The sequence below is a fragment of the Pagrus major genome, chromosome 21 (assembly GCF_040436345.1).
Source record: "Pagrus major chromosome 21, Pma_NU_1.0".
NCBI lineage: Eukaryota > Metazoa > Chordata > Actinopteri > Spariformes > Sparidae > Pagrus > Pagrus major.
In genome coordinates, this window is record NC_133235.1 from 11,684,925 (window position 1) to 11,755,904 (window position 70,980).

General features: G+C 41.4%; 5 protein-coding genes across 7 annotated transcripts in view; 3 read left to right on the forward strand and 2 right to left on the reverse strand.

The window, feature by feature from the left end:
- Nucleotides 1-10,622: 10,622 nt before the first annotated feature.
- Nucleotides 10,623-22,373, reverse strand: LOC141016533 (WW domain-containing adapter protein with coiled-coil-like). 2 transcript variants are annotated; one of them, XM_073490945.1, is made up of 13 exons: nt 22,025-22,373; nt 21,545-21,578; nt 20,369-20,558; nt 19,930-20,021; nt 17,351-17,466; nt 17,040-17,137; nt 16,230-16,514; nt 14,478-14,594; nt 13,874-14,022; nt 13,646-13,737; nt 12,972-13,155; nt 12,273-12,400; nt 10,623-12,173 (listed from the first exon to the last, which is right to left on the reverse strand). In XM_073490945.1, the coding sequence occupies exons 1-13, from the start codon at nt 22,063-22,065 to the stop codon at nt 12,104-12,106; spliced, it is 1,596 nt and encodes a 531-aa protein (XP_073347046.1). In that variant the 5' UTR covers nt 22,066-22,373; the 3' UTR covers nt 10,623-12,103. The 2 variants fall into 2 exon arrangements, with proteins under 2 accessions (XP_073347046.1, XP_073347047.1); XM_073490946.1 differs by lacking the exon at nt 22,025-22,373 and adding an exon at nt 20,643-20,705.
- A 1,607-nt stretch (nt 22,374-23,980) lies between these two features.
- LOC141016532 (MAGUK p55 subfamily member 7-like) lies at nt 23,981-47,703 on the forward strand. Of its 2 annotated transcripts, XM_073490943.1 has the most exons (19): nt 23,981-24,062; nt 25,525-25,559; nt 25,866-25,984; nt 27,439-27,516; nt 29,009-29,089; nt 31,495-31,629; nt 33,710-33,791; nt 33,944-34,029; nt 35,741-35,818; nt 36,486-36,682; nt 36,775-36,833; nt 37,533-37,577; nt 41,903-42,076; nt 43,877-43,957; nt 44,062-44,155; nt 44,324-44,432; nt 45,734-45,877; nt 46,822-47,088; nt 47,253-47,703. In XM_073490943.1, exons 2-18 carry the CDS (start codon nt 25,535-25,537, stop codon nt 47,050-47,052), a joined length of 1,818 nt encoding a protein of 605 aa, XP_073347044.1. In that variant the 5' UTR covers nt 23,981-24,062; nt 25,525-25,534; the 3' UTR covers nt 47,053-47,088; nt 47,253-47,703. The 2 variants fall into 2 exon arrangements, with proteins under 2 accessions (XP_073347044.1, XP_073347045.1); XM_073490944.1 differs by lacking the exon at nt 45,734-45,877.
- A 4,310-nt stretch (nt 47,704-52,013) lies between these two features.
- Nucleotides 52,014-59,821, forward strand: LOC141017352 (homeobox protein Mohawk-like). The gene is made up of 6 exons (XM_073492033.1): nt 52,014-52,189; nt 52,831-52,990; nt 53,077-53,230; nt 53,710-54,048; nt 59,172-59,205; nt 59,482-59,821. The coding sequence occupies exons 1-6, from the start codon at nt 52,014-52,016 to the stop codon at nt 59,819-59,821; spliced, it is 1,203 nt and encodes a 400-aa protein (XP_073348134.1).
- A 2,317-nt stretch (nt 59,822-62,138) lies between these two features.
- On the reverse strand, nt 62,139-67,970 carry LOC141016901 (ras-related protein Rab-18-B). Its single transcript, XM_073491481.1, has 7 exons — nt 67,765-67,970; nt 67,297-67,352; nt 67,127-67,188; nt 65,471-65,543; nt 65,145-65,263; nt 64,375-64,441; nt 62,139-63,699 (listed from the first exon to the last, which is right to left on the reverse strand). The coding sequence occupies exons 1-7, from the start codon at nt 67,830-67,832 to the stop codon at nt 63,527-63,529; spliced, it is 618 nt and encodes a 205-aa protein (XP_073347582.1). The 5' UTR covers nt 67,833-67,970; the 3' UTR covers nt 62,139-63,526.
- A 1,061-nt stretch (nt 67,971-69,031) lies between these two features.
- LOC141016598 (patched domain-containing protein 3-like) overlaps nt 69,032-70,980 on the forward strand; it is a 3,856-nt gene continuing 1,907 nt past the window's right edge. Inside the window, exons 1-3 of the mRNA XM_073491064.1 lie at nt 69,032-69,763; nt 70,162-70,283; nt 70,369-70,514. Of these exons, the coding sequence (XP_073347165.1) occupies nt 69,032-69,763; nt 70,162-70,283; nt 70,369-70,514 (1,000 nt within the window). The remainder of the gene's footprint in view (nt 69,764-70,161; nt 70,284-70,368; nt 70,515-70,980) is intronic.

The window sequence follows — 70,980 nt, forward strand, 5'->3', positions numbered from 1 at the left end:
GGACAGAGTTCATGTAGGAATATACGGTCCAGGCAACCTGGAGGTCCATGTAGGAGCAAGAGAAAGTGTTTTTGTTGTTGTTGAACAATTATTAAAAACAAACCACGTATGACCTTCTTATAAAATAAATCCTTTGAAAGGTCAGGAAAATGCCACATATCTTGCCTATAATTAATCACACCAACTATGTGGTGTGTGTGTTCAAAACCTCCTGTTGTTAAGACGGACCACCCTGCAACCAGCACTACTCCTTGAGTAAATGCCTGTCTAACACAGATATGCTCTCAGTGGCTCCCGACTGTATGTACTATACTATATAAAGGTGACATAGGACAGAATTCTCTAAACTGGCTCTTCTGTAAGAAAATATGCAAATGTCAATACAAAGGCAGGCAACACCAGCCTGCAGGAAATCACGTTAATCTATGAAAACTCGACTCCTTCCTGCCTACTTCAGATTTATGCATCAGATAGAAAAAAGTCTTGCCCTTGTTGAAATAAGCTCCAACGAACACGATTAAGCAATGTGATAATCTAACTATAAAGCCAGGAATCTCTGTCTGTCTGTCTGCCTGTTATTCGCATATCTCAAGAAACACTCATCTGAGCTAATTCACACTTTGCAGGTTTGTTGCTGAGGACACAAGGAGGCGCGGTGTCGAATTAGGTGCAATCTGGACACATGACACGATCGATATGAATACATTTTGAATAAATAGTGAACACCACTCTCAACAGCTATCACGTCATCTTGTGGGGAAGCAGACATAAACACTTTCTGTAGTAATCAGTTGCCGTGAGAACAAATAAAACAAAGCAGAAGAGTCTGAATGAGTGGGGAGACAGTCAACACAGGTTTTCTATTCTTCAGTGAGAACTGGAGGTGAGATTTGAAAGAGTGCTTACTGTTACTTGGCAGCACCGTCAGCTGCTCGACCACACTGACTCCCTAGTGAAGCCGTGAGGAGATCGACATGTGTAACTGGTCAAAAATATTCTCAATAGGGATGCTCCGATCAGGGTTTTTTGCCCCCGATACGAGTCCGAGTCCTTTGATTTTTGAGTATCTGCCGATACCGAGTCCCGATCCGATACTCTTATAATACATTTAAAAAATTTAAAAGATCGAAGAAAACTATCCAAGGTGTCCCTTATTTTTTATTATATTTTACCACCCCTCGATATCCCAAATTTACATATCTGACAGTTTGCAACTGCATCGTTCTCGTCACTCACTTTAAAATACTTCCACACAGCAGACATGGTGCGCCACAACTTGCCACTCCGCTTCAAAACAAACTGGCGTGCTGGTCTTCTGCGCATGCGCATGTCGTAAACGGTGGTAGTAAATACTCATTTTATTTTTTTTATTTTGAATCACCAATAGCACATATATCAACAATCTAATACAAATAATGACTAAATAAATATATATAAAACCGATCTCTGATCGGGTCGTAACGTCCGAGTCCCGATCGAGTCTTCAGTGGCGTGATCGGCCCCGATTTCCGAGTCACGTGATCGGATCGGTACAACCCTAATTCTCAACACCCCTAAATGAAATGCTGTCTCCAAACCCACACACCTCATACAGCTCAAGCGTATACACCTACACTACACTGATAGTAGACAGTCTTAAAGGGGCACTATGTAGTTTTGAGGTAATTCAAATTCAGAATTTTAATATTTACATTATTCATGAGGTTATAATATAAACTCAGAAATATGTATCTTTTCTATAACTGAATAAACAAGCTGTCTCAGAGGAAAATAAGCTCCCCAGAACACTGTTTGAAGCTAGAAAGGTGGCAGGGTCCGCCACACGTAAACAAAGTAAAACGGTATGAAATTGTACTAAGTGCTATATTGTAGGCAATTGGACTTGTTTCAGTTTCTTGAAGACCTCTCATCCAAGAGGCTTCTTCGGTTGTAACTAACTGGAAGGGAGTCGCAGGTTTTAAACCCTGTGTGGGAGTGTCCTCACAGAGTCGTTAAGGACACGACTGAACTCTGAGTTTCAGAGTCGTTAGGGCCACTTGTGAGTCATGAAATTGTGTTGTCCTTTAAGGTAAGTTTGTTTATCCAGTTTATCCAATCATGAAAACGAAGAAAATTTGTTTATTTAGTTTGTTTAGACGTAAAAAATCAGTCAGTGGTGATAGAACAGAACAGAATTTCTTCCTGTTTCTATTAAGACAATTAATATAATGGAGAGACCCTATTCTGGACACATACATGCATCCCTCTCAGTGGGGGCCACTGCTTCAGTTACTTCCTTAATGGTCATAATCATAATGTTTTGATGGGCTGCCTGCCATAAGCACAAAGCATGAATCCTCCACTGTGAATGAGGTGACAATAGCTGTGATTCAGATCCACTGCACCCTCCTGGGAGCACCTGACTTTCCTGCTTCGCTGTTCAGATCTTTCTGGTTTCATACAAATTTAATCTCTTCCCTTCCACTGTAACATCTTTATAGATTCAGGTGAACGTCCAGGGAACATATGAAATCGACAATATTGCAATACAGACGAGCCTTGATCTTTCTTTTCATGTATTTTTAACTCCTATGTAAAAACCTTTGCAATTCTGAGGCTGCCCTCAGGCCAAATACACGTCTAAATAGTTCCATGTTCATTGCTTTTTTCTTTTTATAACGCAGTTTAAGCACTAATTTCCTCTGTGGAACCAGGCCAGACAGTTATTTGCTCTTGGATGTGATCGACTCACACTTGGATCAAAGCAGCCCACGAGGAGGTTTCTGTGGAGCTTCATCAGAAGGTCTGACCACTGACTAACAGCACTCCCCTGTGGTGACTCTGTATTGTTACAGTCACTCATAATGAGACTGACAAGACCAATATCCTGCCAAGCTGCACTGTTCGCACCTTTCTATATAAGCCTATGTTTTATTTATATATGCATTACGTGAGCGTATCCTCTATCTTGCACACAATCAGGACTAAGGTAAATGTATAAATAAGCAGGTTTATATCAGATCATATTTATCTGACTGACAGGTAAAGAAATCCACTGCTGCTCTAAATTGCACAGCACCTCTGTTTTATAGCAGATCTAACTCATTATCCTGAGATGTCTTTGCCAAAACATCTTGCCTCTGTTATTTCTGAAAAACTGTATTTTCCGAGAATGGTTACGCAACAGAATCAATCTGTGCAATTGTGGTTTGGGGCCAAAAGTCATCAACTCTCAGAAATAACTGGACATTTTTATACATTCTGTGTGCAAGTCATTTAGATAGACAGATTTCAGTGGTCCCCAGGCTGGCAAACGTAGATTAGTCTGGGAAATAAATGAAAGCAAATAAAAGATGCATGCAGACAGTTGCAGAAAGGCAATTCCAACTGCGAGTGCGATCATTGTAATACTTAGGTGCTTCAAAGCCACAGAGGGGATGAGTTGTGATTTGAATATTTTATGAGTCAGTGTTTCCATCTCTCACCTCACTGCAGAGATCACACAGTGAATTAAAAAATGACATTACTAGGTGTGAGTAGGTTATGTTGTCACATGACAATGTATGGCATTGTCATATGTTACTATTGTGTTACCACTTTCTTGATGCTTCAATGAAAACTTATCATTTAATCTTAAACCCTTGAGAATTTAGTTTGTATCTTAAGTAAACCTCTATGAGAGTAATTATTCTTGAAAAATGAATGACATTAGTTTAAGATAATATTGATAATAAAAAAAAATATTACATCTACAGAGCTTGTAGAAAGGTGCAGAATAAAATGATCTCTTTTCCTTAAAAACATTATTATGAAATGATGTCAGGTCCAAATGATTGTTTGGTGTATATCCGTGCCAGAATTTTGACAGTTGCTTCCAGCTTCTGACAAGGTTTGTCAGCCAATAGTATGAACACGTCGGTATCACGTGCTATCTGTGTTTTGTCAGCATTAAGAGTGCTGGTAGTCGCCAGTTTGTGGAAAAAAATGTGAATAATGGTTGAGTGCCACATTATGCGCCCAGCATACTGTACTGCCTGACATTAGCTAGCTAGCATTAGCAACATTAACATTAGTTAGCATCAGCAATGTTAACTTAAGCTTGCTAGTGTTAGCAACATTAACGTTAGCTGGCAGTAGCAATGTTAACTTTACCTAGCTAGCATTAGCAACATTAGGTACTGCAACAAACTAGCAACCACTTGAGTTGGCAGATGATTTAACGACACGATCTGTTGATCATGAATGCAAAAGAGGTGAGACGGAATGAATGTTATCAGTAACACCTTTAAGTTGTTGCTTCAAGGTAACGTGAAAAAAACGTACATGTAGGCCTATTAGCTGCTGTCCTCTGCAATGTGAACACATTTTATACAGGTTTTGCATCATATATACGACGAATAGCTCGCAAACATATTTGCATTAAGAGTGTCAACCCCCACCTGCAACCATCAATCCACAAGAGAAATGATAATCAAAGGTACCGTAGCCTGCGTAGTGACACACGTCCCACTCTCACCTCACATGTCTCAATGACAGTCTAAATGATGTGAGCTTTAAAAGGCACTGGCCATCAGGCCTCTCATTTATCAAAAAGTTTCACAAAGTCAACCCAAGCGTACCCCCCTTCGAGGTTGAGTTCAGTTTGGGGGGAGATCGGTCACTTTAATGTAACCCCCTCTGGCAGGGACGATGGGAGAGAAGAGTGGTAGGGAGTCAATGATGTCGGGGGGCGTAAATGGTCAGTGGAAGGGTGAGGAAGATGACAAGGACGGAGGGAAAGAAAGGAGAGATGAGTGAGATGAGGAGAAAAGCGAGGAGGTTGAGATAGAAGAGCGGTGAATAGAGAAACAGGCTAATGGCTGAGCCCACAGCTGGCTCACTTGGATCAAGAGGACCCATAAATAAACATGTGACAGTGATAAATATAGTGTGGCCGCTCATCAGTGCAGTTACCCATGCCCCCCAAGGACACCGCTGGCATGAGGGGTCATAGGACACGGAGACTGACCAGTGTCGCACTCAGCTTGACTGATGAGCGGCTGATGGAGGTCCAGCAGACATTACACAAATCCCCAAAAGAGGACAAACTTAACACAGAGCAGATGAAGATGACCTTCGACCTGCAACCGTGTGACGCGAGCGCTGAGGGATCGAAGGCTGGAGCGATGGGATCTATCAATCAACGGCTGTGGAGATATATTGGCTGTTATATAAGGTGTCAGTGATCAGGCCGATCAGAGTTTAAGGAATGATGAAGTGGGATGTTTTCTGAGAGGCCTCGTGGGCAACAAGGGTAATATCTTGCAGTATCTGTGACAGGATTTGAAATTCCTGCTGACTTTGGAAAAATAGTTCACCCTGTTAATATAGAGTGATGAAACCGGTCAGGGAGAGTTCACTTAAACAACAGTGGAAATGGTAAAGCACTCTCTTATGACTTACACTACTTTACATTTGCGGTAGTTTTTAATTGTTTTCGTAGCAACATCAGGTCGCACTTTATAATAACCATCATCACACAAACGGTTAATTAATGCTGTGTAGTTCATCTATAAACATCACGTGGTTGGACGTTAGAAAGTTGCATCCGATGTTTATAAGCCTTTACAAAGTGTGATGTTAAGTTTGCTTTGCAAGTGCAGTTGTAGTATAAACTATTAAACTAGTAGTTTGATGAGAGTATACTTGAGAGTATACTTCATTAAACATCAGTCAGTGTCAGACTCAGGATGTTTGAGGGACACGGGGGGAAAAATAAAAACGACATCAGCGAAGAGAAAGTGCACTGGATGGGCTCTCTAGAGGGCACTTTATCATGTTTTGTCCACTAGAAGGGCACTCTAAAGGGCACTTCATCACCTTTTGTCCACTGGAAGGGCACTTAAGAGGGCACTTCACCACCTTTTGTCCACTGGAAGGGCACTTTAGAGGGCACTTTATCATGTTTTATTTACCACAGGGGCATCCAAGGGGACACTTTCACATGGGGGCGACACGAGAATTGATTAGTGGTTGCAGTAAAAAAAAATCAACTTAGATGTAAACTAGTCGTGTACTCAAAGTTTACTACTCTCACACTTAAAGTAAACTTAGAAGTATACATTCATTAACTCAAAAGTGGGCCAATTTACTTCCAAGAAGTATTGTACGCTTATATGTTCACTGCTAGTACACTGATGTAAGTGTACTTATTACATCAAGTATACATCTGAAATATACGTGAACTTTACTTAAATAACTTTAAGTATTCTTCTTGTTTGTAAGGGTCAAGGACCTTGTGACAGCTTGTATGCAGCACATGCCCATTTTAAAGCTACTAGCAAATCTGGCTGCACAAATTTCTTCACTTTCCACCTCAGTGTTGACCCAGTGTTCAGGAATGACAGAGCTGTGGTAGTTACCTTAGACCAGCACCATGATCAGGCCTCGGCATCAGTGACGGATGAAGCCCGTACAGAAGCGAGGTTAACTTTCCTTCTGCATTAACACGGGGAAAGAACATTTAGATGTATTGCAAAGCCTGAGATTCATTATCAGCTATGATTTAAGAGGGAAGTATAAATATACGTGACCTAATATAAATCAGTGAGATTCTACAAACACAATGTGTCACTGTTGTAAATGGTCAGAAAGACAGATACGACGCAAACAGGGAAGAAACAACTGTCTGACTCCTCGTCAGTCGGAGGTTCTCTCCCGGCACATCGTCATTTTGTTTGGCCGTCTGATAAAGATAAATAAATGAGATAAGTAAAGTCTTCATTAACGCGGGTCAGAACAATCCCAAAAGTAACGGGTCCCTTCTGAGTCATAGATCACGTAATGAAACAAAGAGATGTGAGTTGTGTTTACTGCTATGCTAATGAAGAGGAAGCGGAGAGCATTGCAGATGGGTTTATAATGAGAGCCGCTCGCTGCTCGCTGCCCTCTGATAATACCGTATATGAGGACAAATGAAGCAGCGGTAGTCGACACATTTGGTGATCTCTGCATATATAGCTGCTGATGCATCAACTAGGAAAAAGTCTCAGATGTTTTACTTTGATTAAATGATAATAAATGAAGTGGACGGGAAATTGTGAATACGCTTTGCAGTTTAAGAGACGATAACAAAGATGAATTGGCTCCAACTCTCAGAAGGGGCTGATGCTGACCAGAGCAAAAGTATGGAAAGGTGTTCATTTGTTGGACGTAGAGTCCGAAACTTTCCCCGCAGCAAGGCAACAAAGTAGGAACATAATATATAAAATATTCTGAGGGACACTGACATGTTGCTCATGCTCGTTCTTGCAAGTCACTGAAACTGAAAAGAGATCAAACGTGAACATGAGACACAAATTAAATATTTTCAGCACATCAACCACTCGAGCTGGTCGACCTTAAAACAAGAATCCTCAAGTGCAGCATTTCATTTGATGTATTAAAACTCTTCTTCACTTCACATGCGGTGTGCATGCTTTTAAGTTGAAAGACATGATTGAATTTATATGCAAATAGAAAAGTAATATTGACATAAAAGCATATCTGCAGTCTGTACGTCTCTAAATGAAATGTACAAAAGGGTTCAAAGGGTCAGTTCACTGAAATTACCCAAACTTTTTCTCAGTTACCCCCTAGTGTCGCTGAGCCGTGTAGGAGAACAGTGGGGTGTCACCATCACAGGAAAAGTTCCCCGAAAATGAAAATTCATTCATAATCTCCTCGACTCCATGCCAGTGAAGTCTCTGGAAGTCCCGAGATCTCGAAATGATTTGAAAAAACTTTATTTACACAATCTTTTAAGCAAAAATCTTCACTGCACCCCGTCTAATTGTATATAAATATCCTCTTTTGTCTTGGGGCTTTTGGACACTTGGATTACACCGGACAAACTGTATGAAGCCACTTATTTATTTATTTTCATTACAAAACAAGTCCCCATCTACTTCAGTTGTCATGAAGCTCCAGAAATGTTTAATGGACTCCAAAACTTCACCTGACTTTCCATCGGCATGTGGTCCAGCAGACAACAACTGAATTTGAGTTACTACTCAGTCACATTAATGCCCCGAGCTTCTTTCGCTATTTGTTCTCAGCCATTTAAAACTTCCAGAGCTAACTAGCACGCTAACTGTGTGCTGGAGCAACAAAAAATTTGATGTACATGTGATGTTATCATCCTCTCCATCTCCAGTAGAAATGAAACATCAGATCTGTGTAGATCGATAAGGGGACCGTAATGTTACTCAAATTAATACATGAGACAAACATAAATGACATATTTTCCATCATGGAAAATTAGCGCCACTAGCTGTTTATCTCAATGAACCGACTCCTAATATTTGCAAACAGTAGTGGGAGAAATGTCATTCATTTTCTTTTGCCAATTTTCTGGAAATTCAGTTCAGTTCATAAAGTTTGTGCTACATTTGGATGGAGATCTGGACCAGATTGGTCCTTAATTAAGTGCTTCTTCCCTTATCTGATGACAAATAATTCAGGTTTTTAAGTCTCAAATATTTAAGTATCAGCCTCAAAGATTCAGTATCTGCAAGGCTGCATTTACCATCACCGTTTCACGTTTTGTCTTAGCTCTCTTTCTTAAGTTTAACCAGAGGATACTTTGACGTACTCATTGGAAAATGAGCTGCAGCTTTAAAGTTAGCCTTTTATTTGCTATAGTGGTATAGATATGACTCTTCTGAATAAGGTGTGTGTGTGTGTGTGTGTGTGTGTGTGTGTGTGTGTGTGTGTGTGAGCAGATGTACGTTCAGGGGGGACAAAGCAGAGGGCTCACAAGCTCACAGCGGAGCTGTGTGAGCAGGAAAAGCTGCTGATGCGTTCAAACTAAAAGGCCAAGTTCAGTGTCATCCTATACACCACTCTGCTGAAATATTCTGACATTATGAACTCGCCATTTACAACAGTTTTTATCAGGCTCTTGTCTTGTCAATCAGCAGCTGTTTTATTATCATACATCATCTGTGTACCCGTGTGTGTGTGTGTCTGGCTCAGAATCATATCACGGGTCGCCTCCATCCTGATTTTATCCGGCCATCTGCTTTTGTTTAAGCTACATTTTAAACCTGACATGTACAGTAATGGGTTTTTAATCTGATAGAGCAGAAACGCACACATAAGCAGAAACAGATTCAAGGTAAGATTGCTCACTGTCACCATCTTGTGGCCACAAATCAAACCGTACTCGCTCCACCACTCAAACACTCAGTATTAAAGGTGCACCATGTAGTTTTGGGGAAGAAATTTTAATCAGAAGATCTTCAGGGAATGAGTTTTTATACCTACACAAACTAAATTAACAAACTTTTTGTTTTTATAACTGAATAAACAAACTGATGTTATAGGACAACACAATTTCATATTTGGCGGACCCTGCCACCTTTCTAGCTTCAAACAGTGTTCTGGGACCTTATTTTCCTCTGAGAACAGCTTGTTTATTCAGTTATGGAAAAGATTAATATTTCTGTTTGTATTACTACTTCAATGTTGTAAATATTGAAATTCTGCAAATTTCTTTCTTTTCCAATACTACATAGTGCCCCCTTCAATCAGTTTGAATTGTTTTGGTTATTTCACATCAGATGAATAAAAAACACTCTCTAAGGTCAAGGTCAAGACTTGCACACTACAAAATGCAGTAGGCCTGACAACCCTATTTAGTCAAAATGTAGTTAGTTAATCTGACCCACTGACATTTTCACAGAAAACCTTTTTTATGCCATAAAAATCCAGAATTTCAAAGAAAACATGTTTGAAGGCGCAATATGTAAGACTTCTTACTCCAAACAAATAGGGGGCAGCATATCACCAGAGTAATTGCCAACTGTAGCTGCCGTTAGCCAGTTAGCTCAGATAACCATGCAGTTAGTGGTCGTATTAGCAAAATCTGCCTGGACTGGGAGCTCAGAGCACCAGAAGTGTTGGTGTCGTTTACTATTGGGCTATCACTTCTTGAGGTACAATGTGGCTAGGGGCTAGCTGGTTAGCGTGTCAACTTAAAAAAAATATCCCTGCAACACAAGACGTGTACAGTTTGTCTTTCACATAAATCGAAAAAGGTATTCTTCACATTCTGTTGATAACTGTGGTTAAGTTGTGAATGTTTTAAACTGAAATTCTTACACATAGCACCTTTAAACAAAACACAGCCATAAACCTAACTGTCAACTACACAGCTAGCTAACACAAGACAGCCAAATCCTGCTAAAGCTAGCAAGAGATACACACAGCTAGCTTTGACGACAACCACCCAGCTAGTGAATCAGTTGATAAATATATACATTTTGGTGAACTAATATTTTGTAATGCCGCATAAATACCCATGTGCAATTCACAATTTGGTTTGGCTGATCTACTTTTAAACAACCCGTTTACACGTTTCCAGTGTGTCGGATCGTAAGCTGCTCCAAACTAACGCGGACCCCGGAGACACCTTTACCTGACGAGTTATTGATTAAGTGCAGTCTGATCTCATTGCACACAGCATTTCCCAAAGCTGTCACCCTCACCCTCCTCCAGCTGCATAATTATCCACTTTTAATTTAGCAAAATGACAAAATGCATAATTCATCAGGACATTTACTCAAGGTATACAGCACACACACTTAATCAAAACTGAGCAGTAAGTAAAAGTCAAGCAGTAGTGTGGTATAATATTTTATTCTCATATTTTATGGAATACAAAGCCCCCAACCCCACCGCCCCACCCCTCCCCGAAAAAAGTGTGCACATCAGATGTGGTGGAAACTATTCAAGGGCGAGGAAAAGAACAGCCGAGAGTCAAAGGAAAGTTGCTTTATGTGTGTAGAAGTGTACGACTGCAGTTTAATGTGATGTTCATAGAAAAAGTAGACCCTCTCGTCATGAACAAACCTTTTAAAAAAAAGTAGCCAAATCCGGCTGAAGTCAGTTTTGATAAAAGGGCCACAACAGCTGAAAAAAAACAAACGATGAGCTTGAACGTGGGTTTCCTTTTTGAAAAAATAAATCGTCTTTCCATTGATCTTTTCTGTTATGACTACAAGGACGTAATCAATCATGTACGACAATAATTTAGCTTTTATGTGACTGTAAATTTAGTCACTTTTCTTTTATCTATTGCTAAGCTGCACAAAAGGAATGAAATATTTCCCCAAAGAGACTCGGGGGAGAAACAAAATGTCGACAATCATACCAAAGAAAAAGACAAATAGCAGAAGGAATAAGAAAACGGCCAGCAGGGCTACAAATGAATATAACCTCATATGTACTAGCAGCCAACCTAGGTCCAATAATGTAGGCTTTTTTTCAAATGGCTTTGAAACATCTGGAGTGTTTTTGACATAACTAGCCATGACTTCCTAGTGACTTTGAACCACTGGAACCAGAACGCAGATTCCCCTCAACTGGGACGAAACAACTGAAGCACATGTGAGTATTTTCTGGCTGAAGGTCTTCAAGGTCTTCGCTAATGTCATGACATGTAAAACCAACCAGCTCGAAGACACACTGGGATGGCGAAAACCACTGACAAGTATAGTGAATAAAAAATAACATTAGTAACATCACTGCCATTGAATCCATACATTTCAATGCATGACAAAGTCCGTTTTCAGAGGCCTGCGGAGCGAATGAGTTCGTCCGAACCCTCCTCACAGCTGCATCACACCAATTATCATGAGATGGTTTTGTTTTAGTTGATTTTTCCCAGGAATGAATTGTAATCTTTTCCTGACCACTACACATCAAAAACACACCAGAAAACAAGTTAACCCAACACAATACACACAATCCAAGGTTCACAGTCCGAAAAAGGTGCTGTTTGAAAAGAGCCTCAGTTCCTCTATGTCCACTAGTTTAAGTGTCCGACTCGGTGAACCGTCAGTTTCACCTTTCAGCGAGAGAAATTCATGTGGTGGACGCTGGAAAAACTGATTTCTTGAAAAAGGGAAAGAAAAAAAGACATGTTCAGGATGATGGAGCTTCACCTCGTCAGCCGCCGTCTCCTTTGTCTTCTAACAGCTTGTCTCGCTTGTTCTACTAGGGAGAATAAACAGGATGTGGCAGCTCGCTGTCCATGTCTATTCCTCTTTTAAATCATTATTTGAATCCATCCCTCCCAGTCCTTTCTTCTCTGCTCGGCTCCTCACACCATGTACGAGTTCTGGTTCTTCAGCTTGTCCAGCTCTTTGCTCTGCTGCCTCAGGAACAGGATTCTGTGATTAAAGAAAGAAAAAAATAGGCGTATGAATGTGTGATGTGAATGTCGTCATTGGTGAACGTGGGTTTCTGTGTAAGTGTAATATTGGCCTCACCTCTGCTCTCTCAGTGTGGCCTGAATTTCACACACTCTGACCAGGGAGCGCAGGTTTTTCATCTCCGTGCAGAGCTCGGACATGTACAAGCTGCCCATGTTGTGGATGTCCTCACGCAACCGAGCCGCCTGACGGAAAGTGACAAATGATTATTGTCAAGTCACGGCGAAATATTTGCACACATTCAAAGTAGTGTACTTAAAACAATTTAGCTTCCTGATTCTGAATTTAAAAGGTGTACCGTGTAGGTTTGTATCTAAAAAAAAACAAAATAATCCCTCTCGATCCTCACTTGTGACTGACTAGAAGTACGTGGCAGTGTCTGTATCTGCAGTGTATATATCTTCTTAATATTTTGGCGGGTTGGGTACTTTTCTCACAAATCCAGCAAAGTGTGCCTTTAAAAGAAACCTCGAAGTAGAGCTGAAGGTAGAAGTTTCACAGAAAGGACCACTTACTTTGTATTTCTAAAGCTTTCAACGCCAACTAATGGCCTTCTTTTGCAGAAGGAGTTCCTATTCTGGTTCATTTGAACCTGAAACACCAAGTAACCAACCTTGTGATTGAATCTTTTGTCAAAGACTGGCAGCTTCGTGAATGACTAAACCCACCAACGCTCTCGGCTTCCGTAGCTCCATAATGATGCTAAAGACCCGTGGTGAGCAACTCACATGTAACATCACTGTTTGTTGGCAGTACCTGTTTCTCAGTGTTCTCTGAAGGCCATCCTTGGATATGTCTGATGAGGTTCTCATCAAAATGAGCTGCCAGGGTGGGGGTGTAGGAGCCGGGGTTGTCGGCCTGGGTTTGGCTGGTGCTGCTGGAGGGGACGTGGGGCAACGCAGCACCAGATATGTTTGATCCCGTGCACAGAATCTCCTGGCTGGTGGAGCAAGACAACTGATTTATTGTCTGCGGACAGTGTAACTAAAATCCAACTACATTTTGATGTTTAGTCACAGTTACTGTGGATCATCCTGTTTATAGCATTTATCATCATCTCAGGATAACTTAACCTTAAGCACTGAACACATGAGTTCAAGTAAGGCCCTGTGAAGTAACACACTTGCAGTCCAGGGAACTTCATAGTTAGAAGTGGCGAGAACTGGATACACATTTATTTAATAGTAGGTCTCCACATTGGATTTATTTAGCAATAAATTGCTTTTCTTATCATTACTCCACACAGGGCTGCTGGAACTACTTTCTACTAATCAAACACTCCCTATTTGCCAAATGTGTTTTTGTAATTCAGGTGGACTGTCCTTTTAGTTTTGAAAAGCCTTCTTGGTGTATATTTGTTTGCTTTACCTCCAAGCAATCCATCATCACAAACAAAGCAGTGTGTTGAAGTGATTTCTGATGGTGTCTACCTTCTCTGCTGGAGAGTTCTGGGGTCCTCTGGACGCTTCTCTGCGCTCTGAGACAGGGGGACTGGTCCTTGTTTACCTGAAGACATACTGCCCTGAAGAGGGAGATCGGATGGCAAGAGAGGAATGAACACAAAGACAAGAAAGAACGGGTGAGTAACAAACAAGAAGAGATACTCATTTATTCATCAAGTTGTATTTTTCTTTGTTACTTTTGGTTGTGCGACTCACCCTTGATTGCGAGGATGTGATGCCGCCGGGGTGCAGGCCCAGGAGAGACTTCTGGTTGCTCTGTGGCGTGCCGTTCCGCGGTGAGACGTACGGTCGCGGTGATGATGCATCCGACGTCAGAGAGACGGGCGACTGACTGGAGTGCTGGGCTGAAACAGGAAGACAGAGTGAGTACGGAGGAAAAGAGGATCGTTACGATGCTATATCTAGAAATATATCCGCACAGGCACTACCAGTCCTCAAAGCCTGCAGTAATTGCCTTGATTGTAGCGGAGACTAGTACATGCTAAATTATAAGGAGACAGTTACGGAAGAGGGCTTTCAGGTCAAGTATCAACTGTTGTTCCAGCAGAGGAAGCTTACTGAGATACATGTGAGAAGGTATTCTGTCTCTTCCACAAGTCAATCTGAAAACTTTTAACTTGATATACACAGTTAACTTGCAAAAAATGCTGGATTTCATTGACTGAAGGTCATCTGCTACACATTGGGCCTTACCGCATTTAAAAAAAATGATTTATAGGGACAGGGAGAAGAGCATTCTTTATAGAAACAGGAAATGAGTTTGTGGAGCAGATGGTGAGAAACAGCGAGGAGGCCGTACCTTGGTTGGAGTGCTGAGCAGCTGAGAGCAGAGCAGTGACGTTGAAAGCAGGTCCAGCAGTGAGGAGCTTATGAAGCACAGACCGCAAGGAAGCTTGGGTGACAGCAGCTGCCAAGACTGGAGGGAGGAAAGGGGAAAAGTACACACACACAAACACACACACACACAGGTGAGTGAGCAAGGACACACAACAGGTGAGTGCACAAACACGCACTGTTAAGTCAGAAAACACACAGTTAAGATAAGAAACAAATCAGTGGAAAGATTAATCTCTTCACCAGCCGCAGGAGCCGGTTCACTTCAATGTCATTTCACCAGCAAACAGCTGGAGGAACTTCAACGACAAGCGCACGAGTTGTCAGGTTCACACAGGATAGCAAGAAATTCATCGTAAGTGTCAAGCGAATGCTCAGGTTAGAAACAGCAGAGTCACCCAGTCACCCGTGAATAACACAATCAAATCACACACAGATAAGTGGTGGAAAGACATTTTGTTGCTGTACGAGCAGGGACCGTATGAGAACACATGGTGTGTGAACACAAGCTAACATATAAGACAACCTCCCTTTTACAAGCATTTGTTTTTGGGGAAAAGACTTGAACACTTTCACGGGAGTCCTGCTAAGAAACCTTCCTTCAGGTAGTATAAATCTGTGAAGAGCAGAGCCCTCGTCCCCGAAGCATTTTCTGTCACATACTGACACATTCTCCTGTCAGACTCTTGAAAGCAGTCAGAATTATTTTCTCCAGCAGTTAGCATTTATCTTTGTCTTTCTCAGCTCCTTGTCATCTGTGGCAGCGGTAATTCTTCACTGCTCCTCAGACACATCAATTCAGTCCACTTCTGCACTAAAGATATCACATGTCACGTAAGTTAGACTGGGCTTATGAAACTATTTTAGGGCTGAGGGCTGACACTAAATAAACTATGAACAGACTTGAAACCACTTGCCAGCTTAGCAGTAATCAGGCTGCAAGAGTGAATGTTGTCTTTTCCTGGTTTTAAAGGCTGCATTACAGTAAAGTCAGTGTTTCACACAAACTAACTAGACTCTGACGGCCCGCCAAAGTCTAAGTTTCCCCGCCATAGTCCAAATGTCATAATAATCCAAAAAATATTTTTTTACTTTTCATGAAAGTATTTAGGATATCTCACACTCACACACTCACACTCACACACACACACACACACACCAGTCTGAGGCCCTGTCAGCACCGCCTCCCTCTTGTATCAAAGCAGATGTCAATGTTTACAACTTCAATGAGGCAAAACTATCCTGGCCACGAAAAAACATCATGAGAAGGACAGGAACGGCTATCAGGTAAACTTTTGGTCTCAAATAGCAGTAACATTAAGTTGATGTGCTAGCTTGCAGTCAGTTTCTCTCTAGTCAGTCTGTCTGTCTTGCTAACCTAGCTTGTCAAAACAACTGAGATATAAAACACCGAATAACATCCTGTGTAGTGATATGGCCTAAAAATACTGCAATATATTTCTAAGGTTATTTCACCCAGCTGGAATGTTGAGAGAACATAATTGTGTAGTCGCTTAATATAATAGTAACAATAAATCTTTTAGATTCAAGCAAATAAGGTTTTTGGTGGACACTTGATGGCCCAAGTGTGCAGTAGAGCTTCTAACTAGCGGTGTTAAAGCAATGCAGTAGCCACTTGTGTCATTAATTTGTTATACCAGAGCGTAAAAGAACAGTACCGAAGATGTCATTATGTGTGGAAGTGTCATTTCCTCACCCTCGTTGAGCTTCGCCATGTCCATACTGCCGTTGTTCATCTGCAGGGTAGCCTGCAGAGCCGGGAGGAGCTGATGCAGCAGAGCCGGGTCCTGCAGCAGCGCTGGTGAAGGAGACTGGACAGACTGGGGCACCTGCCCCGAGGAGGAGGAGGAAGAGGTGGAGGAGGACATGGTGGAGGGGGTGGAACCTAAAGCCCCAGGAGCAGAGTTCAGGCTCTGAGAAGAAGAGGAAGAGGAGGAATGGCCGGAGTTGGATGCTGTGGACTGGTCCCCTGATGTGGTCTCTGTAAAGATGAACAGAGCAGAAGACCAAGACATTACTAAACACAATGTGTTGTTGTTTCTCTAAGTAACTGAGCAACAGACAGATGTAATAAATTATAATAAAAACCCTTCTCTGTATCCAAGATGTTTATCCAAAAAGGAATCAACAGGAGCTAGCCCCAAAAGGTGTCTACAGGTATCAAACACTCAAATTTGATGCTTTTTAAGACCTTTAAGTTAAGGTTAATCTATATTTTGCCAACAGGTAGGTGCAAGTATAAAGTATGAAGACAGTATTTGTTCCAGTCTGTTTAAAGATTTTGGGCATCACAAGTGTGGACTTTGATGCAGAAGTGCTTGACTCATTTTGACACACAGAAAGTAAAAGATGGCTAAATTAAATCACATAAAATTAAGACCATACAAGTGTAAACTGAAGAGTATTTAATGACTTTTAAGGCCAAAAAAAAAAATACAACTGAAAAAGACGTGCTGACACCCTGCTTGTACCACATTGCTTATAATCTTAATTGAGCCACACTTACTCGTTGTGGCTTTGTCCTGCAAGGCCTCTTGTCTGTAGTCCATGTCCCTGGGGAAACTGTTCGCTGCCATCTTGACTGAGTCTTTCTGTCGTTGTTCCCTGAAGCAGAAAAAGCAGAAAGCAACGGTGACTATGTGCGGGATGCGTGCTGCAGTTAGACTCTGGACCCTAAGCTAAAAATATTCTGTTAAGACCGGTGCACTGTGTGATCTTTTAATGTTTGACACTGCATGAAATTGAGAATCTCGATTACTTGAATTCTTGAATTGAATAGTGTTGCAGGGTTCAAATTTAGCATTTAAGTGAGCTTGCCTCTCCAACAGGTCCTTGGGCTTCTCCCACTGGGAGACCTCAGTTCTACAGTTATAGTAGTACTTCTTCCCAGAGGAGCTGATGTGTTCTGTCCAGTCATCTGCTGGGTCCTGGTGCTGAGAGAGACGAGACAAGAGATGTTAGAAAAGGAAATTATGACAAGTTGAAGAGTACCGCTAAGAAAGATGAAAGCTGCCTGACAAAACTTAGATTTTCATACTTTATGGACGTGAATGTATGTAAAAATCTGAAACACTGCAGCACAGTTGGAAAAGTCAGCAGCAGTGTTGGGGAAAGATTTGCATGTAACTGGGCTTCAAAAAGGACACTTAAATGAGACAATACGTCAAAGTACACATAAGTCTATGTTCCTTAAGTGGGTAAGCATCCCTCTCTTATCCAGCCATAATGGCTGAGGGCTTTTCAGTGTGGATGGGAACTGGTGTATTATTAATGATCATGTATATACCCACAATTCCAGGAAGAGAACGTACTTCGCCTCATCCTGTTTTTTCTATTTACAACTGGACAGATTTCATTATGGACTGACTTTGCAGGAGGTCTGCCCCAGTAACACATTATTTAGTGCTGCTCTCTTGAGGGAAAACAAACTGATAGTCTTAACTGAGACAAATATGGCTATTAGTAGTAAAAGTAGATAATAGCAGGGTCCCGGAATTACTTCAAAAAAACAGGAATATGATTTGACATTTACTCCCGCCACAACAACAGGTTTTACTTGCACAAATCTGCAGTTTAAGATTTAGCATTAACTCCCAACAGAGATCATCTTGGTGCCCATGTTAACAGGCTGGAGCAGCAACATAGCTTGTGTGAGCAGAGCGTCGTCTAAAGATTTGGCATTTCACCTCATTTTTTCCACATCATGTGGAAAATTCTCGGCAAAAACAGGCAGTGAAAATGATCTGCTGACAGTTGTATTAATATCGTATCTTGGGCGGCTTGATATTGGGGCAAAACTGACATTGTGATGTTTTGGTTTTCTGCAATGCAAATTGCAATATGAATGATTTGGTTAACCCTATAGGGGAGTGCATTTTGTCAAAAAAACGAAGTAGACTCTGCTTAGTTGGCTTAGTATTCAGAGCAGAGCCTGCATGTCACTGAAATCAACAAACTCCCATGAATGCAACACTTAAATGGGACTAAATTATGTAATATCAAAGACTTCTCTTGTAGATTAGTCATGGAAAATGAAAACTGTGCAAGTTAACCTTTTGTATCAAGCAGCATCAAAATTGAAGCATGATGTGTTTGAGTTCATTCCCGTACTTGACAGTGAACGTCCTGTGAAGTGATTACTTAGCATGCACACATTGCAATGTCGATGCTGAAATAATATACTGTAATACTAATACCAGCGTTCACTACAGTTTCAATGTTATTACCTATAGAATGTGTCACACACATGAAAAAAATGTAAACATCCAGTGAAGGGTAGTATTTTTCCAGTCTCTCTCTGTATGAGAACTCATGTCATTATCATTATTAAAAGATAAACTCCATGGAGAAAGATAGGGCTGGTATCAGCAGCGCTGTGGACACACACACACACACAAGTCTCAGCAGTTCAGTGAGGTAGCTGTCACACAAAGTAAAGGAAAGCAGTGTGTCCTTGGTGTCACGGTTTAATAATGTTATATACAGTATGATCTGATGCCCGGGGTCTTGAGGACAAGAGACGAGGTGAGTTAGGGCTTTGAGCAAGTAAACAAAATGAGATACTTAGTTATTTTTGACACGTGCAACACACAAAACTTTCAGGCTATAAAGAGGAAAAAGACTCCCGCACACTGTCCACTTCACTTACAATTAAGTTTTAATGACAACAACGTTTCGATTGTCATTAAGCTTAATTGCAAGTGAAGTGGACAGTGTGCGGGAGTCTTTTTCCTGATTTTGTCGGCCCTCGGTCTTCTCCTATGCACCTGTCGATCTTAAGGTGTGCTGAACTCTGAGGCTTTGAATAGGAACAGTTTTTGACTTCCGGTCTACAGAAAATGGACAGCTACCTATGCAGCAGCTAATGGCTAACATTTTCCACTGTTTTCTCTCATGATGAATGAAGATGAACAAATGTGGGAAACCCTCTGGTTTGGCTACACATTTGTCATTACAAGTGTTGCATATACACCACTCTCCATTTTCAACTCGAATAAAAAGGATCATAACAGCGTACATCAACACCATCAGTTTAACAATGCCATGTTAAATCTTGATGATCTGTATTTATTATGCTCATAAACCAGTGTGTCATGTCAAATATTGAGCTTTACTGCTCAGTCCATCCAGTGAGATATGATAACAAGATGATTAAATCTTGTTAAGAAGGAAGTCTACAATCTATTCAGACCATCTCCTCTCTACAGGCAACCTGTTATTTAAATATGAGGTTTGAATCATGCACCGTTGTTGAGACAAAAATGCCTTTACACAGAGACAAGAGAGATGCCTCCACATATATAATATCCCACATACCATGTTCCAAAGTACAGTGACAGCAATTTGTGCAGGAAATGCTGAGGGAATATAATCAGATATGCTGGACGACGTCTTACCCTGTCTGCAGGCTTGCTCTGAGTCGCATGTGAGTCGGAGCCATGGTGGGAGCTGTTGTTGTGAGTGTTCTCCTGAGGAGAGCCGTTGGTCCCTGCAACACAGCCATTCGTCAAGTCACAGAACATACACAATGTTCTGCAGAGGACTGAATCCTCTTTGTGAGTGTTCTAACTTTGCATTGTTGACATTTGAGCAATAATAGCTTGATTATGATTTGTTGGCAGTGAGATGACAAAGAAATCTAAAGCTTCACTTTTGTTCATCAGAAGACTTTGTTAGTCATTTAAGAAAATGAGTTACAGTAAGCTGAGGCTGAGAGTCATGAGCATCTGATGTTTTTCTGAAACAAGACCTAGAAGATGTGTTTTCCTTATAACAACACTGTTACGTAAAATTTAAAATTGCATGCATGTATAAAACCACCAGATCGGGGCTTACCATTTTTCCCTCTAACTGTGTGAGAGGTTTTTGCCTTGCCGTGTCCTGGGCCGTCTCCGTGTCTGCTGACAGGACTTTCGTCGGAGCGCCGCAGCATCTTGTACGGGGGCGTGGGGTCTGATGAGCCATCACGCACCTTGTCGTAACGGTGAAGGCTGCTGGACTGGCTCTTTGGCTGAGATTTATGGGTCTAGATTGAATAAAGCATGGCAGAAGGACTTGTTGGGATGTGCTCAAGCTTACACTGATGTCATTTTCTTCACACAGTTCATACCATCATTAGCTTTTCTGGAAAACACACTGGATGAAGCAGGCTTCATTGAGGAAGTGCTAGAGACTGATGACAGTGAAAACAGAATTGATAGGTTCAAAAATAAATTGCAGCTCAGTGTGGGAGTGGTTGAATGTAATATTACTGAGCTCATGGACGTAGATGTGGTATTAAAATGTTGCTTCCTGAACAAACAAATGCATACTGTGGAAATAGTATATTGTCTCCAGCATCAAGGATTTGCTTAACACGTTTAGAAAATATTTTTTTGCAGCCATTGAGTAGCCGGTGGTAGCCTAAACTCATGAGTTGAAAAGTTGTACTATATCACAACATACATACAGACTCTACATAGCGGCTAGCTAGGTTTGGTGATCTTGTCCTTATTATGATTAAATAAATATCATCTGTGTTAGATGTTAATGTCTGCAGTTAATGTTAACATTTGAGCGCACAGCTAAGCCTCTCTGTCTTACGGCTCTTATCGAATGTTGCCTACAGGAAGCCATTAAGGTGTACAAATGTATCCTACTTTGACAAGCGTGATGCTATGTCATTATAAACTGAATTTAAAAGGCAAAACTTACCAAGCTTTACCAGAACAATACACTAACTATGTAGAGTAATGGAAATAACATCTTTAATAGTTGTTTAAGTTGTCTGACAGGTTTTTACAGGGACTATATTATTCGGAGTTTACCTGGAGTTGGGTTAGTGACACCTGCCTCACACCACAGATGTGAGAATCGAGCTATTTCTGAGTACAGTTGGTGCATCTCTGAATTAACAATATATTTGAGTTCAGATTATCATTTTATTGTAAAAAATTACATTATTATACCTTGATTAGCTGGATTAGTTGACAGTAATGACAAATGACTGTTAGCAAATTGACAACATCATACCTGATAGGATTGTGAATCCCTTCTGTCGGTGCACCTGCGGAGACAAACAGGACAAACGGTGTTAGTGGATGTTAATGTAACAGTTAGGACGGTTTTCTAACCGTAGCAACACACTTTCTGCAATATATTTAGCTAATTAGCTGCCGTTAGCTAAGTTAGCTAGCTAGATTTGCCACCATAGCAACAGCTGACTGCTCTTTATGTCAGTGGTAGAAAATTACCGAATCTGTTAAAAATATACGCACGTCCGCAATGTGCCCTATATACGCAGGGTTTAATATTAACATGTTAGTTAGCTAACGTTACGTTAACGTCAGTCGGCTAGCTACAGGAAATAACCAGAACCCGTAGCTAACAGCAGAGAAACTGCTAGCTAGCTGCTAGCATTGGTAGCTAACAGAAAGACGCAAACATAAATAAGCGGCCTACAAATTAAAAAACGCGTAGCTTTCAGAATGTTAACGTTGGTGCTTGATTTACCCATCGCTGACTCTTGCTGGTTTCCTTGCATACATCACCATCAAGGCCGTGGTGATGTATGTATGTGTGTGAGGGGGAACCGTGGCCTCCTGTCTGACTGCTCTACCAGTTCTCTTTTCTTCAGCTTCCTGATATCTAGACTCCGTCTATCCTGACAAACAGATACCTACAAGCCGAGCGCCGGGCACCAGCACTGCATAGCGGGTGGTCTTTATTAAAAACCACCCTCAGTGCATCATACGGTATGTAGTTTCGGTATGCGCTTGGCTCGGCCGATGTAGCTCAGCGAAAAGCAGCAGAGTCAGGAGGAAACGGAGAAGACGGACTTCTCGGTAATGTTTAGCTAGGAACCGAGTTTCCGGGTTTGCCTTTCAAAATAAGAGTATCTGCTAAACCCTTAATGAGTGAAGAAAACGCCACAGTGAGGAAAACAGGAAAAACACATTAGATCAACTTGTTAAAACTTGTGACAGTGATAACTACAGTGTCTTATAAAACACATGCTTATACCTGTGCCAGGTAGGCTCGTGTATTCGAGAGTAGAGCTTTTTCCGTCTTCTCCTTTATTGAGTATCAGATGTTTACAACCCTTCATAGTGATGAAGAACACTAACCTACATACGAGGCACATTAGATAAGAAAGAAAACATAATATTGCAAAGTAGAACTGCCACACATGGCAAATACAGTCACGTTATTCCTACATAGCTAGTTATAATGACTTTTTCTTTTATAATATATAATCAAAAAACGGTATATTTATCCTGAATTACTATTTTTCTCAATTGTTGTTAATATATCGAAAACATTTTCGCTTTAGCGTGGTGGAGCAGAACAGAAAGATGACTGCACGACAATCATTTGTTTCTCACAAGTGGCGGAGTTTAAAGTTTGTGCTGTTATTTTGAAGTAAGTAGCATCATTTCCGGTATTAGCCTAGCTGTCTCTGGATAACGTGACGCAGCTGAAACACAGCTCGGTGCTGAGGACTCCTCCTCTCGGTCCACATCCCGTTGGCTGGACGTTTTATGGGACACACCCACGGTCTGTCCGCTGCTTCTGCTCCGTTGTCTTTAGACATCAATGCTCGGAGAAGAATATATTTAATAATGTCTTTTCTTTTATTTGAGTGTGTTGTGTGTGGATACTAAAGACGCTCCTGTTGTCCGGTCAAGTGTTCAGACGAGCAACAGATGGAGCTTTGTTGGCTCCATCTTTATTAAATAGACCCTGTGCAGTTTAATATAATCTAATATTGTGCCATAAAGTCTACTTTTATGACAGCTAGAAACACCTGTCAGTGTGTGTAGTCCAGAACAAAACCTCCTTTGACTCTGAGCTCGGTAAAAACAAACAGGCGCTGATTTTACATTTCTAACAATGTCAACACAACCTGAACTTCACAGACTGTGTACATGTGTCAAAGCTGAGCTGGTATCAGACTCTACAGCTGGAGGTCAGAGGAGCCACTTTAGGCTCAGTTATCTTACCCACACAGAGGTCAAAGGTCAGAGTGACACTGAACAGCTCACCCAGGATCACGGCCCTCATAGAAAGACTTGAACAGTGAATAGGTGTTACTGGATTGACACTGCGAGCTGCATCACCCCCAAATCTCACCTGCTGCTCCTATTAACACATATCTTGACACAGTGCACCTTTAAAACCTCTAGGTATTTTTTTTTTATCACCGGAGAGAAATCAGTGTTTTAAAGAGAAAAAATAACGGTGTTGAAAGGATGCATCTGCTGACCTCAGCTTCAGTTAAAACGGTGACAGTCATATGTGGGAAGTGAGCCGGTGCAGGCTGACATTACGCCCCTTTGCGCTTTGATTGCTGCATTGATTGCCCGCTGGCTTGATTTAGGTCAGACCTGACACATATCGACTCGATAAGAGGCAGTCTGTGTTACAATCCGGCCAGTTGAACACTATAGAGCCTCTCTCGACAAGTGGATGTTCAAATGCAGCTCATACTCTTTAGACATTAAGCGATGCAGCTCGCCTGAACTGGGCCTAATGGACTGGGCAGTCTGTGGTGAGTGCATTTTAAGGTTTGTTTGTTTGTTTGAGCTGAAGTGGGATTTCCTCTGCTTAAAATGTGCTGGACATAAACTTGTGTGTTACACTTCTGATCTGTACCCACAGATGAAGCAGTGAATCCAAATTATTTTAACAATCATTGGGCTATGGAAACATTAAAATTATTTTTAAAAGTGTGGATTTTGTGTTGCATTTATTGTTTACAGGCCTTCATGCTTTTATCTTTCTGTTAAATCAATCCTCATGCTTTTAAATGGAGTTCTGCATATTTGCATACAGTGGTTCAATTATTTAAAATGAATAAAACTAAGTAGACAAGAGAGGAAATACATTAATACATTTTAGCAAAGGATATCCAGTATGTATTCTGTCATAACCCTTTTTTTAAATCTTTTGTTAACTGTAATTTTAGTAATGCTCAATCAAGAATGCAAAAATGTTAATTTAATTAGTTTAATGTCATAAAGAAAAAGAACTGTGAATGTTATTGATTAAACACTGACTGATTGAATAATTTATTGACCTGCAGGGGTAGACAACGTGCCCCTCTGCACTGGCTCCCTGTGGCTTTGACATTTTACATTGAAATGAACCGTTATTGACCCACAGTGGTTCTTATATTCTCCCTCAGCCTACACACACAGACTTGTATCTGCTCTATCAAGTTGTGATTAATTGAGTGATCCTGAGCTCATAGTGTGTTTGTGGGGGGGTTGATTGCTGTATGTGGCTGAGGATTTAAGGAGGAATAACTCACCCTGAAATGGACTTTAGTCAACTTTTATAGACTTATTATTCTTTATTTTTTTACTTTTACTGTTTTTATACTAGGCTGCAGCTATATGTTTTATTTATGATCAAAGGAGGTTACTTTTTATTTTGTACATTTTCACAAACACGGGGAGGACTTAAGCAGGCCTGTGTATATAGTTCTGTATTGCTACTCGATTTCATTTATTGTACGCTACGTATTTTATTTCATAAATGCACCAAACATGGCATCATTGAAATGGAAATGCAAAGTTCAAGTACCTTATAAGCATAAGTAGACACATCATCTGAAAATATTAATGAATGCTCATTCAGGCCTGTTGAGAATCCTAATAGGCTAATTTATACTTTCCAGGCTGCGTTACCTTCATTATAACACACAAATATTTTTTGCTGTTCCAGACAGACGGCGGCAAAAATGGCTCTTTTGCTAGTAAAGGTTGCTGACCTCCCTGACCTGGTGGAAGAGTGTATTACCTTAATGTTGAAATATTGTATATCAGCATTAGGGGGCAGTAATATCTCATAAGAAGCATCTTTAGAAACAAATACATTTCCTTTCTTGCTCTAGTCATTTCTCTTTCTCTGTCTTGGCTGATAAAACCAAAGAAAATCTGAAGCAGATAACTCACTTTGAATATATGAAGGGTTTTAATATTTGTTGAAATTGTCTTTTCATTTCTCAGAGTGAGGAGGATGCTGAGCAGAACAGAACACAGAGGTATGTTACAAAGTCCCTTTCCACCTCCCTTGTCTTGGCCCTAATAGATAAAATACTCACATAACTGGAAAATAAAAGCAATGATCCCCATAACAGTGACTCTTTTAAAGGCTGAACCCAGGGGAGGCTTTTCATCACACCTTCCAGTTAACCTCTGACCTCTCTTCTGTGGCTCTTGACCTCAGCTCATAACATTCAAAACAGGCACTGTAAACGAGTAACAGGCTCAGGTGGAGTACTTATTGATGTGTGTGTATGTGTGGCCATGTCCTGCACCTCCTCCTCCTCCTCCTCCTCCTCCTTCAGGCGTGTGCAGCCTGCTATCATCAGTGATGTCTGGAACAGAGTCTCATACAGACAGAGAGGAGGACTACAGGTTCCTCCACAGCATGCTGATGGAGAAGAAGCTCCACCTGCTCTTTAAGGTGAAGACACATTCAGGCTTGTTCGCTGCCACTAATTTAAGTTACAGCGTCTAGTTTTTTAAACAGCACTATTGTCTGCAGGTTGGAAGTGTTACATAAATAAAAGTACTTAAGTATTAACAGCAAAATGTTCATAAATGACCATGCAATACCATGATGTTTTATATAGTTAGACAGGAAGAAGAGCTTCTTACTATTATATAATTACTCAGCGCTACTCAGAAGTACTAGTAAAACTAAAAGTAGAAATACCATGTTACAAGTAAGTCATGCATTTCAAAACATTCAAAGTATTATTAACATCAAAATATACTTAAAGTAAGTAAAATTACTCAATATGCAGACAGGCGTATGTCAGAATAATATAATATAATATAATACAGTATATAATAATATTATATTATTGCATTATAATTATTGATGCATTAAAGGGGCATTATGTAGTTTTGGAGAAGAAATTCAAACTCAAAATTCTAATATTGACAATATTAATGAGGTAATAATACAAACTCGGAAATCTTATTTTTTCCATGACTGAATAAACAAGCTGTTCTCAGAGGAAATTAAGGTCCCAGAACACTGTTTGAAGCTAGAAAGGTGGCAGGGTCCGCCACATACAAACAAAGTAAAACAGTATGAAACTGTGGTGTCCTTTAAGGTCTCTCGTCGATCTTGTTTGTTCAGTCATGGAAACAAAGAGAGTTTGTTTATTTAGTTTGTTTAGGCATAAAAACATCCAGTCTAAACGAAAGTCTTTCTCCTCTAATTTAAATGTTTTCCCCAAAACTACATAGTGCTCCTTTAATCACTTAGATATTGAAGGTGGTAAAGATGGTTTAAAGGTGCAGTATGTAAAAATGAACTCAAATTATCAACAAAGAGTGAAGAAATAACAGTATTGATGTTGTGTTAAATATGCCTCGTATTGTGTTACAGAGACACCTGCTGAAGTTAGCATGCTAACCAGCAGGCCCCGGCCTGTCCTGGTCCAAAGCTCCTGTCAACAGCAGCTAAAGTTAGTCAGCAGTTAGCGGTTATTCTGTTATTATGCACTCCGTTTGTTTTAAGTATAAATTCGACAGGTGGCCAAGTCTTACATGTTGCACCTTCAACTGTCTTCTGGGTAGCTTGAGAATTTCCTCTCGGGGGTCGGTGAAGTTTTATTTTAATCAATAAACATCAAACTATATCTGCAAAGTAACTAGTAACTAGTATTCAAATACACGTAGTAGAGTATAAAGTAAAATATGCCTCTGAATTGTAGTAGAATAGAGGTATAAAGTAGCATTAAATGGAAATATTCAAAAAAGTACAAGTACCTCAAATTTGTAATTAGTAGGCCTAGTAGAATAGTAGTAGCAGCTTTGTACTAAGTACTTAGTATTTGCAGTAGAAGTTGCAGTGAGTGCCTTTTTACTGCAGAGAAAACCTTTATTGTGATACTTTCCTGACAGATCCACGAGCGTCTGAAGCGTTTCGAGAAGCGGAGCCCCATCCCCGTCCAAGAGCACGCAGCGAGTCTGGCCTCAGACGTAAGCGACTCCCTCCAAACATCTTTTACAGATAGACACGCTGCCGAGGATGACAGCTTGACGGCAGAGGGAACGGGGAAGATTTTTCATCGTTCAAACTGTTTCCTCTGATATACAGACGACTTTCCTGTCACACAGAAGCACGAGTGGAAAGCGCATTCCTCCCCATGTGTACTGAATTATGAAATGTTATCTCAAAACTCTGTCACCTCGGAGATTATTGCCTGAAAGGCTGTGTTTGACAGCAGATATCATTCTGTGACTGTGTGCCAGGAGTTAGGTCACCGAGGACAGTGCCGAGCAAAAGGCTGCTAAAATCATTTTGTGTGTAGTCTAATGTTTCAGGTTGGAGGAATATAATTAATTTCAGATTTAAGATGAAGTGACAGAGAGTACTCCCACTACTGCTGTGACTGAAAACGGCACGACCGGTCTCTATACCCTTCATATTTCACTTTCCAGTCCTCTTCATTTCTGTTACCAACTCATCATTCTTATGTTTCCATTTCATCCCACTATCTTCTTTTAACCATTTTGGTCATGTTCCAGCATCATTTCCTCATTTTTCCCCTCTTGTTTCTGGACAAAGTGTTAAACAAGGATGTTCCTTTAACACTTTTCCTTTACGCTGTGCTTCCATCTTTTCCTCTCTCCATCCCAGAGCCACCCTCTCCTTCCATCATCTCCATTCTTCCCCTATATTCTTTCCCCTTTGTCTCCATTTGCTTTCCTTTATCTTCTCTCTAATGTAAACCCTACGTAATGTAACTCCTGCCATGTTTCCATACTGTCTATCTACCCCTATCCTCTCCCCCTCACCCCTCACCTCTCTCCATCTCCTTCCCTTCACTCCCTTTGCCTCAGATTTGGTTCGACAGCCACTCTCTGCCTGGCTTAAATCATCAGGACCTACTGGAAGGGCCAAACCATAGGTCTGTTTCCCCTCAGAGAGGCTTCTGTTTGCTCACAGTGGAAACTAATGACCTTCATGCATTGTGTCTCTGGAGTGTGCCTCGACATCTTGAAGCAGTAGAAGTCATTACAGTAATATGCTTGACAAGACGGGCGACTGCACACAGTCACCCTCCTCCGCCTCTTCACTAGCCGCTGACAGTCGAGACTGCTCTGTTTTAGCTGTCGCCACAGCTGTCGTGTAGCCTTGAACATTCGGGAGCTTTTTTCCGACAGTGGCTAGAAGACACAAAACCGAAACAGGTACAGGGACAAACGGTCAACACGAGGAAGAGAAAAGCAAAGTCCCAATGAGGTGAATGGGGCCGTATGACAGTGTAGAAAAAAGGACAGGACTGATGATGTGTCACTGCACATGAAGTTTCATTTCACAAAAACTTTTTGCCTCTCCGCACGTTTCTCTGTCTCTCTTGGCTAGCACGATGTAGACTACAGCAAACCTCATTTAGGCCATGATATAAATGTATACCTCTAATTATAAAAAACATATCCTGCCTCTCCTCTTTTCCTCTGCTTCCAGTTGGCCGAGGAGCTGATACACCAAGGCTGGAGAGATGAAGTCAAAGAACTGGTTGCCCTCTTTTCCAAACCCCACTTTAAGGTGAAGCGTATTTCCTTCCTGGTGATGTGATCCTTTAGCTTCAAACACGTGTGTGTCAACCTAAAACTCCCTCAGCCGAGTCCTTTGTCCAGTCAAATCACATCATGTCCACCACAGGAGCACACTCTCAAAAGATCTAGATACTTTTAGGAAACATGCCTGTTTGCTTTTATACATTTTTGTATATATACATTTTTGATCCTTTCGGTAGATAGATAACCGTTAGCAATGTGAGCTAGCCTCACACTAACGTTAGGCCACTACGACTCGTCTTTACACTCAGTGCTCGGATGAGCTGCCAAAAATGTACACTCACGTACACCGCCTTGTGAAAGCAAACAGTAAATCTCCGACCTTGTTGCTGGATAAGGGATTTAAATCACATATCAGAGAGAAGGAAATTATTATGTGTATACGCAGACGTTTTTAGGAAGCCAGCTAGACTAGCTGACAGGCTAACCTCGTTAGTTAAAAACACCTCCGTGATTATCTACATTATCGAAACCTTTATTCTACGCTTATTAAGCTAACTGGCTGCTAGCTTTTAAAAAAAAAACAGACATGAGAGTGGTATCACCCGTCTCTGCTCTTCTCACTCTAAGAAAGCGAATAAGTGTGTTTACCAGCATGGTGAACGATTCCCTCACATAGCTTCTTAATCTCTGTCATTTTACCCCAAACTGTGCAAGAGTTCAGTTTTTTTTTTTTTATTACTGAAGCATATCCTATAATTGCCATTCACATGGACCATTTATGAAGCAAGAAAGTTATTCACTTTGAAGACGCTGTTTTGCTTCCTTCAACTTTAATGCCCCGATGAATCATTAGAAATAAAAGAAACCTACCCATGAATGGTGTGGTTCAGTCATTCCTCTTGACATGGCTGACACTGGAGCTGTAAACTAATTTACCATGCACTCACGCTTCATCTGAGCCATTCTAATGCTGTTCAGGAGACTGAACACACACATCAAACGGCTTGTAGTATTTTGTTTCCTACATTCAGCTCTCATTTGGGTCACACAAATTGACAAATTAATCCGACTGTAAATTTTATTTAAATTGATTTCACCTCATCATCGTTCTGCCCGCTGAGAGGTGCTGACATCCATTAACCACACTGGCATTGAAGCTAATCTACTCCCTAGTTATGTTTATTAGTGTTCGCTCATGCGGAGGCCCAGACTACTCAAATGCATGTTTCCTTATTTTAGATGTGCTGACAGTCATATTTCAGACACACACACACACGCACACGCACACACACAGCGTATGGTTTTCCAGTGAGCTGCAGAAGTCGTGGCTTTTCTTAATGAGGAGCCGAAGCCAGCCGAGAACTAACAGGTTTGTTTAAACAGTCTTAATGACCTGTTTGTTCTTGGCCTCGTCGCAGGCGCTCACACATACTTATGAGAAACTCCAGGTTTAATATTCTGTAAATGAATGTTTGTTTTTTGAAAACCTGTCTCTGAAAGTGGCCAGAGACACATTGCTCACGCGTTGGCAGCTTCTGAGCAGAGCGACTGTTGATGGACACGGGGATAACAAGTAGACTAACTGACAGATGGATTGGCTGATTGTTAAAATTGAGTTGATGAGCAGATGTTTCCCCCCCTCTTCTCTTTCTTTCTTATTACAGTAAATTCACTTTCGGGGGGGAATGTACTCACAGCGAGAGATTAACGTTCATCCAGAATATTGTTTTTCTGCAAACAAACCTGTTTTTGCGCTGCCAAAGTTAACAAAGAGTGAACTTAAACGAACTGTCTGGGCATTGATAGTGAGTCATATATCAATTCACAGTCCTGCGTTGGAAAAGGAGTTTTGTCATGTTTGAGCAGAGCCAGCGCGGTTGCAGGCGGAGGCACTGTTAGAAGTGTGGGGGATTGATTTCAGGTGGCCCACAGGCTGGCAGCGTATCACAAATTAAATCAAATTTGTCATGTTGGCATGGGCAAAGGTGAAGGTTTGCCCCCAAGAAGAAAAGGCTGTGTTTGGATTCAGAGTGCAGAAACCACAGCCAGACGTGTTGGAATTTAACCCAGTCACCTTTAATCAGTCAACAGGGATCGGCTGCATTTGTTGTTTGACCTTACCGATCGCATTTAACCATCTTTAGCCCAACCAGTCAATCTAAAAGTTTGTTTTGAACCTGCTCTGGTAAAACTGGTGACATTCGTTCTTCAATTTGTTCACAATGCCAAACTCGACAGCAGCCTGACAGCCAACACCCCAATTTCCATTTTGTTCCGAGTGTGCTGCCGGCCGCAGCCAGTTTCCATATAAAGTGAGTTGCTTTAGAGAATACTATCCCCAGTGTCACATCTGTTCGCAGCATCTAGAATTTAAAGTGACTTATGGGAATGCAGATCAACACCTTCACTGTATTTGTGTTTCCTTTACAGAGTCTGCTGTCAGTCCTCGACACTGTGGCTCAGAGAGACTTTGAACCCACTCTGCCACCGATACCTGATGATGTGCTGGACGAGGACGAGGATTCAGTCAAAATTGTCAGTCTGGTCAAAACCAAAGAGCCCCTGGTCAGTACACGTCTTTTAAAATGTTAAAAACAACAACAACAAAAAACAAAACTTGATAATACCAGAATGAGATATCATGTTATAATGTGTCAGCTTTGGTGCATTTGCTAATTCTGTCTTTGAACAGAGCCAGGTTTCCCCCTTTTTCCAAATCATTATCAAAATATTATTATGCTCAGCTAAGATAACCACCTGAGCAGCATATTCATGTTATTGTACAAACAAGTGAGTGGTATCTATCAATTTCGTCTAACTCTTGCAAAAAAACATATAAGCACAATTTATGTATAACAAGACTGTAATAAATACTGACAAAGTTGTCACGGCTCGTGCAGCAAAAGTCTACTCATCAACAGAAAAAAGTATTTTCCATTCTACTAATGTGAATTCTCAAAAATCCTCTTAAAAAACAAGTAACTGTACTCGACTACATGTCAGCCTGTGTCTAATTTGCTCTACGTGGCCTTATAATGCACAAAAAACAAACGCAAATGCTTGTATTTAAGTTAAGACAACCATGTAACAGGGAAAATGGACTTAAATAAGTGTAATTTGTCCATCCAAAAACATCTGACATACACAGGCAGTTCAAAGCAATAAACATACCCCAGGGACTCAGCTGAAGTTTTCTGTAATGACTGAATTTATGTCATGTTGTCAAACAGCGTGACTGCTCGAGCCCTGTATGCCAGCGTGTAGCGGGCCCACGGGCTCTGGAATGACAGGAAACAGAAGTAACGGTTCCTGCAGCAGCCTGGATCACCTTTGGGTCTGGCCCGCTGCTCAACCAGGAATCTACATCGTCAATTCTTCCACATCTTTGTTGCCATATATCTGCTGCGAAGCACAAGATAGTTTCAGCATTTTTAGGTGTGTTTCTCTCTGTGTTCGTGCATATGACGCATGTGTGCGCACTGCAAAACCTGAGTTCTTTAGAGCAACTGAGCATTTAAATGGATTGGGATGATTTCTCTTCTGTTTCTGATGTAAATCAACCCGTTTCAAAGTCTTTAATCATAGCTCATTTTCAGCAGCCTTATTCCAAGCTATTGTCACTTATTTCTGTAGATTTCCTGGATCAAGTGAAACTGGACTGAAAACCAGTCAAAGTACAAAGAGCGCATATTTTCGCCAAATGCTGCAAAATCCTCTAAATTTGTTATTTTAATAATAAAAGAAAAGGTTCTGAATTTTTTTTTTTTATCTGCATCTGGATCAAAATCTCCATAAAATTCAAAGAGTGATGGACAGTTGAGGGGAACATCTGCCAGATCTCTTTCCATTCAAGTGGGTCCAGTGGTTCATTAAAATATATCAGAAATGTTCAAAAATGCCCTCGAGCACAAAGTTAGAAATTCCTTTAAAAAATTCCTGGACCCACATCAGAAACGAAGCATTTGTTTCTTCGCCGTTAGTCTTACTTTCCACCAAATTTCACTGAAATCTGTCAACAAGTTTTTGAGATATCCTGCTAACTGAAAGACAAACAGGCAGCAGCCAAAAACACAACCCCTGTGGCGGAGATGAGCCGAATCTGAGAAAGAAAAATGTGTTCTTAGGGGTAAATGTGAGAGTAATTGACTTAATGATGGACTTTTTTCAGTGTATGTATGCTGGTGCGTTAGTGGTTGAGCTTTCGGGGGGGAATGTGCAGAGGACCAATAATAAAGAACACACTTTTGTATTGATCCCAAAACTAGATTGGAAGGGGACTGACCTTTGTCTGACACAGTCTCTTTGATCGATCCAGCATGTTCCCGTTTTCCAGACAACAGGGTTACACCCGAGCGTGAGCTGATTGTAGTCAACTACATAAGATGCTCTTTCCATTGCGATTTGCTCCACATCAACAACATCTGTTGAAAATAATGCTGATTTGGATAACCTTTTCCAGCGCTTTGTGTGTTACATGAAGGCAGCCGGCTAAATGGTCCCGTCTTGATACAAATAGCCTTCAGTGGAATGAAGAAGCTTGTCTGCGCTGTAATCAAACCAACATGTTGTTTTCACTGTCCATGCTTGACCTCTTTGCCTCTGTGCATCATCCCTTTTTTTTTTTTTACCAATCACTATCTTCAAGGGGGCAACAATTAAGAAAGATAAATCCACCGGGGCTATTGTCGTGGCGAGGATCATGAGAGGAGGCGCAGCTGATAAAAGCGGTAAGCTTATGATTAACTTCCTTTACCAACCTGTACCTTCCTGTACCTTTACATCAGTGTGTAGTAACATTATTATGGTGCATAGTGATTGTACATGGCATAGAGAGGAGCATGTGGTACATATTTCCATATGTATTTCCAACACTTTGAAGGCCTGATCCATGAAGGAGATGAGCTTAAAGAGGTGAACGGCATCTCACTGGAGCACAGGAAGCCAAAGGAAATCCTTCCTCTCCTTGTAAGTCTCACCTGTGCTGTTCGGTCACATTGTTTTTTTCAGTGTTGTAAAGATAAGACTGGCTGTTCTAGATGTTTCCGTATTTTTCTTTTGCTCGAAGCATCAGTCCGTCTGTCAATACCTTTCAATTTCTCTCGCAAGTCTGTGGCTCTCAGCTCCAACTCCCCCTTTCTTTTTTCTTTTTACTGTTGAAGATGTGAAACTTTCTGAAAAAGTCGAATACGTGGACTCTTTTTCTAAAAAGGAAAGGAAAAAGAAAAAAGAAAACAGCTGGCCACTGCAGTTTTTAGCTAATGTTATTTTACATTAGTATGTTTGTTTGGGACTACTTCCTGTTGTGGACTCATCTACATTTGGTTTATTGTGAGTATGTACAGGAGCAGGATGTGTGTTTGTGTTGATTGGGATTGATTCTCAATAAACCACAGTGTCGATGGTAATGATAATGAAGGAACACGTCGCCCTCTGCAACACTGTGGATCATTGATTTTTTGGGACAACAATGGAGCTCTGTGACACAGAGAAATAAGATATATCAGATTTTGGCTGCACAAACAATGTTTGTTAGTGGAGTTTTTTTCATTTGTTTTCTGTCTGACAATATCCCCACTCCTATCCTGGAACAGAATATGAGGGTTCAGCCCAGAAATGGTTAGCTTTGGGCCCGTGTCCACACAAGGTGTCCGTCTAGCAGAAGAGCACTGGCAGTGTGCTGTAAACACTGTGAGTTTTAAAAGTTGACTTGACTTTAAAAAAGTCAGGAAACCAATCACCTCAGAATTACCAAGTAAAGTAGACTAATAAATTGAAGTTGTACAAGCTAAAAAGTTTTATCAGCTCAAAATTATTAGTCCACTCTACTTGGTCATTTTGGTCACTTTGTCAGATTTTATTGTGACACACACTGTAAAATGTGACTCAGTGACTGTACTTAAAAAACTGCTTTCTTCAAAATTACCAAGTAGGGTAGACTAATAATTCCAAGTTGATAAAATGTTTTAGCTTGTACAACTTAAATGTATTTGTCTACTTTAGCTGATAATTCTGAGGTTATTGGTTTCCTGATTTTTTAAAGTGCAGTCAACTTTAAAAATTGACACTGCAGCTGACAATGTGTACGTTGATAAAAGCACAACACTCACCAGCAACATTCAGCGTTTGGACGATCTGCTCCCACAAATGAGCTGTTCTGTTTCAGTTATGATAGTTTCTGTCTGATAAAGCTCAGGAAAGTTCAGAGCAAACTTCTCCTCCAGAAACTAGAAGCGCTTTTGACGAGGCAGCCACATGCTGTTGCAGACGCTTTCTCCTTATTGGTAACAACTGACAAAAAGACACTGATGAAAACATTATGTGGACACGGGCCTTAGCTTAAATATAGACTAGAAATAGGGGGAAGTAGTTGGCTCACTACAAATCTGCCAAGAAATAAACAATTTTACTCGCCGTTCTTACTCTTCCATTTTCAAGAAATGATATTAATATGTTGGTTACTAAACTAATCTGTGCTGGTATGCTCTTCCAGCCTTTCCCCCCTGCTTCCATTCTTTATGCTATGCTAAGCTAAGCTAATCAGCTGCTGAGTGTAGCCTAACATTCACCGTATACATGTGAGAGTTGTATCAGTCTCTTCATATAACTCTCAGCAAGAAAGAACAGGAACGTTTCCCAAAATATCAAACTCATACTCCTCATTACTGTTCTTTTGCAGGCTTGTTCAAAGGGTGAAGTTAAATTCAAAATCATTCCTGCCTCCTTCAAGGAAGAAATGGCATCAAATAAGAAGAAGGTAAAGTAAATGTTATTAACTACACATATTTCGTGCTGTGAGTACTTTGGTTTAGCATGCAACTTGACTGGATGGAGAAAGCTGCCCACCTGGTTTCAGTAAAAGAGATGAAATCAGCGGTATCTTGTGTGTTTGGTTATATTTTGTGTTTTTGCCACAATGCTGTCAGGACAGCAGCGCGTTGTCAAGAAGTAAATTCAGATCAGACAGTCAAGGTTAAGACACTCACCAACTTCGCCACAATTTACAGCATTTTGTGACACGTCCCAGCGCGTTGAGCCGCATCAATTTATTATTAGCGATGAATCCAAACGCTGTATGTGGAAAAAGTTCGAGTTCCACACGTCCTCTTTGTTTAGGATGAATTCTGGACCCCTACCAGCACATACATGCAGTGGATGTCCAAGCTGGAAACTGTTAGAGCAGGGAGCATTTGTAAAGGATTAAGACGAATTATTTGTATGATCACCGCCATTCCTCAAAAATGACACCAACACATGTTAAAAAGCGCCAGACGAAGTTGTGTGTTCATCGCCAGGGTACAGAGGAAGTTCACAGAGCTGCGGTAGGAAAATAAGAGAAGAATGAACAAATACATAGAATAGAACATTTTTTCACCTGTTTGTCTGTTTGAAGGCAAAAAACTAATAAGATTTTCTTTCCCCAGCTGTTTTTGCGAGCTCTTTTTGACTACGATCCCGATGACGATCCCACCGTTCCGTGCAAGGACGCAGCTGTCGGCTTTAAAAGGGGCGACGTCCTCCAGATTGTCAGCATGGAGGATGACACCTGGTGGCAGGCCCGTCACCTCGGGGACAGCAAGGCTCGGGGAGGGCTCATCCCCTCGCGGCAGCTCCATGAGAGGTGATGTGGTCGTGTTTAGTCTATGACAAATACTTTCATTTATTTAAATAAACTGCAATATAATATCTATAATACATTTTAAATTTCTACAGGAGAGTTGCACTACAGCGACCCAAAGCCCTGTTCAGGCCTCAACGAGTCAAACCACCAGGTGATGAACCAACATTTGTTCAATAAAACCACAGCACCTGAAAAGAATAAAACCTTTTAACACGTCCCAATAAACATATCAGAGCTCCTTTAGTGCTGAGCTGTGAGGTGGACAGGTCATGTCTGAGGATCACGGCCAAGGTCACGGGTGGGCTGTGCTGCCCTCCTGTTGTACTCACTGCTTTTGTTTTTCTCCACATGCTGCGCAGATGAGGGCGAAGGTACTGTCTGTTTGAATTTGGCTTTTTAAAACTCACCTTCAGCATAATTTTAGATGATATCATACGCGTGTATATTTGAGGTTTTGGTTTGGGGTTTTTAAAGATTTAAGAGGTGTATTATCCAACAATAATAGTCGTGTAATGCTCCCCGCACCACATTTCCAAAATGGAAAGGATTCTGTTAAATGTTCCTCAGTTGTAAAGAAGCAGGTTTAAAGTGCGGCCCGCTGCAATGTGCTAGTTTTTCACTAACAATCACTTTGTAAGAGTAAGGTTGTTATTAATAGTTCTAAACTGTGGATATCATTTCTACATAAAACTATTATTTGAATTTCCAAAGCAAAATATTAAGACATTTAGGTCAGAACATATGTTAATACTTTGAGTATGAAATTTCAGAGCAACACAGATATCATGCCCCTGTGGTTTGTGTCTAGATTTCCTCACTCTTTCCCTTTTCTCTCTTCCTGTTATTCCAGTCACGGAGGATGTCGACTACAGCGCTATAACAGGGATCCACATCGGTGAGATGTTCGACTGAGTGATACTGGAAAAGGGACGAGTATGATAAGAGAATACACAACAACACGTATATATTGAATATCAGTGGTCGAAAAAGTATTCAGATGGTTTACTTAAAGGATAGCTCCAACAATTTTACACACTCGAGCGTGTTTACAGGTCTTGGGGAGTACACCTGCATTTGTGAGAAAAGTAATATAAAGCTTTTTGTGGATCCAGAGGACGTTGCCTGAAATAAACTGCCTCCAGTGATGTCACTCAGTGGCAAAGTTGCATTGTGGGTAATGTAGGTTTGTAAGGAAGAGGAACGTGTGGAATAAAACAAGGGTGATATCTCTGGTTTGTTTTTAAACTGTGTTATGTTACAGACGTACAATGTTAAACCAGCTTTTCAAAACCTGGTGCCTACATTAACCGCTGCAACTCAGCCACTGACCACTTTATAATACTTTTTTCACATATGCAGTAGTACCAAAAACATATAAATATGTTATTAGTAAAGTTCATGCATTTAAAATGTTACTTAAAGGAGTAATTGACAGCATTCAGCCACTATAAATGTGGCGTTCCATCTCCAACCTTCCTTTGCATTCGCATCAAAACACAGCTGTTGTTCGAATCATCAGCCCAAGGACATTACATTAAAACCTGGACACAGCCATGGATATGGAGCTCCGTTTATTCCTATGAAAGCTGCTCAGTGGCGCCAAAATGGCTCGACTTCCCGGTGATAAACATACCTGGATCTTCAGTGTTGTGGGGCCCATAGAGCGAGCGCACCAGAGCCTCCCGCCTACCGAGCCGGCTAACTTTCATGTTAGTGCCCTTCTAACTTGAATGTGGATACAATAATTTAATCGTGCAGCTCTTTTAGACTTTCTAAATTTACCACGTTATAATGGTGTTATATTACTGGCTGACAAACCTCGCTAGAACCAACTGTCAGAATTCTTACACAGACTTAAAAAAACCTGAAAAGACCCGAAAAAGATTTTAAAATTACTGATTCACAATCATAATAATGTTTTTAAGAAAAAGAGATACTTTTATTCTGCACCTTTCTACAAGCTCTGTAGATGCATTATGAATATATATGTGTATATATATATATATATATATATACATATATATATATATACATATATATTTGTCTGTATAAAAATGTTACAAATAGCACAAAAAATAAAAACAAATCATTAATTTATACTGCTTGTGAATTTACCCTGGGCATCAGGTCTTATCTTAATCTATGGCAATACATCATTAATTATTTGTTGATTATAAAGCATTTGTCGTGATTCATCTGATTTTGTAAAGCAACTAAGAATTAAAGTTATCAGATAAATATAGTGAAGTAAAAACTACATTACCATCTGAAATCTACTAGAAGAAAGGAGTACATATGAGTAAGACCTCAACAGTACTTGAGTAAATGGACTTTCGCCACTGCTTCAAACTTAGCAATAAAAATAGATGGAGGAAAAACCAGCAACAAAAGGAGCCCCTGGTTATATTTTCAGTACAAACCGGTTCATGTGATGATGTAGTTTTGTGGTTTGGAGATTTGTGGGAGACGACTGGAACAGCAAATGTGGTTTTCAGCCTTCCCATTTATCCCATTTGTCTTGATCTCATGGATTGGATATGATGTGCTTGATATAATGTGTGTGCATACGAGCCGTGCAGGATGTTCATATGGGGGCGCGCACTTTAGGCTGATTGTAAAAAGGCTCCTCACGTTTGTACAAGGCAAGGTAATTAGAGGCGTTGCATTGTATCAATCCTAAGAGTCATGTGCATTTAATAATCCGCAGTTCATCTTACTGCAGGCCAGGTTCCACCTGAGGACGTGGTTCAGACTCTGTTTCCTCTCTGTCTGGCATGTAAACCCTTATTGATGCCGCACGACCCGATGACTTCATGCAGGGTAATCAGAGGAGAGAGTGAGTGAGAGAGAGGGGAAATAGTTGAGCGCTATGTGTGGATGCACAAGTGAAGGCAGGAAGAAGAAGAGAAAAACAGACCAACAGCTTGTGTCCTACAGGGTCCTTTTGCAAACTGATTTTTTGTTTTTGATTTTTAATGGTTATCTGGCTGGTCATAAGTAATAATTCGACCCAAATGGGAAATGCTTTTATTTTCTCTCTTTATGAGAACTAGATGAGAAGATTGAAACAACTCTTATATCCGCCTGCTGAATATGAAGCTAAAAGCAGCAGCCAGTTAGCTTAGCATAAAGAGTGGAAGGAGGGGGGAGCACACAGTTTTACACATAAGTTGTGCCATGAATTATACATATGAATTTGTCCAAGAGATAGATAGAAAATTTTGTCAAGAAAGTCACAGTTTGTTGTAAAGATAGTAAAATACCATTTAGTTTTGTGTAAAACCACTCGGTGATCTATATTGACTTGCACCAACATGGCCGCCACCTGTACAGAAAAGTACTGTCGTTCTATTTATGTACTTTTATTGTGTAATTGTGTTTATTGTGCCTTATAATGTCTATTGTATTGTATTGTAATTGTCTATAAAAGCACTGATAGACATTATTTTAAGCCAGCTGCTAGCTGTTTTACCTGCTTCCCAGTCTTTATGCTAAGATAACCAGTTCAAGTTGTAATCCTTTGTCCCTGTGATAAATGTTTAGTTATCTCTTATAGTTAAATGACTAATGTAAAAGATATCAAAATTCTTTTCTCTTCCTGTTTTGATGATGCATATTGAACTGATGAGCCTTTCGCTGTCTGGCTATGATGTTAGTGGCACACCGAGTCCTGTTGCTACAGGTGCGTCCGCTTCAAAAACACCTTGGAAAGTGCACCGGGTGTGCCTGGTGTCTGGGCTAAGTTTGACACTGACATGCAGTGTGCGTTCACACTTTTCACTGAAAGTTGAAAAAATGTCAAAGCCGCCAAAAAAACGTGGCATGCTGAGCAAGAGAGGAGCTCGCTGTACTGAAGGAAAACAATGATTTTACTGGCTACTTATTTGTAGCGACACATCTCGGTGTGATCGGCTTCTAACTCCTGCCTGTTTCATCGTTACTTTAATGAACAGATAGAGTTGTATCATTTTCTCATCTCACTCTCTTTCTTTCTGATAATGGTAGGAGCCCTGAATGGTCTCATGTAAAACTGCAGGCTGTGGCTCGTATCATATAATCTCGACATTATGGCCCATTTTATATGTGCTGCATGTCATCGCTCTCCTCTCAGTCTTATCTCTCCTCTCAGCCTCACTCACTGTCAAGTGGAGCAGAAATATCTTGTAGCATTTCCAAAAAAGAAGTAAGATTTTACGGCTGAGAGCATTTTCAGTAACAGAGGAGAATTTAGCTGCCAGAATTACTTAAGATTGACAATTGCATAATGTTTTCCTCTCGACCTTATTCCATTGTAGGAACTCAGAATCCTCATTGGCTGCATAACACTGGTTTTAAACACAGTGTGTATCACCTTTCACATTTCTGAGTGAAATCATCAGTTTTAAATTCCACATAAACAAAAGTTTGAAATCTCTTCTCATAGTGCCGTGTTTCTCAGAATGAAGCCCGGAGTGGAAATGGACGGATATGCTTACAAAGTGAAATTACAGCTGACGTCAAAGAAAGCCTGGCAGCGCTCCATCACTTAGCAGCAGTTAACATCATGAAGGAGAGTGGGTCTGCCAAGCCAGGCCAGACCACAGTCGCATGGCAGACGCTGGCTGTCAGACGGCCTACAAGCGATGCGTTACAGACTGAGTTGCCGTGTCTTGAATGTGATTTGTGCTGTTCATGGTCGTGCAGGATATTTGGGTGGCGGTGCTGATGGATTCTTACAGTGTGATGTGCTCTCAAACTGTAGCTCTCCCTTCTGTTATGGTCTACGTTATCATCTGGGTATCTCTGGAGTTTGTTACTTTGCCATCATCAAATAGCACAGACATAGTTAGCCATTGCTGGTGAGCTTAGCAGAGCATTTAGCAGCTGAAGAGCCAGTTATTTCCCTCAGAAATCAGTGCAGAACAAAAAAAAAAGAAAAAAGATAAAAGCAGAGTTAATAGTAGACTTACATTCACCAGGTGGCCAGAAATGTGATTTTAAGTGAATGCTAATGTCGCTCTCCATCTGCTGGATGTTGAAATTGGTGGTGGATTGTTCCCTAACACATTCGCCTTATCAACTTTTAAGCTGACAATATGCCAGATGTTGTGTTGTGCTGCATTTTAGTGGCCAAAAAATCAATTAATGCAGGTTTTAGGACTGTCATAAAGAGAATATCCTCTTGTGAGCTTTTTAATAATACACCTGGGAGGTCTAAAAGTCCATCTCTCTCTTATCCAGCTGGTTTAAGAAGGAGTTTCCGACTTGGAAGAAAGAGCAGTCGGGCAAAAGAAGCGGCGCGGCACAGGAGGTGGAGCACAGGGGTGCACGGCTCCATTCGTCCCCCTACCTACATAGAGGTGATCCCCTACCACAGAGACCCCGAGGAGAGGCACCGTCTGGTCGTTCTGGTTGGTACGTATAAGCTAAATAAAGAGGCAACCTCCCATCGTGTGCAGAAAGTTTGTTTTGAAAGCACAACGCCAAACGCTGTGAGCAGCTAGAGTGGTAAACTGTGTGCATAACATGCTTATAACCTTCATCTTATAACGTGGGAGTTACTGTGGTAACATGTTCAGTATTGCACATTGTGGTCAGTCGTGTTCTGTTTTATATTATCCCGCTCCCTTTTTTCCATTAAAAAAAAAAAAAATCTAAATAACCTGATCCCATTCACTAAAAGGACAATATTCTTGAAGCTGTTGTTGATCAAAAGAAAACATAAAGCATTGATGAAGATTTATGTTCCCACTCTTGAGTGCAAGAACAATCCTTTCCCATCAGAACCACGTAAACACTGTCAGAAAACTCCAAGTCAGAATATATTGTGTTCTCTTAAGTTACCTTGTGGCCCACCCCAGATTCACTTCCCTGCCAATCCTGCAGGCCTGCTCTATGTATTTTTTGAGCTATATCTCTCCCCGGGGAATCTTACACTGAGCCCTGCTGCGGGTCTTTTTAATGTCATATTACGATACAACTGTAGGTCATCTGTGACCGGAGAAAGAAGAGGAGAGACGGAGGATGAGGGAAGGAAAATTGCGAGTGGAAGGCAGAGAGGGGAGAAACACAATGAAGGTGCAAAAACAAAACCAGATAGAGAGGAGATAAATGATCGATGAATGGAGAGAAAGGGATGAGTGGATCGTGAATTAGATCCCTCATAATGTCAGCCAAGTGCTCCATCATCAGACTAGAACAGTTAAGACAGCTTGGATTTAGATTTAGACCTCTATAATTGAGTTGGAGCTAAACCCGACCCTGGATTACGTTTTACTGTCTGCTCTGAAGCCTCTTCATTGACCGGAGGTCATCATTAAGAATATATTCTTATTGGCAATGAGAGTTATAGACAGGAAAACCAAAACCTGGATCGCTAAAACAGGACCAGCTGGATAATGTCCTACCAGGTTGAAAATATGTCCTTTTTTTGTTTGCATGGCACACGCACTTTGAAGGAAACAATAGGCCGTTATGCCCCGGGACCGTTGGTGAAAGTGACTGCCAGCCGCTCTAAGCCCTACAGATCGTGTGACTCCTGAAAAAAAAGGTCAGGAGAAAGTATCCACAGAGCCTGATGATGCTCCTCTCCAGTTTGCTCTGTGGCACAGCTGTAAAAGACATCAGCAGTGTAAGAGAGCACAGTCTATAAACTTGATATTTTGTAATGTATCGAGCTCATGCAACGCTGTGATGGAAAAGGCAGGTATGTCAGGAATCCTACTTTCAGACGGCGCTCCATTAGAGGCTGATGCAATCTGGGGCTGCACAGACCTACTTTAGGAGAAAATCCCAGATGCTACAGCGTGTGTGTGTGTGTGTGTGTGTGTGTGTGTGTGTGTGTGTGTGTGTGTGTGTGTGTGTGTTTCATCCTGTGCATCCTACACTATAATGACACTGATACTGTGTGACTTTGCAGATGTCACATTTAGATGGGATGCTATGGATTTAACAGAGGGTATACGAGCGTTTAACATAGGAGAGAAAGAGTGAGGCTGGTCGGAGAATCATTTTCAGACTGAAATCAGGATGAAATCAGAGCTCCGTCTGTCTGTCTGACTCTCTCCTGCTCCCTTTCTCCCTCTCTGATGATAAAGACAGATGTGTCACCAGATTGCTTTGCCTGTTTGATGTTGTCGTGAAGAAAACATTAGTGATATTGGGAATGAATACCCACGTACAGAGCACAGTTCACAGTTTGATCTTTGTCTCCAGGGCCCGACGGCGTTGGCGTTAATGAACTGAAGAGGAGGCTCCTGCTATCCGACCCCGACCACTACGGCGTCACCGTACCACGTAAGACAGACGGTTTAAAGTGTCACCTTTACCTCCCAGGCACACAATGTTTTTTCTCATCTTTTAAAAGCTGTCGTCAGCCTCCCGTCTTGTTCTTCTTCCAGACACCACACGTGAGAAGAGGAGGCAGGAGAAGGAAGGGGTGGATTATCATTTTGTATCAGTTCACATGTTTGAAGAGGACATTCTCAATCATAGGTGCGCTCTTGTGGTTTCCTTTCCCATGGTGTTAAAAATAGTCCCACTTGTGTTTTTACTCACTTTTCCTCTCCCTTTTCATGAGGGTGAAGTCCACCATCTCTACTGCAGTCTGATTACCGTTTTATACCATCTTTCCTGTCTGTGTCTGCCCGTGTTTCTTTATAGGTTTATAGAGTATGGGAGATACAATGGACACTACTATGGAACAAGTCTAGACTCTGTGAACAGAGTGATGGCTGAGGGCAAGGTGTGCCTCCTGGATGTGCACCCTAGTGTAAGTAAAGTATTATGACATCAAAAAAGATCATTTTTGGCTAAACTTGGTGCTTTACACAAACACAAACAATGTTCATTATAAATATTACCTTTCCAGAAATTTAAATATTTTCATTATATGACCTGTTGATGTTTAAATAACACAAATAAAGTCTCCAATGGCCGGTTTGTCACCACTACATTGTTTAGTTCCTGGCAGCGGTGCTTCCCTCTTGGCCAGGCCGTCCATCGAACACTGACAGGCAGTCAGGAGGGATCGCCTCAACCTCCACATGTGTTAATCCCTTCCAGTTAAAGTCTTTGCCAACAAAGTTGGCAGTCTTCACCCTCAGGTCAATAGTGGGAATAAACAGCCATGTAATTGAAAGTAGTAGGGAGTCAGATATTAACCTTTCAGACATAATCTCCGTCCATTCTTATATACCTGAAAAGGTGTTGAAAACATTGCCAGCAGCCATTTTTGTCTTTCTTTCCCACCACTGTATTATCAGTCCCCGTCACCGACTACCACGGCTCAGTGATAAAGTAGCCTCTGAAATCCTGCTAGAGGAGGCTGATATACACCACAGCAACAGTCATCCTTGAGATGCTCGTCTACAAAATGAACAACAGTAGCCACAAGAAACAGGATCCTCCGTGGTGAAGGAGGCTAGAGGTAAAAATCAAGGCAACACGGAGAGAAGTGAGCCAGTTATCACTGGGTGATACCGGGTAAAAACATGGTCAAGTAGGAGATGAGACCTTAAAAGAGACCAAGACTGATCTCGAGTACTACAACACTACCCAGTTTACATTTGCCAGTGATGCTACATACACTGATTAGACGCAACCAGAAAGCAAACGTGGGTGTGTTCATCATTGTTTCCATTGTTATCTCAGTGTCAGCCTGTCCAGACATCAACACTAACAACTGAGTTTGTGATTATCTTGATCCTGGAAGAAGTTTTGCCAAAAGGTCTGTTTTTCAGTGACCTAAAACATCAGTTACATGTGTACGAAAGACCAAAACACACAACAAACCTTTGTTTAAGTGTGCGTCTGGACCGGGCCTGAGCCAATAATGCTATTTAAATCATCAATATTACCAATCCTCTACACAGAGCAACCACAGTCCGTTCCAAAATTAAAATCCAAAACCTCTTTCAAGTTTAATACTAGTAGATTCAAACCATGCATTGGTCTCAAGGGGCTGATCTTCTGAAATAGTGTTTCTACATTGTTTAGACAACTAATTACAGGATAAATATTGACTTCTGCCTTCATCTAAGCTCTGTCTTTTCTATCTGTCCGTTACTACAGAAAATAAAGCACGTGTACACATGTGAATACAAACCATATGTGGTGTTTGTGAAGCCGCCGCGTATCGAGGAGCTGCGCCTCACCAGGCGGAGAGCTAAATTCATCTGCGGGGAAGAGGACAAGAGCTCGGTCAGGGTGTTTTCGGTGAGAGAAACTATGACACATCAGGTGCATGTGTGAAGTCAGGTGCTTGTTCCGTGTCTTGTAACACGGAGGGCGGCGTGAGGTCGAACATCCACAGACGTACACACACCTAAACTCCCTTACTCATGCGTGCACCCTGCTTACACATGGTTGACCCTGTGGTGAGCATTTAAGAGACGTTTAAGAGACGGGGGGAGTTACAAGGCTGCTTGGTGGGTGGCGTACAGGTGAGAACATTTTGTCCAGGAGATGAAGGCTTACATCTTGTATGTATGTGGGATGAATTGAATGAATGAGTCAATGAGGGGAGGGTTCATATTTGATGTTGTTCTGGAGGATATTAAAGCAAAAGCATCTGTGTTTGATGGTAGATATGTTTTAGACGTGACAAAAAGATGACTTTCATAATCCCCATCTGGCTTCTCACTCACCGTTTGACCCCGGCTGCCCACGTTGCCCTTATTAAACCCACGAGGTCACACACCTGTGTTACAGCCCAGCTGGAGTTTGCCCAGTGCCCGGCGCCGCAGCCCTCAGATAGTTCAGGCATAACATACAGGACTGTGCTTTCACCTCACCGTAACAGCTGGTGTGAAAAGGCCTCTTATCCTTAACTCTCAGCATGTAACGACGTGTTACGCCTTGGTCTGTATAGCTGAACGGTCATGTGGATCCGTTCCATTTCTTGTTACGTTACAGTATGTGCAGTTTATTGTAAAACAACTTCCCAGAGGATGTTTTTTCTCAACACATGGTCGTGTTTCAGCAGGTCCGTCCATCAAAAGTATTAACAATGAAATCATCGTTGATCATTAATTGCTGTGACTGTGTGTTTTAGTGCTTATGTGTGTTTATCTTTCGCTTGATGGTCAGTCAAAGGACACACAAATCAAACTATTAAATGTAAGTATATTATGTGATGCTATGGTGATCTCTCGTCACAGGAGGAGGATTTTGAGGACATGATCAGCTTGGCTGACGACATGGAAAGCCAGTGCGGTCACTTGTTTGAAAAGGTGATCGTCAACGGAGATATCGCCGTGGCGTTCAGAGAGCTGAGGGCCGACCTTGAGAGGGTTGAACAGGCAGAAGTCCAGTGGCTTCCTGCAGAGTGGTTGTGCTCATCGCCAACGAAGGCTCGGAGAAGTTGTGGTCACTTGGATAGCTGGATTTGAACTCTGAAGAAGAACATTTTTGAAAAAGAAAAAAATGTAATTATACGTACGCAATGAAGTTGGAATTTTTGTCATATTTTAGATATTTTTTCGATTTGTAAACAACTCCTGTGACTGCAACAGTTTTCCATCATGTCCCTCAGCATGTATCTCATTAGGCAAACAGAATCTCTCCCTCTCTCTCCCTCCGTCTGTCTCAGATCCAGTTTTTCTGTTGGCATTTGGCTGAAATAATGTCGGCTCGCAGGACTGACGAGAAGAAGAAGAAGAAGAAGAAGAAGAAGAAGAAGAAGAAGGGAAAAAAAGGAAACTCTCCAGAGCTTGTGGCTCAGTGTAATCCTTCCCTGCCAAGTCGCAAACATCAGCATGTAATTATTCTGACAGCTGCTGCACTTCAATTAACTGTAATGTACACCAGAGAAATATTATTAGTAGCAGTCAGGGAGACACTTTGCCAACAACATGCTCTACAAAATCGGGACACAAACAAGATGACAGTCAATTAGACCCTCGATGAAGGACGAGGAAAACCTGTTTTACACATGCAAGTATCAGAATTGTGTATACTGTAGATGCTTTAACCAGTATGTGTGTTTCAGTATGGAATATAGTCTGTAGAAACTCAGTTGTCAGTATTTTTTAAGACCTATTTTGAAGATATAATTCATAACATTTCTGCATTAAAATGTCTACAGAAAACAAGACCTTTGTTCTGTATTTTGTTGAGTTGTGCACTTACATTAAAGGCGCAGCACGTAAGAATTGGCCACCTTGAATTGAACAACCAGAGTAACTGCTAACTGTATTATTTTTATAGGCTACATCCATGCAAGTAGCTGCTGTTAGCTTGTTAGCTTAATTAGCCATGCAGCTAGCCAGACTGCCAGGTAAGCTTTGGTGTTAACAACTGCTGGGAGAAAGAGGCAGGGGCTAGCTGGTTAGCATGCTAACTTCAGTATATATCTCATCTTCACATTCTGTTGAAAATGTTTGAATGTTTTGAACTAAAATCTTTGCATATTGCCCCTTTAACCTGAATGTTTCCAGCAAAGTTGGAACCCAGAGGAGATCTGTGATTCTATTCAAGGTAAAACTTGAACACATTACCTCATCCGTGAACATTTCTGCTTGAGTCATGTCGGATTTCATTGACCAAGGTGGTTGTTCGACAGCTCCACGTTAATTCACAACATCATCTTTTGTTTTCACTTCTTTGATTGAGCGGCAGAAATTACATGCACATTTAAGCACCCTATGCTAAGAATTAACTCCTTTATGGACCATTAATTGTGAAGATGTGACAAGATGAGACAATTAAAAATAATTGGCAGAGACTCACCATTACTGACTCACTCCATTAACAAATACTCAAATTTGAGTGTCACAGCCGTCGGGTGCACTTTCTACTGTTCTCCTTCGCCCAGGCTGCTTAATCTACTTCTTTTTAATGGCCGCATTCCTCTACATTCATGGTGTTTCCTTCCTCTTCTTGGACGCTGTGCTCAATTGGGTGTGAAGGAGTGTTAATGTGTCTATCATGTCGTGTTTGGGAGGAAGAGGGAGCTGCATGATGTGGGGAGACGGTAATGGCTTTCAAGGGACCCGGGCCTTCGCAGACGTACGGAGAGAAAGTTACGACCGCACATAAAAGCTTACTGTAAAAGCACGGTGAGGCTTTACATGGTGGATTAGCCTGCAGGGATAAAGAGCATGGCATTTATTTGACTTTGGCAGGCTCAGAGAAGACACTAACACAAATCGATGAGTGGAGATGAACTCGTCGGTGTGTTTACATGTCTCCCAATCACCAAGACACACAGACTGTCAGGACAACAGTCGCACTTCTGCCAGGCCTGAAGCCAGACCTCGGCAAAAGCGTGGCAGTATAATTATATCACACCACTGAGAATCTGCAGGCACCCTCTGAGATCATAACGATGCCATTTAAGACACCGGAGCGATCCAATGAAAACCCACCGTTTTATGTTTGCAGCAGCGCCCACTTCAAACATTACACAGAAGTATGATGTCAATTGGTCGCGGATAATTTGGCTCAATCGTGTTAACTGTCTATTGGAAGTGCGTGAAAATAAATACGACTGATGTTAAACAACATCTTCATCCTTGCATGGGATATCCATAACTTTTAAACAACCAACACAGCACAGCACACGCTGAAAGGAAGTGGGGGTTGATTATGAAAACCTAAAAGCAGGAAAGGGAAAAGGGTTTTGGTTTGGTGACTGTAAATTAAATCAACTCATCAACTCATTCCTATTTTCTGATTAGCTGACACATTAAAGTCAGAGTATGCAACTTTTGAAAGACAAAATAACAATATTCCTCTTTCAAACACATAGTTGAATTCATAAGCAATAACACTTCATTGCTGAATTCAATACAGTCGAGGGTTTTGAAGCTACAGCCTCGCTTGGTCCGGTACGACCAAAAAGTTTGGTCTGTTAGCTAGTTAGTTCAGTTAACCGGATAGCGAGCAGTCATATTAGCTGTGAGCACCGGTGGAGTGTTGGTGTTGTTTACCAAAGGACTAGCCCCTTGAGGTATAAAATGGCAACGGGCTAGCTGGTTAGCATGCTAGCTTCAATTGATATCTCTGCAACACGATACATAGACGTCTTTGACATAACATCAACACTCAGTGTTATAAATAAAAGAAATCTCACATATTGCACCTTTAGCCAAGGTTTGTCGTGGCCAAACGGTGTAATTACAACGTTACGTGATGCACTGGAGCCTGCTTACATTGTGAAGAAGTGGCTGTAGAGCGGTGTACTTCTTTTTTAGTGTCACAACCCCTGCAAAATGATTCATTTCAATATCATAATTTGAGCCATTCAGTCCATTAAAATATGAAAAGTCTAGAAGAGCCGCAAGATGAAATCATTTTATCTCTATTCAAGTTAGCTGGGTGCTAAACCAAAGGTTAGCTGGCTCGGTCTGCAGAAGTCTCTAGTGCCACACAGTGTGGAACCATCCGGGTAATGTTAAAGCCAGGAGGTTGAGCTTTTTTGGTTTCATGTGCCACTGAGCAGCTTTCACAGGAACGAATGGGGCTTCACCTCCGAAGATGTAGCCACAGTGAACCAAAACAGTTCTGTTCTAGGCAATAAAACAAAAACAATGAGCTGAAAGACAATAAAACGCTTCATGGAGCTGATGGGAGAGTTGTGGATAATTCTCTCACATCGCAGCGATTTGATGCATGAAAATATTGATTAGTGCAGCTTTAAAGCAACTAACAACAAGTATTATCAATAATCCTCAGTTTGAATCTACTAAATGGTTAAAGAAATAATACTTCTTCAGGATATTCAAGTTCACAGTCAGTTTCTCCAGCACAGATTTTGGCCCCGTGGACTGGGCCTGCAGTTTGTGAACCTGCAAGCCACACACACACAAACACCAACACACACACGAGTGCCAAACTATCCAAACAAAAAGAGATATATGTCCTTCCACTGTGTTTTTTACAGGTCTCCTGGCTGCCGAACGTGGGTGTGTTCCCAGCTAATATCAACAGTGAAGTCGGTGAACACATCACAGAGGGACAGGAGTAAATGGTGTGTGATAGCATGTAGCATTCTCCGACCACGGCCGAGGAATGTGAGCGAGGAATTTACGGCACCTAACGGGGATGCTTCTGGTCCATGTGTTTTTCAGCTTTGAAACCATTGAAACTCAACCTCCCCACTGATACTGCTGAATTATGAGCAGGGATGAGAGTTACGGGGTCCTCTAATATGTTAAACGGTTGAACAAGTGCTGCCATAACCTTCAGAGGCTTCATCAGTTGGCGCATTTTATCACATGTTTGCTTAAAGATGATTAAGTTATGAATGCGCATGGCAAAGTCATTACTGTAGATCCAAACAGTCTTACATAAGAGTGTTTGGATGTCAAGAGGAAAAACATACGTGGTTGACAACTACAGCTGAACCACAGAGTCCTCGAATACTGGGCCCGGTGCCCGCATGTTCTAATATAGTCACACTAATGACGCTGCCGAGCTTCAGTCGGACCCAGTTTTTATAATTGTTCATACACCATGCTGCAGAGACAAACAGGCAAATCTGAGTATAATGGTTGGATTAACCGAACGCTGACTGTAAGAGATGCACAATTCTGACACTCAGACACACACGTTAACTCAAGAAACTGTCAAAGACACGTGCAGCGCTGGTTGAGGATTATATAGGCGAGGATCGGTTTCATTTTCCAGTGTTTGTGTTGAATTCATTATGAGCCAATTTGTACCGAAATCCATTTCAGCTCAGCAGGATTCGCTGCCTAACACGAGGCACAGCTTGGTGGTTTTGCTGGTTATTAGCAACCGTGTAATTACACCCATAAATTTCCAGAATCCCCTCTTAAAACATGTATTATTTGCTGACCCGGTTTTTGGAAAAAACCACAAGAGATTCGCATGCCTCATGTAGAAAATATGATAGCGCGTGGAACTGCTTAGCGCAGGCTGCAGTCACAGCAGACAGAATCTCACTAGTAAATCCGATGACCACATTTGCTGGTATTCTTACATGTGCAATATTTTTCATACGGTTTTGCTGAGGTGCTACTGGGGCTGCTGCTGCTCTGCAAGCTTTTTCCTCACACAGCTCTCTCCGGAAAAGTGATTGGACGGCGGGAGAGCCAATAGGCAGCCGAGCAGCAGGTTATTTGAACTCTCCTCACACAGCTCGACTAAACCAGACAACATCCCCTGACTTTTCAAACATTATTCTCTCAGAAGAGTCTGTCATCAACAAGTGTGCTCAGTCACGGCTGCGGTGGAAAACTTTTTAACCCTTTTTTTTCTACATTTCCTTCACATCAAGTACATCCAGGATGGGAACCTGCTGCTTCTATTTACATCTGGAAGTCTACTGATGCACCTGTTGATTGAGGAAGACGCTCCGTGTTTAACCATGAACAAAGTCGCTGTGATGAAGTCTGACACGCTGCTTCGTCTGGAGGACAGCAGGAGAGCGGAGGCAGAGAGGAGCAGATTGGACTGCGTAGACTTACCTCAGAGCAGTTTAACAGACGGCGACAACACAGACCTGCTGCGATGCCAGGACGCCAGTGAAAACAGCTCTCCTATCAAGTACAGAAGATATGGGTACGCCCTTGAGTTGGAAAATTTGTTTTTATGGCATGATGAACAGTTAAACAGCTGGTCGTGTGTTTTTATTAGAGTTGAAATGTGTATTTTAAAGGGGCACTGTGTAGTTTTGGAGAAGAAATTCAAACTCAAGAATTTTAATATTTACAATGTTAATGAGGTGATAATACAAACTCAGATATGTGATTATTTTTTTCCATAACTGAATAGAGGAAAATAAGGTCCCAGAACACTGTTTGAAGCTAGAAAGGTGGCAGGGTCCGCCACATATAAACAAAGTAAAACAGTATGAAATTGTGTTGTCCTTTAAGGTCAGTTTGTTTATTCAGTTTTCAAAGAGTTCTTTTTATTTAGTTTTTTAGGTATAAAACATCAGTCAGTGAATCAGTCATCTTTCTCTTCTGATAAGAATTTCTTCCCCAAAACTACAAAGTGCTTCTTTAATGTAGTTATACTTAGAAAACTGAAGATACTTCAGATCCAACCTGACAGTTTGTCATGCTAAAATGTTTTTTGTTCTGTCTTTTCGATGCATGACTGAACAGCAACTCTTGACACTGATAGTAACATGTAGCTGTTACAGAGTGGATTGTCGTTGGTCTTTGTGAATCTATTCGGCTGCCTTCTGCCTCCTCCAGGTCTCGTCTGGGTGGGGTCAAAGTTCGCCACAAGAGACAGGTGCTGCAGGACATGGCCCGACCGCTCAAACATTGGTTGTACAAACACCGGGACAACCCCTACCCCACCAAGACCGAGAAGGTCCTGCTGGCCCTGGGCTCACATATGACTCTAGTGCAGGTGAGAGACCAACTCGAAATTTCGAATACGAAGGTTGTTGTTGTGTTAAGATGAAGCAGATCCTTTAACGAGGTTCACACGTGCAGGTTTCGAACTGGTTTGCGAACGCCCGGCGGAGGCTGAAGAACACCGTGAGACAGCCGGACCTGAGCTGGGCCCTGAGGATCAAACTGTACAATAAATATATCCAGGGAAACGCTGAGCGGCTGAGCGTGTGCAGTGATGACACCGACTCAGATGGTACGAGCCTCAGTCTATATGTTTATTACTCTTTTTATAGATGTGAGTCAAAAGACTTAATTAAAGGAGCGCTATGTAGTTTTGGAGAAATTTAAATCTTCATTGACTGATGTTTTTTTTATATACTTTAACAAACTCTCTTTGTTTTCATGACTGAATAAACAAACTGACCTTAAAGGACAACACTCAAACTGTTTTACTTTGTTTATATGTGGCGGACCCTGCCACCTTTCTAGCTTCAAACAGTGTTCTGGGACCTTATTTTCCTCTGAGAACAGCTTGTTTATTCAGTGATGGAAAAAATAAATATTTCAGAGTTTGTATTATGACCTCATTAATACTGTAAATATTAAAATTCTTAGTTTGAATTTCTTTTCTGAAACTACATAGTGCCCCTTTAAGATCTAAAACCTTCAGCATAACATCTTATATATTCAATCTGAATCATTCAAGTCTAAGTCTTGTTTCCTTTCCTGCAGATGAAGAGTGTCCCTTACAAACACCCATCAGCCAATCAGATTTTGGCAGGTCATCTTCTCACAAGAGCGTGCTCCAGAAACAGGGCAGCGTCCTCGCCATGGCGGACTCCGCCAACAGTGACGACAGCGCGTCGCCTCCATCCAAGTACAAGAGCAGCTTACTGAATCGTTATCTGAACGACACCCTGCGGCACATGATGGCGGCGAAGGCCGATGGCGTCACGTCGGCCCGCAAGAGGAGGAGCCACTCCGAGTCGTTCAGCTCCAACGAATGTGATCGAGATGTCGTCTCTCCGGCGTCGTCCTACGAAACTGAGGCCAACTTCGTCTACCACATGGGTGAGACATGTCAGGTTTTTTTGTCAAAAATAGGTGGAAAACGTTGCGTTAACACCAAAATATGTGTAAATAAAACCACTGACAGCATGTTAGAGTGCAAAAACTGCATAAAACCATGACAAGTTGAGCAAACAGAACAACATAGAGGGTAGACTGGGAGGAAAAGAGATGCTAGCACCCCCTGTCCACAGAAATCATTAAAGCATCTTCCTTGTTAATTGTAGATTTATGTTGAATGCGAGGTAAAATGACACTTTAACAAGCCTGCTTCCCCTCAGTTCAGTTTTAACACACCACAGTGAACAGTAAAATAAGAACAGACCGAACAGAAACTTCCACATGGCTCCTCGGAGCTCCCTGACATTAATAAATCTCTGGCATTCCAACTGAAAGTCAGAAGCTCTGCGAGATTCAATTATAAAGTTACAGCGAATCTGGGAGGGAGTTTGACACCTGGGTGCCCTTTCAGACCTATAGGGAGCACAGCACACTGACAACCCTCAAATCCGCTACGGTACAGGAGCCAAAGCCTTTACAAACATCACTAATAAAGACTCATGCAGACGCTGAAATCCCTCATTTTAAAATTGGATGGAGCTCGTGCTGGCCGCCGCTGCACACCGCAAATATCATTTCCATATACTAGAATGTGCCATTTGTTCCGCTTCAGCTTCTTGCCATGGTGGAAATGTCCAGTCCAGTCTCAAGGACAATTACAGAACGTCTGAGACTTTATTCTTCCCAGGGTGAGAAGTGGAAGCCTCAGCCAAATGTAAAAAATGGAGCAGTCTGTCAGTAAAGCGCCGAAGACGTCTCGTAGAGCGACTGTCAGAGCTGCCACTCAGCAAAGCGAGACAACGCAGAGCCAGATCGCTAATATCCATTTGGCTCTCCCCGTCAGCGCTAAGGGTGCAGCTTAGCTTCCTCCACCCGTGTGCTTTGGCGGGCTGCTGCTCCCAAGTGTTACTTTCCGACTCAAAATCAATCTAAATTTACATTATATCATAAGAGCTGTGAAAAGATTTTTGTAACAGTTGTACTTTTTAGCATTTTTCCTGAAATCAAACAAGGCATGCTTTAAGTTCCTTTTTTATTATTTTGGCACCACTCTCCTGGCAAACAATTCATTCTTGTCCCAGTCTAAAGGTTACTGAATGGATATTATCATAGTCTGTGACGGAGCTCAATCTCCATCCAGGAAACTCAATTCAACCACAAATTGCCCTACAGATTGGTAATTTAACAATAATTAGAACAATTCGTAATGTTGACATGCTCGTACTAATAAAACAATTTGTTAACCAATGAAATGTTATGGGTATACTGTCCTGCTTAAAGATGCATTATGTAAGAATTGGCCACCTCTTGAACAGCATATGACCAGAGTAACCGCTAAGTGCTGATAATTATAGTTGCCATTAGCTAGTTAGCTCAGCTAGCCGTGCTGATAGCAGCCTGGACAGGGAGCTTGAAGTGGTACTAGGCCTATGAGAAAGGACGGGCCTGGGCTAACTGGTTAACATGCTAACTTCATTAGTGACCTCTGCAACACAATATATTAAAGTGTTTCTTCAAATACTGTTGATATTTTTATACACATTATTTTTTACATTTTTCACACTAAATTTCTTACATATTGCACCTTTAAACTATTCAAAAACTATGATACAATTTTACAAACATTTTACTGAGCATTTAAATAGATTAAGCGATGGTAATACAGTTATTCTCACTTACCTTAGAGAGTTAGATGAGGAGATAGACACCACTCTCGTGCCTGTACGCTAAATATGAAGCTACAGCTAGCAGACAGTTGCGTAAGCTTAGCACTGAGACTGGAAACAGAAGTAAACAGCTAGCTTGCCTCTGCACAACGCTAACAAAATCCGCCTGCATCTCAAAAGTTCCCTTTTCACCCCGGACAAAAAAATCCCCAAACACCCACTACCATCTGGCTTTTATCTTCAGCGGGAAAGGCTACAACTGGCATTCATTCCTGTGTGTTTATCGTCTGCTCCGACAGGCAGTGATGGAAACATGACAACCTGACATGCTAATGTCGGCAGTGACGAGCGTTGGAGTTCCAGACTTTGGCGCTTAAATAGTTTTCCACCCGTGTTCATTCAAGCAGCGCTCAGCCATTGTTCGTCCACATTGAGTTTGACAGACAAACTCAAGTATAAGATATAAAAAAAAGTAACTACCATAACATCGTTACTGACCTCCGTGCTGCTAGCCCACTGCTGTCTGCTGTCCAAGCTAGGCACGCTAACTTTCTTCCTTCTCATTTTGAACAGATTAAGCAAATGAAACACAACATGTTTATAAGTGAGTTTATATATGTTTGTCTGGTCAGCTGATTTTTGTTAACTTTGGACAGAGCCAGGCTAACCGGGCTGCTCCCTCCTGTTTTCAGTCTTTACGCTATGCTAATTTAAGATAACAGTCTGCTGGCTGTAGCTTGACATATAGTCTACATGAGGCTGATATCAATCTTCTCGGGCCAGACAGCAAATAAGCGTATTTCCCAAAACGTTGAAATATATTCCAAAACATGTTATTACTCTCTCGTCAAATCGTATTTCTTTTGGAGTATTTGGGGGTTCTTGATGTCATCACACACTGTGTGAGCAGCGCCGTTGAAATGTTTGTGCAAACTTTTAATGCATCCCTGCTGGTCACATTAAGGGTGTTTGCAACCCAGTACGGCAAGTCTGTGGAGGTGAAGTGGAAAGTCAAGCTGCCAAATTCATGACAGGCACTAACACCATTAACACGTTTATACTCCGCCCAGGAGACGACTAAAACAGTCACTAAACCTCAAGTGATGGACTAATAAGTGATGCCCACTACACGGTGTCTTATAGCTACACTTTAAACATATCAGTCTGAATCCCACAGGCAGTAAAAGTCTAATGGAATAGTTAGTATATGTTAGTGATGTTGCTATTTACTGTGGGCCCGCAGAACTATGAGGATGGCGACACCGTGTAATATGGTACTCGCATCAACTTCTATGTTTCCCTTAAGAAGGCTGGAGAGCCATAAATGTGACCAGCATCATGCTTTATTGGACGCAGAGCGCTGAAAAACATATCTGGACAAACGCCTCGCTGTGTTTTCCACCCGTTTCGCTTCAAATAAAAACACGCATGCTGAGAGGGGAGTCTCTTGTTCGCGAACGCACATCCGCATTGAGGAAGTAAGGTGTGACAGTGTTTTCTTAGTACACAGTTGTTTTCCAGCGTGGCTCCTAATGACACACCTGTGAGATGACTGCGAGCAGGTTAACTGACCGTGGGTCGTCTGGATATGTGGGAGAACATCCAGGAGTTAAATCAACTCGTGCAGACGTTATGTCACTGTGAGGCAATTAGGACGCCATGAGACAGAATTTATGGTGGAGGAAGCTGAATACCGTGCATAGCATGCAGGAAAAATTTGGAAATTTCGTACAAATTTGAATACTCTTTCTTGCCGAGCGTTAGATGAGAAAAGGTCTCGTAGCCGTTTCCCCCAGTGTTTATGCTAAGCTAAGCTAACCGGCTGCTTGCTGTAGTTTACAGCATTATTTGTTCCCATTTAACTCTCAGCCAGAAAGTTAATACGCCTATTTCCCCCAAATATTGAACTTTTCCTCATCTGTTAATAAATTATGTTCATGTTAGCGACATTAACAACGCCAGCGTTATTGCACCACTGCAGCACGATGTTATAATAAAGGAGCAGTCGGCAGCTTCGTTACCTCTGTAAACTTTTGTTGTAAGTGATCCCTGCTGTAAATTTGAGAATCACCAGAGGTAAAACAATGTTTTTTTTTCTTGCTAATAAATACAACAGAGGTACTGTAGTACTTTCTTGGCAAAGCATGTTATGGCTAAAGAGAGAAAAGCTCAGGGACGTTCAGTAGCAAAAAAGCATAAAACAGCAAAATGATTTACTATCAATAAGTAGTTGCTCTTGGCCGAAGCCTGGCTAAAGAAATCAGAGATGGGGATGTTTCGGGCTGTTAGCTTTGAAAGACTGTGTTTCACAGTGGGCCTCTAATTTCCCCATCTATTGCTCTCAGAAGAAAAATGTCGACCAGCTTCTATCTGCTCCAATGAAAAAAGGCAATACTCCAAAACTGAAATGGAAAATATGTTCTACATATCATGCACGCTTATGCACAGACCGCAAACTGAAATTGCACAAGCAATATAACATTTCTCCAAAGTCCTATTTATCCTGCTCAGGCCTCTGAAATAGCCAGAGATACTGAAGTTCAGGGCTTTGTGAAATAAAGACGGATCCTTGCTTAGATTGCGTTTGGGTTCTCAGGTATTCATTCATCAGACACTCCCCTGTCTGTTGGTGAAATGTAATTAACTGCTCAGGCACACGATAGATGTGCAGGGACGGCTTTTGGAAAAGGGATGGCACACAGTGGACCAACTCTACAGGTGCTAACAGCAGGGGCGCCCCAGAATCTTTTCACGCCGGGGGCCGGAAGGTGCCACTGAATATCTCGGGGTGGCCACTAAAGTCGAGAGGGAATTACATTGACAGATGGTGGAAATGGCTGGCTGGCTATTCATTTCTTATTTTCATAATTTATTCACTGTTAATAAATATTACCTAATGTCAAATAACAGAAGCATATTATATGCAACTCACTAGGGGAAGGGCAGGCGCTCGCGTTGGGGACCCCCCCTCCTAGCAGAGCTGGAAATGTGAAAACACAGCGTCAGTCCTCGTGACACGATGCAGATATCAGATTTTTTTTTTCTCCCCCCTTTCAAAAGCTTTAAGAGGAACTCTGCATTGCATTTGTCTTGGCCGGGGGAGCTGAGCACAGGCGGACATGTGCACTTCACTGAGTCAAACCTTTCTGGCGCCGTAAAACACAAGACAAATAGTGGCTGTGAAATGTTCTAATATTCAGACGCACGCACTTGAATTCTGAAGCACCCTCACATGCACAGACAAACTAAATCACCTACACTCACACACTCATCATGCACTAACTATCACTAACATGTGGTCATGAAGCCTAATCTGCCACTGATGGTTTACAGTTTCACTGATATCAAGTCAACTGATTCATGGCATGTTTAACTGACCCTTTTTCTTGTCTCTTGCAGATACGATGGACTATACTTCAACTAAATGTGATAGGTAGGTTTAATTATTCATTTCTCCATCTGCAATCAGATCAGCTGATTGCACTTTTCAACTTTCATCAGTTTGAAAAGTAACCCTCTTTCTATTCTCCCGTGAAGGTTGTTCTTGTAATTGAACCACCACATTTAATTCATCCATATTATTCGGGTTTTCTATCAAGAGGAGATATCCAAGCAAACGAATCCTTTTCCAGGTTAATTAAAGAAAGATGTGAAATGAAATCCAATAACTGACGTCAAAAACAGCTGTTTTTCTTTAATATATTCACAGGGACCAGCAGCAGGGCCGAGGCCAGCCGAGACGAGTCGATCAAGGCTGGAGGGAGATCCACGCCGCCGTGGCTCTGACCAACTTGGCCCAGGGACAGAGCTGCCTGGCAGACCAGAGCAGCGTAATCGTGCCCAGCGCTGCCACAGGGCAGAGCTGCACCCGAGAGCCCTACTCGATTACGAGGACCACTATCATAGACAGGATGTGTGTCACAGGACCCACCGCTGCTCTGAGGCAGAGCTGCACCGCGGGGCCCACTCTCACCAGCCGCATCATCCAGAAGTCCTCTCATATCGCTGAGGTCCAGACTGTTAACGTGGCCCTGGCAAACAGCGTGTAGGCATTTAATATGAGCATCTGGTCCAGGCACATGGTTCCATATGGGAATACCAGATGCTTAAGTGCCTTGCATTATATGTACAGCCTCTGTTATTTTGTAATGCTGATAAATTTTGACATTTTCAATCATTTTTACATCGTAAAATGGAAAAACTGACCTAACGCAATTGAATATTTTCTACTGTTTTTGCCATGTTTTTCTAATGTCTTCCTATTGCCATCTGTTGCAGTAAGTTATATTAACTTCATGAGACTGGATTATCATCCAATGCTAAAGTTTGACAGCAGCTATTTGAATAAACCCAATGTGAAATCTTTTGACCAGTCGTTTGCTTTAAATCACCGCTTTGCAGTGGCTGGATATGCATAGCTATGTTTGACTGAGCTGTATTTAGTGGTACTTTTCATGTGTGCAATTGTGGCTCTCGCAGTTTCGTTATATCCTTTCAAATTGCTTTTTAAATGCTTGTAATATGGGCAGAAGGGTGGCATCCTGGACCAACAGCGAGACAGTTCTTCGAGCAGAGTAGACTGCGGTCGATGTTCTGCTGAAGAGCATCGATCAAGGATTCGCGCTGATAGTTGGGATAGTTGCGATTTGGGATATTTTGTGTGACACATGTCAATAAATCAGCACAAGTCCATGGAATAAAATGTACAAGGCTGAAACTCGCAGGGGACAAGTTCATAATAGCATCATTATGAGCCACAACGGGCAACTTTGAAGGTGCAAAATGGCCAGAATTGTAGTTTTAAATTTCAAATAAATTATCTGACATTATCAACAGATGGTCTTGAAGGTCGATCAAAGGCGTCAACGTATAGTATTGCATAGATGTCTACTCAGGTAGGCATGCTAACCAGCTAGCACTGGCACATCCTGTTTCATCAGTTAGGATTAGCGCTTCAAGCCAGTCTAGCCGACTAGGTCCATACCTGCAGGCTAACTGAGCTAACTAGCTAATGGCAGGTAGTAGCTACAGCCAAAGACAGCTACAGCTGAGCAGCTGTTGGCAACTCTGGCGATACGATGCCCCGTTTGTTCACGGCCAGGTGGCCTTATGTTAGATGTTTTGGTTACACCCCGCCTTTCCGAAACCCCGCTGTTCTGAAAATAGACTTCCATTCTTCATAATGGCGTGGTTTCCCATTGTTTCTAAAGACCCCGCTATTCCGAAAAGGCTATTGGGGAAACCCTGACCCTAACCCTATTGGGAAGTAATTTGAAGTTGAAAGTCAGAACAGCGTGTTTTTGGGGGAGGGTCGGAACAGCGGTGTTTCGGAGTGGAAGGCTGTCCCCACGTTTTATCTCAAACTGTTCAGAGAGAAAAGGTATAAAACTTAATGGGCTAATTTTTCAGCACCAAACTGCAACAAAGTTGGTACCTTGTGAACACAGAGCATTTTGAAGCTAGCTATTCCTCAAGAGTTAGCTTAGTGGGGTTAGAAAAACAGAGCTAAAAGAAGAGTAAACATTGCACTTATTTAGTTAGGTCACCATGAATATGACTAAATAAATAGTAACATTGCTCAACATCGACTGTGTATGTACATAGCAAGCCAATTTGACAGTGGCCAAACCTACTTTATACTTTATAGCACATAGGCTAATGCTAGCCAACAAGTTGCCGCATCAACTTAAAAAGTGATCAGTGTGTTTACAGCTTGTTTTGGCTGCCACCCCGAATGGCCCAAAAGTAAATTAATGCAGATTCAACTTTTTCAGAGGAGTTTTTGTCAAAATGGAATCGTATTGTAATGAAAGAATATTTTTACTGAGCAAAATCTTTGTTTTTTTCTGTGTTTTCTTCAGCAGCAAACATTTTTACAATACACACAACCGTCATCTGTTTTTGATGTTAATGAGATCTCAGGAATTTCATGACCTCACTATGGGGTCAACTACCAAAAACTAATGTTAGTGGAAATGCAGAGAACACGATAAGCCTCGGGGGAATGTCTGGTCCTCTGCCACTCTGAGGAGAGACTTGTGGGGAGCATCTTGTTCCATCTGGGGACATCCTAACACCAAACATCAGCTTGTAATCACAATCTGTCCTCCGGGACCGTTCAACTAGACATGATTAACAGGATTTTTCCACTCATGTCCCAGTTTTGGTCTGTTTTTTTTTGTATTTTGTGCAAGGAATGTTTTCAGTCTTGCATGTGCGACAGGCTAGTCATCAACAAAGTATTATGGAAAGAGCACCTCACTCCTGATCCCACCCTAAACCTGCTTTTGATTAGGTGGGCTTCGACACTACACGGAAACTAAATGGCAGCTCAGAAATGGTACTTAAAAAATGATTAGACTTGACTGACGGCATCTTGAGGTTGTGGTTTATTTCAGTTTGAAACAATACAAACGTTACTGGACCATAACCCTAATGCAAATGCCATTCAATGTTAAGGCAGATATCATTTCAACATATTGCTCCATGTGATTTAAATAGGTGCACTGCAAAGGCAACAGGGGAAAGTACAGGGATGAAGGGAGGTAAGGGCCGTTATGATTCTCAACAAGAACAAAAGAAGTCAAACAAACAGCAACAATACATCAAACACGTCTTAGGAATGCTCTCATACCGCCATGTGCGAGAAATGCCTTTGATAAGTCAGTGGGACATTATATAGACCACAACTTCACACAGAAACTGCTAAATAAATGGGGAGAAAACAAGCTTACAGGGCCAAGCTGAGACTAAATGACATTTTGCCAGAGCGACTCAAGTTACTAAAAGAGTATATTTTATTGCAAGAGCTGTAAATACTGTAAACCTTAGACTTGTAGCTGTGGGAGTTATGGTCCAGGTCAGACATGCGAGGAAAAAGACAGGTTTGGTTGAAGAAAATCAGAAAAAAACAAAAGATGATTACTTGTCTTGGATTTTTACATGGAACGAGGAAAAAGAAAAAGAAAAAAGGACGTCGGTTTATTTTAGAGCTTCTATACATACATAGATGGAAATCACCATCAAACAAATAATGATTAGATTAACAGCAGAGATGAGCTCAGTAACTGGGGGGGGGGGGGGGGGGGCTTTGTGAAATGTCTTACTTGGCATTCACAGTGTTCTGGTGCATGTTAACGTTAATGCTAACGTAACAAGTCTCCTCCACCGCTGCCCTCAATCCAATTCATGTGTTATGCCTGAAATAAAGCTTTCAAATACACATGAAGTGGAACATTTTGTACTTTAACTGCGCAGCTACATATAAGCCAACATCTACAGGGAACTAGAGACTTCTGCATTGATTATAATAATTCACCAGGAGTAAAATTTGACAAGCTCTGTACTGTAACCTACAAATTGGTTCATGTTATAGGCACTACGCTATCAACCTGATGCCCTAATGCACAACAGAATCACTGTTGCCATTAAGATAAATTCAGACCAGACATGTACTCCTATGACGCACACTTTGCATGGTTATGTCAATTTAAAACACTATACTTCCTTATAGGCAAGAGGCTGTTTTTTTTTTTTTTTCAAGTTCCTTTCATTCATGTTTTAAAAAGAAAGAGGTGACAGGTGATGGTTGAAAAGGAAGTGTGCAAACAGCAAAGTCCTTTTGACCGACAGGACTTCTCCAACTATTTTTTTTTTAAAGTTCCACCTCTCCCTCTCTTTCTCTGTTTTCCTCTCTGTTTCTGGTCCGTAGTCGTTCCTTTCAGGTTAGTGCTTTCGTTTGGTTCTGTCCAGTTTCAGGGTATGGAACAGTATCCTCCACACGCCCTGCCGCCGCCCTGCTGCTGCTCCCCCAGACGCAGCTTCTGACCCTGGTTTTCACTCTCCCAAAGCCCCGGCGTCTGCAGGATCTTCTCCACAAGCTCCTCAAAGGCACACTGGACGCCATCTTTGGTCTTTGCACTGGCCTCTGTACAAAGGAAAAAGGGTTACCAAGATTTATGAGATTAAGAAAAAAACTGCAGAGCGCTCGCTAAGAACCCCACACGTCAGCTTTTAAATCCAAAACAGAGCAGAACATCTTTCTTTTTATAATACATTCAAACTCCATGACAGAGATTTAAAAGTATGTGTTGACAAACATGAAAATAAAGTATGAAATGACTTCATTTCGGAAGCAGCAAACATCCAGTGGGATGAAGACATCCTCGCGGCGGATTCGATCCACGACATCTTCTTGCCCAGCCCTTTTTTTTAAAACCCCTTAATTTAGCCGTTCTAAAATGGAAACTCCACAGAAACGTTAACCTAATTTTACAGATTGGAGATGAGAATCAAGAACACGTGTAGACATGGATCCGATAAAATGAAAGCCCGCTAGATTTTAATCATAATGCAGTACTTCTGGAGGGGCCGCATCTTTCAGTGCAGCTCTGACAGCAGAGACTCAAAAATGCAACAAGCCCAAACTAAACGCACGACTTTCTGAGGGATGTCTCGACTCGTTCCAACTGCGCAATTACAGTTTCTGACTTTAGAGCACAGCACGGTATGTTTTAAAGGCTCTAAGTTGCATTTCATGGCTCTATTAGTTTAAATGACCACGTCTGACCACGTCTGATCTCACTGTGACATTCAGACTTACCAATAAAAAGCATAGAGTGTTTCCGAGCAAATTTCAGCCCCTCATTTCTGTCCACCTCCTGGTCGTCCTGAAAAAAACAAACGGGCATCCGATGTCATTTTATCTATATGGAGTACATGTTGTTTGATCATCATGTATAACACAAGTCTAACACCGTATGCTGGTGAGTTTTGTAAAACACTTTTGAGCATTTCTGGTGCTGCATTATTTTAATTTTTTTATTTGTATCTAATATGTTGGAGGTACAATATGAATGTTCACATTAAAAAGTGGCGACTTGTAGTTTTTGGAGAAGAAATTCAAACTTGTAAACAAAATTTACAATATTAATGAGTTAATAATAAAACTATAACTATAAAGAAATATTTATTTTTTCTATAACTGAATAAACAAGCTGTTCTCAGAGGAATATAAGGTCCCCAGAACACTGTTTGAAGCTAGAGAGGTGGCAGGGTCCGCCACATATAAACAAAGTAAAACAGTATGAAGTTGTGTTGTCCTTTAAGGTCAGTTTGTTTATTCAGTTTATTCAGTCATGAAAAAAGAAGAGAGTTTGTTTGGGCATAAAAAAAAAAAAATAATAATCTATGAAGATCTTTCTCTTCTGATTAAAATGTCTTCCCCAAAATTACATAGTGCTTCTTTAAAGACATAACTGAGTCTTTATACTTGATATCCTGAACATAAATGACTAGAAAAATCCAAGATCTGTTGAGGAGAACGGTTTAAATTAGTTCTATGTCTCAAACTGGCACAAGCTTCACACTCACCTTATCAATTTTGTTTCCGACGAGCATTTTTACAATGTCATTGCGTGTCGTGTAGGTTTCCAGTTCATTCAGCCAGTTTTCAAGCTTCGTAAAAGTGTCACGCTTTGTGACGTCATATACTGTCAAAACCACACAAACAGAAAAAAGGAGTTAAAGGGAATAACTGATTTAAGGACAATAACATCTTCACTACAAGCAAAAGGAAAGAAGTGACAAACAGTATGTCCGTGGCCCTGGGAGGATCATGTGGGAAGAAAGTAGAGAGACAAAATTGTCTCTAGGTCCAGTTAAACGTGTTATGCGGCTTTGTAAGCATCAGTGTTTACCAAGTATGACTCCTTGTGCACCGCGGTAGTAGCTGGGCGTCAGGGTGCGAAACCTTTCCTGTCCAGCTGTGTCCTGCAAAAGTAAAGACATTAGAGATCAACAGCAGCAAAAAGACTCCATGATAGCAAACTTTTAAGACCAACTATAACGCTCACATCTCATTCACACCTGGTGTTACACTGTGTACAGCTGTATCCGGACACATTATCTGGATTAATGCAGAGTGTAAATGCAGCGTGATCAGAATGTAATCAGATGTGCCGGCCCACATCTGGAGGAAGTCTGGTCTGCATTGTGTTCAGATCTTAGGTAGGTGTAAATGCATTCATACGCAACACATTGGGCAGCATTAGCTCAGTCCCTGGTGTGCCAGTTAGCCTCCTGAGCACTGCCGAGGTGCCCTTGAGCAAGCCACCGAACCCCTAAATGCTCCTGGTGCCTCATACAGCACAGCCCCCTCACCCTGACACCTCCCCATTAATGCGTGCTGATCCCATATAGGTCCTGTTTGTGCTTGTGTGTGTGTGTGTTTTGGGCCTGTGTATGTAAAAGAAATAACAACAGAGTGAAAAAATAAAGTACTTCTTCTTCTTCCTCCTCCTCTACATAACAATGATAGACATTTCTTTCTAGCTAAAATAAAATAAAGTTTGTTTCTCAAATTAAGAGAGAGAGAGCAAGCAAGAAAGCTGAAAGAGACGTGGCTCTAATTACTCAGATAACTGATCTGCTGATGTAAGAATAGGCCATCTGTTGAATTCATACAACAAATACGGGCAGCGCCACCAAAGTAACTGCAAACTGCTGCTTACTGTACTCTGTTTATACATCCACAACTGCAGCTACTGTTCGGTTGTTAGCTCAGTTAGCCATGCAGCTAACTGGACTACTGTAGTGTGGGTGTTTACAACACTAGCACAAAGAGGTTTACAGGCCTGGCATGCTAACTTCAGTAGATATCTCTGCAACACAATGGACGTGTGGACAGCGTTTCACAAAGTTTATAAAGTTTCCCCCTCACTCAACAACTCACTAAACTCCAGGTGTAAACGCAAAGGCAGGACTGGATCCTTTATTAACCAGATAACGTATCCAGATACAGATCCAATTTTAATACAGGTCTAAACAGAGTGAGACAGACTCTGACTTGTGCTCCAGATAATGCTGCCCCAGGACTGTCCTACGAAACTGGCCTTTACCTGAGGAGTCCTTACAGACTACAACCTTCATATTGTTCCAATATTTAAAGATAAGATGACCAGGGAAGTCATTAGAAAAATCTATTTTTTATGCAGTTGTGTACAAGTAGTTTTTATGATGTTATTGACTTGTTTTCATCCAATTACACAGAACAATATTATAATATACATACAACCATTTCATTTAAAAATAAACATCAGATGTGTTGAACTAGACGCATTATGAGCCTTGTTTACCTCAGCCCATGTGACTTTACAAATAATAAACTGTATGGTAGTGTTTAGGGCTTAGGTTGTGGCCTCGCTGTGTATGGTGTGTTTTCATTGGACATCAGATTCTTTCAGCGATTCTGGCTGTGCAATGTCGCCATCTTGTGGAGAAACACTGTAGTTCATCATGTTTTTCCTGACAACACAAACAAACTGTAGACAATGCCTGAAGTACTTCAGTCTTACCCATATGGCCAGTTTTGCTCTGTTCCCATCGATTGCGAGTGTCTTTACTTTGAAATCCACACCTGATCAGTCATGAAAGAGGAAAGAGGGAAAGAGAAACGGCTTTAAATTATCCATTTAAAAAACTTTCCATTTACCAGTGAATGTGTATTAATGTACGTGTGTATAACCTATTGTTGCTGACTGCTCTGGATCAAAAGTATCATCTGTGAACCTCAGGAGGAGACTGCAGGGAAATAGAGATAACATGGAAATAAGCAGGGCGGACAGGACAATAGGCTTTTGTGAGTTGACTAAAGGCTGCATCAGCCTCTACCTCTGTAAGTTACAGGGAAATGAACACAACTGTACAGTTTTAATGTTGACAACTGTCTGAAGATGAGCAACATCATCTCTAATCAGCAAACAACACACCAGGAAAAGTTTTACAGCTTCATATGTGACGCTGACGTCATGTGTCACCTAATTGTCAGCCTGTTAGCAGTAAGTATTTGGCCTGAACTCAAAGAAAAAGGACAACAACACCACCAGCTAGCTGTAGCAACAGCTGCTGAGCAGCGGCTAATAAACTTACATAACAAGAAGATATCAACATTCACAACAGGCTAGCTAAAGGCTCGCTACAAACAGGGACAAACCTCGACTTCCCGACTCCACTTTCGCCAATTATCAACAGCTTCAGAGTCGTCAGCACGTCGTCGTCCATATTCCTGTAGGAGTTAGTTTGACTTCCACTTGGCGACGGTTTTATTCTTAAATTTCACTTGTTTTTAGGGCAGCAGGCGGCTAGCAGCTCCGGTGACAGCCTGCTGTTCACGCAACTTCCGGCAAACCTGCGACGCGTGACGTCATGAGGGTCGACAACGCTACATGTCACGAGGTGGAAAGTAAAATAAAATAAAAATAAATAAAATAAAATAAAATAAAGTAAAATAAAATAAATTCTAATTAAATTAAATTAAATTAAGTGAAATCAATTTAAATACCATAAAGTGAAATAAAAATAATAAAAATAAAATTACATGAAATAAAATTGAATAAGATAACATCAGTACGTTACCAGTAGTCTATGTTATTACTGTATTCGTATAGACTCGGTTTGGTATCTGTCATTGTTCTGTATCTATTTTTTTAACTTATTTTTTTTAACATCAAATTGAAAATATTGAAAAATAAGATAGAAAATAACAAAAACTTGCTTCTTTGAATGTCTTTAGTCAATCATTTTCACATTCTACTTCTTTGTTTAAGACACTGAACACCTCTTGCATTTTAAAACAGTTTTTTTATTATTAAAGTATTTTTTTTCTTTTCTCTTTCCCTATGTGTATTACACCAAACTACCAACGCAAGTTTCTTGTGAAACCAACTTGGCAATAAAATAAGTCCTTTTGCTCATGTTGGCCAGTTTACCCTGGAGCAGAGGTGGAGGGAGGGGGAGTCTACTATAGAGAATTACTGTCAATTGACAGGTAAGACCTCTGAATAGTCTTAAGATCCACATTATAATGCCTCTTTGTTCTGAGTCTTAGCTACATGTCATCAGTCCTCAACTGCCCCAAATTTTAATGTCACCTCAACCATGAGAAGGAATCACCTGGGGGTGAAGCAGCTTTTAACCAGTGACAGTAAGTATTGAAACAGAACCAGTGAGCCATATTACACCTCCTGTTCTTCAATAGGCTCTTTGACTGAGTCTTTCCTCAAACCTCATCTGCTCTGTTCATTAGAGAGAGGGCCACCCTGTTATTATGCAAATCTCATCTCATGAAGTAGCTGAAAAGAGTCTGCAACACAATAAATACAGCTGGTATGGAAAACTCACAGCTCTCTCTTAGTTAGTCTGCAGTTTGTGAGAAGAGGTGCAGCTCTTTCTTACCTCCCTGAATTAGTTTTTTATTCTAAATGCCGACCATGATGGCCAGATTCCGCACAGACTGCATAGAGAGGCCCCTACGCATCTGTTTTCAGATGATGGGTCATTTTATTGGATCTCATCCCTGGTTGTTCTGCATCACCCCCCTTATTCTCTCAACGTGTCTGGGGAGCGGATTTTATCTCCTAAAGGACAGGATGTCAAACAACATCGAAGAGCAGTTCACACCTGTCGACGGACGAGCCAAGATGGAGAGGAAATACATCCAGGAAACTTTTCCAGGAAATTGTTCCATGTTTTCACCTTTAAGACTGAGCACGGATGGAAACTATGCGACTCTCATAGCCACAAGTGACAGGAATGTTCTGACTGTGGAGGCACTTCAGGACATCCTCCACTTGGACTTTAGAGTTAAGAGTATGGTCGTGCAGTTTGACAACCAGGAATTTGAATATGTGGATGTTTGTGCTGAGGTGATGGGATCCTGCACCTCTAATGACATTTTAGATGTCATTCAATACAATGCCAACAATATCGACGCAGTCAATTTGACATTTCCGTGGTATTACTCTCAGTTCAGGAGCTTTGCTTTATATTTAAGTCTGGGGAGCGTGAAGTTGTGCAACGAGAGCTCAGTTGTTGAAAGTGCGAAAGCCATACAGCTCCATTACTATTTACATGAAGACAATAAAACAAAAACTGACCTTTGGTTGGAAAGCTTCATTCATTTGGTCTCAAATGCATCATCAGCTTCCATTCAGGTAAGCAGAATCACATTATACTGTTTTAAATGGGTGATATGTCAGAAGTTCAGTTGAAAACATAAAAAAAAACTACAATTATCAACAGAATGTGTAAAATAGCAGTTTTGTCATTATGATATCTATGTATTGTGTTCGCTGTGATAGCTTAAGTTAGCATGCTAACCAACTAGCCCCGGCCCTTGCTGGTCCAAAGTTCCCGTGTTAGCAGTGTAAACACAGACACTCTCTTGGTCCCCAAGCTCCCAGTCTAAACCACTAGCTGCATGGCTAATTGAGCTAAGGCAGCTACAGTTAGCAGCAGTTCGCCGTTACTCTGGTGATGTGCTACCACCCGTTTGTTTTAAGCATGAATTTTAGCTTTTCATTCATTAAGTAGCTTCTGATAATCTTTCCAGGTGTCGTACTCCACCTCCACGTCAATGCAGTGGGAATTTGAAAAATCTCCAGCTTCGGTCGTCTATTTGTTCTCCATCACTTATGCCATCGCCATCACATTTTCCATCATATCATGTTGGAGGTTTGTAAAACATCCGCAAATCCAAAAAATGTTATGCAATGGATTTTGGATGCTCGGCTCTGTTTGATCCCTGATGTTCTTTCAGGTTGGATAATGTGAGGACGAAGGTGTGGGTGGCAGCCTGTGGAGTTCTGTCCACAGGTCTAGCAGTCCTGAGCGGTTTCGGTGTGCTGTTGTTGCTGGATCAACCTTTTGTTATGACGGTTGCCTCCTGTCCTTTCATGATCTTAGGTAAGTCCTGTCTAACATCCAGACCCATGAGATTCCACTGTATGAAACACAATGTTGATGAATACGATACATTTCTTTTCATGTCACATACTGCACCTGTTGATGGATTAAACAACCAGAGGACCTATGGACAAACATTTGCTGTTTGGTCCCATAGTGAGACGTTATAAATCGGAAAGCGATTAAATAACAGTTTTGACATAATGATGTTTATGTATTATGTTGCAGAGATATCAGAGATATACAGGTTTATGTGACATTATCAGATGGCTGATGATGCATCAATGTGTAGCATTTTACTGTTGTAGCTGTTTGTGGAGGAGCTAGTTGGCACTAGTCTGTATACAGTTTTGGTTCCCAGCCTGAGGATCAGGCCCCTCCGATGGGTCACCAGATAACTTTGAGGGGTCGTGGATGATTAATGGGAGAAAAGCAAGAAACAACACATTTCTGATGCTCAAATCTG

Bases quoted from the DNA above. Each gene is read 5' to 3' on its own strand.
- LOC141016901 (XM_073491481.1), bottom strand. From the start codon at position 67,832: ATGGACGACGACGTGCTGACGACTCTGAAGCTGTTGATAATTGGCGAA. The intron at 67,189-67,296 runs GTTATACACACG...ATGACTGATCAG, and splicing joins AGAGCAGTCAGCAACAATAG to GTGTGGATTTCAAAGTAAAG. The intron at 64,442-65,144 runs GTGAGTGTGAAG...TGTTTTTTTCAG, and splicing joins TCGGAAACAAAATTGATAAG to GACGACCAGGAGGTGGACAG.
- LOC141017352 (XM_073492033.1), top strand. From the start codon at position 52,014: ATGAAGTCTGACACGCTGCTTCGTCTGGAGGACAGCAGGAGAGCGGAG. The intron at 52,190-52,830 runs GTACGCCCTTGA...TGCCTCCTCCAG, and splicing joins ATCAAGTACAGAAGATATGG to GTCTCGTCTGGGTGGGGTCA. The intron at 52,991-53,076 runs GTGAGAGACCAA...TCACACGTGCAG, and splicing joins CACATATGACTCTAGTGCAG to GTTTCGAACTGGTTTGCGAA.
- LOC141016533 (XM_073490945.1), bottom strand. From the start codon at position 22,065: ATGGTGATGTATGCAAGGAAACCAGCAAGAGTCAGCGATGG. The intron at 17,138-17,350 runs GCAAGCTCACTT...TTTCTGCTTCAG, and splicing joins CCCAAGGACCTGTTGGAGAG to GGAACAACGACAGAAAGACT. The intron at 14,595-16,229 runs GTGAGGAAATGA...TCCTCCCTCCAG, and splicing joins CATGGCGAAGCTCAACGAGG to TCTTGGCAGCTGCTGTCACC.
- LOC141016532 (XM_073490943.1), top strand. From the start codon at position 25,535: ATGCTGAGCAGAACAGAACACAGAG. The intron at 33,792-33,943 runs GTAAGCTTATGA...AACACTTTGAAG, and splicing joins AGGCGCAGCTGATAAAAGCG to GCCTGATCCATGAAGGAGAT. The intron at 36,683-36,774 runs GTGATGTGGTCG...AAATTTCTACAG, and splicing joins TCGCGGCAGCTCCATGAGAG to GAGAGTTGCACTACAGCGAC.